Here is a 71449-nt window from a genome sequence, read left to right on the forward strand (position 1 = left end):
TAGGTCCTTCCAGTCTGCTCTGGACCTCCAAGGAATAAGGCTGTAATCTTGTTGCCAAAACAGGTTTGCTGTTCTCCCCTGTGTATTTAAGGAAGAATAAAGACCCATGGGGAGCATCTGTTATGTGGACTTTGGGGCCAGAGACGCAGAAACTCAAAGCCTGAGTCCTCCCGAGCTCTGTGACCTTGAGTCTCTGTGTCTTCATTTATAAACAGGGAGTTGTAACGGCTGCCTTATAGGCCATAGTGAGGGTTACACCAGATTGTGGGTGGGGAAGGGCATAGTACGGGCCTGGACCAGTTTGTCCTGGTCAGAACTGCTGCAGTGATCACCTACTGGCCTGGTGACCTCAGATACATTGTCTCGCTTTTCTGAGTCTTGGTTTTCTGATCTGTACATTGGGGGAAATCACAGTTTTCCTTGTCATTGAATTGTAAGGATGAAATAAAATACTCGTAACCCCCTGATTCCTACATCACTCACCTCCACCCCTTTGGTTTCACTGACCCCCTAGCCTCCACTCTTAGTGCTACCATCCTTGGGATCCTCATGCTCTGAGGCTCAGGAGAACACTGGCGGAGGGTGTCTACGCATCTCTTCCAGACCAGACGAGGCAGCCCCCGTAACTGGAGCTGGTTCAATGCTTTACTAACTTCTCATAAAGCCAAACAGCCTGTCATGGAAACACTGATGTCATCTCTAATTTTTCTGATGCTCCATTTAAACACAGCATTGCCCAAGGCTTCCAGGTATTTGGAGAAACAACATAACAATATGGCTATTGCCTCATGTGCATGCGGAATGATGCTCTGCCTGGAGCCCTGTGCGTGCTACACGTGCTGATTTGAAAACCAGGTGAGTCTTAGCTATGAGACAGAGCATCTGGATGGGCCTGAGTTGGCTGGAGGCTCAGGAGCAGACATCCCAAGAGACTCACAGAATGGCCTGGCAACAACATACATCAAATGGTTAGGGGCCACATCTAGCATCTCATCCTGTCCTGGAGGTCAGGTGACATGGGCCGGAGCCCCGAAGTCTGCAGGTGCAGCAATCCGCAACCACGACGTGAGGTCAAAAGTCAGCCAATATTTCCTGAGTACTTACCATGTTCCAGTCACTGTTCACTGTCCCCACTCAGCAGATGAGAAAACTGAGACACAGAGACGTGAAATGACCTGCCCAAGGCCCCACAGCTGAGCAGTAGCAGCTCTGGGATTTGAACACAAACCACCAGGTTCCAGAGCCATCAGTAGAATCACTATAAAGAAGTCCAGATCCCTTGATGTAGCACAGAAGTCACCTCTCCTCCACAGTGTGACTCCCTCTCATGTGTATCAGTTAGCTTTTGCTGTGTAACAAACCATCCTGAAACTTAGAGCTTAAAACACAAACGTGTATTTTCAATGATTCTGCTGTCAGCAAGGCAGTTTTTCCAGTCCAGGCTGGCTCAACCGGGACTGGGTGGTTCCTGGTGACCTCAGTCACCTGCATGGGTGTCAAATGGAACTTCTGGATGGCTGGGGCTCCTGTTCACATAGTCTCACATGCTCCAGAAAGCCAGCCTGAGCTTCTCTGGTTGTGCGGGTCACAGGTCTCCCAGCAGCAGGAAAGGGCTGGTCCCATGCACAGCACTTTTCAAGGCCCTGCCTGTGTCATGTTATTACTGTCACCTTAGCCAAAGCAAGTCACCAGGCCAGGCCCAGACTCAAGGTGGGCAAGCAGATCTGACCTCCCGACAAGAGGAGCAGCAACACTCTGTAGCAAGGGGCACGTGGGGCTGCGGAGGAGTGTGTAGGCATGCTGCCATGCCCATGCTCCATCTCCAGCTCTACCTATTGCATCCCTCCCCCTGCCCGTCTGCTGCTACAGCCCTAGAATGCTCTGGATGCCCACACAAGCTGCCCTGTCCCCAGAGTGCTGTTTCCTCGACTTCTCCTGGCAAGATCTTATGCATCTTTCAAAATGCAGCTGGGGACAAAAGCCTCCCCTGACTGCCCACCCCAGACACCCAGCAGGCTGCTCTTCCTTCTCACTGCACTCATCACCTCCAGGAAGCTAGGAGCCCTGTGGTCAGGAGCAGCATCAGAGAACCCCAGGGCCCCTGTGTAGGGCCTAGAATGAAGGATTAGATCAGCAACTGCTTTGGGGCTGGGAGGAAGGGAGAGAGAAAGAGAGGGAGTGAAGAAGGAATGAGGGGGGAAGGAGGGAGGAGGGAGGAAGAGGAGAGAAGTCAAACGAGCCTTTGGTGAAAGGGTCCCGGGGTCAGACATCGGGCCAATGATCGGGCAGGGCCAGACCTGGGTCAGGTAGCAGCTGCCCAAAGACCCACCACCTCTAGCACGAGAGAGAGAGCCTGAGCTCAGAGTATGTGCCCTGGCAGGTGAGCAAAACATTACCTAGCTAATCACAAAGCTGATTTCCACAGGCAAGAGTGCTGCCAAGGAGAAGGGCTGGGTGCCCGGAATGGGTCCCAAGGCTTGATCTGGTCCCAGGTGAGGTCCAGGGAGCCTTTGTTAAGGAGGTGACATGGTAACATTTGATCAGAGACTGGGGCACAGCAGGTTAGGTAAAGGGGCCCAGGGGCAGGCAGGATGAACAGGGGGATGTCCTCTCTAGAGCAAAGAGAAGCAGGGCTCCTCTGAGGAGCTGAAGATTCCCCGCTGCTGCCCAGAAAGGAGACAGGAAGGCTTTGTGTGAGGCCAGGAGGGTGGCCAGAGCCTGAAGTGGAGGTCTAGGCCCTCCTTGGAAATTCTGCACGACTTGGAGGTATGTGAGGTAGGAGGAGGGGCTGAATCTCAGTCCTGGAGGGTGTGGGGTCTGGGAAGAAGGACCAAGGCAGAGCTCAGATGCTGAGATCAAGAATAAGAGCACATCCTCATGTACCACCTATGACCACAGGCCAGGGCAGTGCTGCACAATTACTCACTTAATTGTTACAACAACCTGAAGAGGCACATTGTCTTATTATTTCCATTTAACAGATGAGGAAACTGAGGCACAGAGAGGCTTGGTCAAGCAACTTGACTGAGGTCACACAGCTAAGAAGGTGGTGAAGCAGGGCTTCACACACAGACCATGTCACTGCAAAGCCTGTGCTCTTATCCGCTCCCCTCTCCTGCCTTGTTATTAGACAGTCATTCAAGAAATAACCATTAATCACCTAATGTATGCAGACACTGCCCTTGGTGCCGAGGATATGGCAGGCACAGGAGAGACCTGGCATGGGTCTCTTGGCATGGGTGGTCCAGCTAAACAAAGAAGTCCAGCAGCAGATGTTGCATAGTGATGGGTGCTATGATGACAATAAAGCAGGGCAGGGAGACAGAAGTAGTGGAGGGGCAGAGGGACACGGTAGGCTGGGTGATTGGATCGGCCCTAGGAGGAGATGACATTACTGCTGAGATTTCAATGTCCTCAGAGGATGAGGAAGAAAAGCCTCCCAGGGAGAGGAAAGAACAAGTGCAAAGGTCCTGAGGGAGGAATAAGAAATTGAACAAAGGCCGGGGTGATGGAAATGGTGAGTAGGGGGCAAAGGGCAGGAGACAAGGTCTAGGGTCGGGGGCAGGCAGAGCAGATCTGATTCAGCCTCCAAAGCCACACATACTGCCCTCCTTCATGTGCCCTCTAGACCCACCTCGCCACCTCCCCTGCTCTGTGCCCAGAGACCCTCCAGGGGTTCAAGGACGGGGCCCTGTGCCCTCCTGGGCTCTGACTTCTATCAGGTCCTGGAAGCAGCAGAGGAGACCAAGGGCGGGGGTGTAAGGGCAAGTCCTCACTCCTGGGCTCCCTCCTCCAAGCCACGGTTGGCAGTGGCTGCAGCTCCCCCAGGGCCCCAGCTCCATCTATCGGGCAACCCCTGTCCCCTGGCTGCTGTTCTCTCTGGGGCCGGTAACCGCTCCCTCCTCTGGCCCCATCAGGTTGAGGATGAACCCAGGTCCTCACTGCTGCTGGCTCCCAGGCGCCACGCCAGCCCCTCCCGGTTTCCTGTATCCTGTCCACACCTTGGGGATCATCCCTCCATCAAACTCCCTTCAATAACCTCTCTCATTAGTCATCCACTCCCTGCAAAGACCATACACAATTCTCCAATTCTCCCATGATGAGTGTTCAGACTTCACACAAAGTGCAGGCTGGTGGGGGTGGTGGGAGCCACTAGAGAGTTTAAGCAGGAGAAGGACTTTAATGATTCAGCTTTTAGGAAGATCTTCCTGGCTGCCATGGAAATGGATGAGAAGAGGAGGCAATAGTAGAGGGGAACCCAGTGGAGTCCAGGCAGGTTTTATGAGGTTGGTCCAAGGTGGAGGCGGTAGAGACAGGACCCCAGCCAGAGAGGACCAGTTGCTATGGCTACTGAACCCAAGGCTCCCAAGCTTCTAGCCCAGTCCTGAAGCCCCCAGGAAATGGGAACTGGAGGGTGCAGAAGCGAGAAGCCCAAAAAGTCTCGGGCAGGGTGAGGGGAGCTCAGCATGGAGGGACGGCTCCCCTGGAGACAATGAGTTCTAAAGGAGTTAAGAAGGAAGGACAGGCTTGGGGACACCAATGGGAGCCAGGAGCTGCCCCAGGCGCTGGGGAAGAGCTGCCATGAGCAGGGACGTCAGGAAGCACATATAGTCCCGCAGCTCTGTGCAGCCTTCCTCTGGATGAGGCACCACTGAGGCACTAACCCAGCAGCCATAAGTCTCATATTTTCTTTCCAACGAATTGCCTCAATCCATTAGTGATGGTAGGAGGGGGTACAGCAGGGGGCAGGGCTATGACACAACAGGTCATCTCCTGATGAGCAGAACCCAGGTATGCATCTCAGACCCCAAGAAAGATCCTGCCCTGCATCCTTCCCTCTTCCCTCCAGCCCCGCGGTCGGGAGGCGGGTGCAATTGGGGGATCTCTGGCTGGTGCAAAGCCAGGGAAGCTGGGCCGTCTTTTCCCAGCTGGCCAGTATTGTGTGGAGGAGGGATTGGCTGTGGGACGCTGGACAGATGGCTCACCCTCTCTGAGATTTTACTTTCTTCATGTGGGCAATGGGATCCCACCTGCCTCACCGGCTGAGTGAGGTGACAAATGTCAGGCAGGTGCTGTGCCTGGCCACCAGCAGGTGCTCCTCGTGGCTGAGCCCCGTCCACCCACAGAGATCTGGGCATTCACCGCACTCCTAGGACCCACCCCCGAGTCACTGCCTCCTGTATCTGTCCCTGCTCCCCCTTCAGGCGCCCAGGTGTCCCTGGCGGATGGCCACCAAGCCCCTCTCAGTCTGACGGTGAGGGAGCCCTTCTTTCCTCACTGAGCAACAGCCCAAACCCGAGCCCCGGCACCCCAGCCCCATGAGCCCGTGGGACGCACTGAGGACCCCCCGGAACCCCGCTGATCTCGTGGAGCTGCAGGCAGGAGAGGGCCCAGCAATGATGACGGACCCGCTATGCACGGCCCAGGCTCCCGGGGACAGACCTGCCCTGTGTCCTCTGAGGTCGCGTGTGGGCAGGAGGGAGGGAAGCAGGAGGACGCACCTGGACACCCCGGGCCGGAGCGGGCCGCTTCCCTGGGAGCCCCGGGACAGGCAGCGCGGGGTGCACACAGCTGGGCTCAAACCCCTGGCCCCGCCCTCGTCGGAGTCCCGGGGAGGCCTCGGCCTCTCCTGCCAGGGCACCTTTTGCCCAAAGCACCGGCTCCTGCCCGAGCGCCCCTGAAGATGCGTCTGTCGCAGGCTGCTGTGCAAATCTGTGCTTGGCCATTTATCCACGTGATTTACCCACTCGGCGGGGCTTAAGGCTCCTTCTCCAAACTCTCAAAACGCGGCTGCTATTAGGAGGCCGGAGGGGGGTGGGGGGGCCGCTGCGCAGGCCTGGGGGCTCCCAGCCGCCTCTGCCGCGGGGGAGGGTGGACGGAGGCGCCGGGGCTCCCGCTGCTGCTGCTGGGGACAGGGGCCCGTCCCGGGAGAAAACGCGTGACGCCGGAGGAGGGCCCGCTCGGCCGCTCCTGCCACCAGGCTTCCTGAGGGTCTGCTAGGCGCGGGCCCACGGGGGGTGCCGGGGTGCTGGGGTGCAGCGGTGACCAGCGAGGGGCCTGTGTCTGGAGCAGGGAGGCAGGAAGGACAGGGGGACGACACAGGACGGGAATGTGCCAGGCGGGAGGGCGCTGGGAGGAAGGCGCCACAGGGTGACGGTGGAACCTGGCTCTGGGTGGGGCCGGCAGCGTGCATGGGGTGGGCACGTCGGTGAAGGTCTTTCCAAGAGGCAAACCTTCAAACTGAGGTCCCAATAAGGAGATGGAGGGCCGAGAAGTGAGTTCTGCCTGGGGAGGGCAGGGAAGGGCTCCAGGGAGGAGGAGACACCTGGTCTATGCTTGGCAGATGCTTAGAATCACAGCAGGTGGGAGAGAGGAAGAGAGCTCGGGGCGGGTGCAAAGGACCAGAGCAGTGCAGGTTTACAACATGTTGGGGAAATGTTTATTGTAGCCAGAAGTGGGGCTGGAAGTGACAGACCTCAAATCTGTGCTAAAGAGCTGGGCTGCTATATTCTAAGGCGAGGGACTCCAGAAATGTCGAAGCTGAAAGCAAGCTACACCTCTGAAGCTGCACGCTCATGACTTCTGACGCCCCCTCCAGCTGGAAAGCTCCATGAGCCAGACCTGTAAAGGCTGTTGACTTTAGTTGAGTGCAAAACTAATAGGCATGTACTCAAATAGATTTGAGTGTCAGGAAATCCTGGGGTGACACAGACCGGGGCTGGTGGGGGAGAGTCGGACCTCAGTAACCAACGGCCCCTCTCACAGGGTCTTCACCCTCATGGACACAGCCAAGGGCAGAAATATCCACCCTCCTCTGAACAGCGTCTCACTCAGCTCTGCCCACCCACCGGATAGCAGCTCCCCGACCTCCTGCTGGTCCTGCCCTGAGCCCTCACCCAGCGAGCACCCTGGGGAGCAGCCCCGGAAAGCCGGCCCCAAATAACCAGCCCCGAACCAGGTCAGCCTTCCCCTCCTGTTTTAGAACAACCCAGCCAGGCTTGATCCCGTTGGGAGCAGCACACGCTCAGGTCTCTCCTGGGCTCACTAATTTGGTAGGACCCTGCGACTCTCCCAGCAGGCAACTATGCGTGGCAGGGAAAAGTTTTCAGAATTTCAGGCCCTTTGATGGAAAAAGTCTGCCTAATAAATAATTGAGAGAGCCCCGGCTTCCTGAGAACTGTGACGAGCAGTGAGGCGTCCCAGTCCCTCCAGCAAAGCGGAGCTTCGGAGCACTCCTGCGGAGGTGAGGAAAACTTATCCTTCAGGATGAGTCGGGAAAGGCAAGAGGGCCGGGGTGGGGAAAGCCTGGCCGTGCCAGGGGAGGGCCGGCGCAGGGGGGCACCTGCTTCAGGTAAGGATGTAACCAGGCGGTTAGCGATTACAAGCATGGGGAGGAAACCCATTTCCATGGACATAACACAAGGTCAGAAGCCCAGCTCATCTTTTCTCCCAAATGACCAGACAGACAGGTGGTCAGAGCCAAAAATGGCCCCAGGTTTTCAGCAGCCCAGGGAAACAGAGCCTTTCCCTCCCCGGGCCTCCAATCATAAAACCCCAGAGCAGGGCTCTGATTGGCCCCGCTTGCACCGTGTGCCTACACCTGCAGCAGTCACAGCAGCCACCTGGGTGAGGCTCTGGGAATGGTCATTTCTGGGTCCCATGCTCACTCCTAAGTGGGGACAGGGAAGGTTGATTGGCAACCAGACCGGAAACACAGACAGTGGGGGAAGGGCAAGCCAGAAAGGAGGGAGGGAAGGGCGGGTAGCAGAAGGGTGGTGTGAGCCATCGTGCTGCTGGGCATTTGGCCAGGTGTTTGAACGCCCTCCGGGTCTGGCCCCAGGCTCCCTCTCTGGCCCTTCCAGCCACGCCCCTCCTACACTTCAGGCTTCAGATGATTACCTACCTCTGGGTGCAGCAAACGCAGTCGCTTCTTTACGTCTCAGGTGTCACCTGCGCTGCTAAACCTCCAGTCCTGCCCCCAGCCACGCGGTGTTCATTCCCGCAGCAGCCTGTAAAACAGAGATGACCATGAGGATGAGGATGATGCAAATGGGGCTTTTCCCCGTTAGTTTGCCTCTGTTCACACTGCCAGCCCTCCCTGAGAACCTTATGCTCCCCCATTTCCTTAAGGCCTCGAACATCACCTGGCACAAGGAGCCATCAGTGATTGTCTTTTTTTTTTAAGACTTTATTTATTCATAGAGACACAGACAGAGAGAGGCAGAGACACAGGCAGAGGGAGAAGCAGGCTCCATGCAGAGAGTCGGACATGGGACTCGATCCAGGGTCTCCAGGATCGCGCCCTGGGCTGCAGGCGGCGCCAAACCACTGCGCCACCGGGGCTGCCCAGTGATTGTCCTTTGAATGAATTGGTTGATGAATTCATCGCAGTTATCATCGCAGAACTGGTCTGGGAAGGGCAGCTGCTCTGCGTGGGCTGTGGTTTAAGGGGCCTGCGGAGATATCCTTGTGCCAGATTCTACCCCTAAGAGCTGTGGTGGAGAAGTCACTTTCCCTCACTGACCTCAGCTTCTTTATTTGTGAAATGGGGGCCTGAGCTCCCCGACCTGTAACTCCATGAGTGTGGAGAGGACCTGCCTTGGGAACCACTGGGCCAACCTCGGGGTCCCTGGACAGCCAGAAGGGCCCCGGGAAACCAGGCAGCGCAGGGCAGGGGGCCGGGACCGGAGAAGTTATTACCATGTGTATAAAAGAAATTCTGCTGAACTTACAATTTTGCTAATATCAGAATGCTGTCAGATACACCCCAAATTCAAGAAAGGAGTTCTGAGCCTGGAATTCACCTTTGCATTTTTATGGAGAAATTTAGACCTGTCTCTGGAAGTACAATAGCATCTCCCTAACACAAACTGGTCATAATTCTGGGCATATTTGCATTGGCTATTGCTAAATCAATTAATAATAAAAGCAGGACTGGAAAAAAAAAAAAAAGCAGGACTGGAAGTGACAGTGTTTCCCCTACTAAAATTAGCAATCGTTCAGGCCCAAGTTCAAATATCATCTCCTCCAGGAAGCCCTCCCTTGTCATGCTATGACACCTTTCCCTCCTCCTTTGCCACAGCCTCTGGCCCCTTCCAGCACAGTTTTACCTTCATAGCCGTCATCATGGCCTGAAATCAGTCTACTTATTATCATACTTGTTGGCCTGCCTCCTACTCCAGAATGTAAACTTCTGTGCGGAGGAGCCCTTGTCTATCTTTCTCAAAGTCAAATTCTCTGTGCCCAGAACCGGTGATTGGTGTGCACCTGGGATCCCATAACCATGCGTTCTGCAAGCCCATGGATGAAGGCTTGCGTGATTTCCATTTCCTGAACCTTGCCCGTGGCGCCTTCCAATCAATGTCTATGACGTGTAGGAAACCAGGTAGCCCCACATGGCTCAGAACATTTCGTCAGCCAGGAGTGAGGTTTATCTCTACTTCACCAACAGGTTTTCTTGAGTCATTTGAAAGATCTCAAAAGGCATGTCTGTCCTATTGAAAGGAGTGCCTTGCTTTCTGGCCATTTCTATTCCTCAGTTCATCACTTGGAAGGGATTTTGGTGATCACCTAAGACCACGGGCTAATTGAACAGATGAAAACCTGACACTCAGAAAGAGAGACCAGGACACAGCAAGATCACATGAGTGTCAGAACAAGACCCAGGACAGGAAACCAGCTCCCTCTATCCTGTTTGCACCGAGACCCTTCAAGAAGTGCTGCCAGTCACAGAAACTGGCACCGCTTTTTGGGGGGTGCTCTGAGAATAATAATAATGGTAGTGGCTAAAGTTTCTGGAGTGTTCTCTATGTGTTGGACAGTTTAGTGAAAACTTGAATTCTTCATGACAACCTTAGAAGGGGTGGGTACTGTTATTATCTCGTCTTCCAGATAAAGAAACTGAGGCACACACAGGGAAGCATTTTGCACGGTCACAAGCAGACTAGATGGTGAAGCCAAGGCTTGAGCAGAGGCAGTCTGGCAATATCATCAAAAGCATCTGGTTTGACAAAGCCACCCCTGGATACGTCTCTTAAGGAGATGGCCATGGTCCAGGGAACAACGCATATTTCAAATGAATGGGCATCTCTGGGGGCGCCTGGGGGGACTCAGCTGGTTAAGCATCTGACTCTTGATTTTGGCTCGGGACGTGATCTCGGGGTCCTGAGATCGAGCCCCGCATCAGGCTCTGAACTCAGCGTGGAGTCTGCTTGGGATTCTCTCTTCCTCGCCCCCTCTGCCCCAACCGCCCACTCCCACTTGCACACGCTCTCTCTCACTCTCTTAAAAAATATAAACAAAACAAAACAAAACTAGTGGCCCTGTCTGGACTACTTCTTTACATGGACTTTGAAGTTGCCCATGAGGAGCGGGAGGTACAAACCTTGCCCATCATGGGGGGTGGGAGGGTGGAGACATGTGCCAGGCGGCCAGAGCCTTCCCCCAAACAGGGCCATGCAGAGGAGACACTGGCATACTTGCTGCCAGAGGGCGAGGCTTGGGGCCTACCTTCTCCCCTCACCTGATCTCATTTACAGAGACACAAAGAAGCACCAAATGCTGCATTCACTGTGAGTCCTCCATCCTGAGATTTCTACTGAAAATTCTGTCTCTCGCTTATCTTTTTTCCCCTCCTCCTAAAGTGTCAAGTAAGCCTTTTCTAGAAGCACTGAATGGAAATAAAAGGGATTAGTGAGTGGATCATTTTATTCCATTTAAAAGTAACCCTGGGCAAATGGAAGTAAGCAGACCCATTAGGCAGCCTCCCCCTACCACCCTTGGTCCTCCAAGGCCCCTGCCCTCCTGCTCCCCTTCCTGCTCCCCAGAGGCACCTGGAGCCCCCCACACTGGGTGGGGGGAGTCACACGTCCACCAGAGCCCTCGCCAAGGCCCGCCTTCCAGAAGTCTGCTTCCTACATTCATTTGGTCGGAGGCAGGTTGCCAGTGAAAGGCTCTGATCTTCTGGAAAGGACCAGGGAGGAGTGCCCTGGAAAGGATGAAGAAGCCCTTCAAGCCTTGGCCCCAGGATGACTTTGCCAACACTCCCGTCCATGAGCCACACTTCATGAGGAGCCTAGGCCAGAGATCTGCATCTGTTGTTCCCCGGGTTCAGCTTACCTGCACGGGGTGACTCTGTCGCCTGACACCTAGTGAGAGGTGCTTCTGCCACCCGGGTCAAGAGGCAAAGCTGAGCAAGGGGCAAGGTGACAGAGGGTGACAGAGATGACAGGTAGGGGGAGCTAGTGTAGGCAGGAGCACCCAGGTGCGAGGACACCAGGTAGGTGAGGACGCTGGAAGGAGCTCCGTAGAGCTGGAGGCTGAAGGATGGAAGCGCACGGAGAGCTTGGTGCACGGAGAGCTCGGAGCGGGCGATGCGCTGCAGACTTTGGCCAAAGACAGATCTGAAATGCCAGGCTAAGGAATTTGAAATCTCTTCCAGAGACCAAAGCTTTTTTTTCTGACGTGCTTCCTCTGAAGTGGCTCAAGGGCTGGGTTGCCAGATTTAGCAAATAGAAGTAAAAGTCAGAAATATATGTATAAGTGTGATTCACTCAAATTTGGGATATACTTATTCTTTTTTTTTTTTTTAAGTCATTGTGTATGTGGAATCCAAATGTAAGCAGATGTCCTGTATTCTAATCTGGCAGCCCTTCTTGGGGGCAGAGCAGGGGCAGGAGACACCAGGCGTGGGCAGGCTCTTCCTCTCCCCACCACCACTGGGAAAGCTTTGCTGCTGTCAGTTTTCAGATCTGTGGAATCCATTTGAAATAGGTATTTACGTTTAGTCCTAATACTAAAATGTGCATAAAACCTCTACATAATTTCTGTATAAGATACTCTCCAGCAAGCATCCACACAATGGATCCACAGATTTTTTTTTTTTCTATCAAGGGCCAGACAGTAAATACTTTGGCCTTCCTACAATCTCTAGTGACTCCTCGGCTGTGCAGAGCAGTGTGAAAGCAGCCTCAAGCAGCCCAGAAACAAATGGGTATGGCTGCGTTCTAATAAAACTTTATTTACAAAAAACAGACTGTAGGGCCGGATGTGGCCCACGGGCTGTGGTTTACTGACTCTTGATCTATACTTCTGGGCACTCTCGGGGTGGCTGAAGGAAACCGTGTTCTCTCCCCGGTGCTCTGTGCACAGAGACATCGCCCCTTCAGGAGCCAACGATCTAACCAGGACATCAACCTCTCTCTTTCCGCCACCAACTTCTGGGCTGACCAGGAACAGGCTGCCTTTCCCTCCCTGGGCTCCCAAGGCCCCGCCAACCCAATGCGGCAGTTGGACCCACGGGACCTTCCCCAGATCAGATGACCCCGTCCTGCCAGCGACGGGTGCTCTTCTTCCTGTCTCCCTTTCTGGAACTCCCCAGTGAGCGGGCACCAAGTTGTAGAGACACCCTTTACTTATTCTGTCCACTTCTGCCCTCGAGGACAATGTTGTTGTTGTTGTTTTTCCAGGGCCTGCCGATCCTCTCGGAACCCTCCACCTCTGCCACTGCCTTAGCCTTTTAGCTGGGGGACAGCCCCAAGACAAGAGCATCGAATCAGCCTCCCACCAACTCCCCCCATGCAGATAAATAGGTGCTAACTCAGTGCCAGCTGCCAAGGGCCCTCCTACCAGCCAACTTGCACACAACCGGAGACACCTTTAACACCCTATTGATGGCTTTCCCCCTGCTGCTCTGTGACACAGGCCTGACGATATAGGCCTAGAGTTACTAGGTTTAAGCTGTGAGGCCCAGATCAAAGCCAGGAAGAGGTGGGGGGGATACAGCGCCAGAGGGTGGCCTTTCAAGGAAATGATGGCTCCTGTCCTCCTGGCAGCGTGTCTTTGTGCCTCCATGGCAGACGGCTCTCCGGGTAACAGCAGATCTGTATTTCCTGAGGACGCTTTAGTCAAGAGATCAATGATGCTCTCGGAACGGCTCTGCCGGTGCACGGGGGTGGATGAGCCTGGTGAGAAGCCCGCAAAGATCCAGCTACAATTAGGCAGATGCCCACAGAGGCTGGGTTCGCAATCACGGCGCATCGATTTCCAAAGTGATGCTCAAGCCGAGAGTTTCCTTGGCCTCCACGTCCTCCTGCCTTTCTGTAATGAAGTGGTCCCCCCTCTGGGGAAATGGAGCTTTTAAAAGGCAGGCTGGGGATTTGGGAGATCGGAGGGGTGGGGAGGAGGTGGTGGGGGTGTCAGGGTCTGTTCGTGCTCCGTTAACCTAGAGCTTGGTTGTCAAGCCCTAAGGTTCATAAGGAAAAGCAAAGGGCCACATGTGGTAGGAAAGGACTGAGCTACTAGTCTGTGGGCATCAACCTCTCGGGCCTCCACGTTCCTCACCTGTAAAATGGGTATGTCATCCGTTGTTACCATCCATAGGTACCTCACCAGTTGTTCCGAGGATTCAGTGACTGAGTTCATGCCAAGTGGTTGGCAGGTGGCCTGCACAAAGGAGCCACTCCCTATCTGAGGCCTTTGCTGAGGTCTTGACTACACATCCCCAACATCACACACTGCGCCTTGCATTTCCTTAACTAACCTCATAGCCACCTGAGGAGCTGTGGTTTTCTTTAAACACATGAGGAAGGGCTAACCAAATTCAAGATCTGCTATGAAATGGCAGGTCTGGGTTGCAAGCCCAAATCTGTCCGATGCCAAAATCCGTGTGTCTGGACCCAGCCCACCACGTGAGCTTCTCCTCCTCATCCTTCTCCTCCTCTTCCTCCCACATCCACTCCGCCAGGCCAACTTGCCTCAGCTTCTCCATCCCCTGGGCCTTCTCACAGCTGTGGAGCTCCTGCTGGCCCGTCCCTCTCTCCAGCCTCTAGGAGTCCATCCACCTGTCAGGTCAGGACGGGGCCCCTCCTGAAACCCTCCCCAATTCTGGGGCTAACATTGGCCTAGAGCACTGACTGTCCCTGCCTTGGCACCTCACCCTGGCCACCCTACAGCTTGGCCGTATTTGCTGATCCTTTTCAGGGGCACCATGGTTCTAGGAGAAGAGGACTGGGCTTTGAGCCAGATGAACCTGGGTTCCTATCCCAGCCCAGTGACTTCTGAGCTCTGCGATCTCCGTCAGATCATTTAGCTCCTGACTCTCAGTCTCTTGGGATAGTTCTATCTTCGAGCCCACCAGGGCTGAGTGGGAAGAAAATCAACATGGTCACTTTGCTGAAACCCTAGCCCCCTGGGCACAGCCAGGGTGGGAGGGGGCATGAAGAAGATGAGGGCAGTGTCATTACCATTCACCCCCCCCCCTTGGCGCCTGGTAATTTTGCCAAACATTTTCACATGTCCCCCTTATGGGCCTGTGGTAGGACTGAACTTTCTGTGCCCTGTGGTTCAGTGGGACCATGTGATGAGTTCTGGTCATTGAGTTGTATGAGCAGAAGTAATGTGCATCACTTCCTTGCTGAGCATTTAGTTTCTGGTATTAACCCCACCAGAGCTGTCTTCACCTCTGGCATAATAGCTACTTTGTCACCCTGGGTCTGTGGGTGGCTGTGCTTGAGCACAGGTGACGAGCACAGCCACCCCCACCCAACCCACGGCAGACATGTAGGATTAAAAACAATAAATTGGAGGGGGTGGCATTCAAGGCACTGTGACTTGGGGCTGTTTGTTACAGAGCAGAACCTTACTGAAGAGCTCAGCATGGACAAGGCCTCAAACCAGGTGTCCCTCACGACTGGCTATTGAACTAAGCACAGTGCACGAGCTTGCCCTTTGATCCAGCTCCAAAAGGGCCAGGGATAGGACAGCAGGGGCTGGAGGCCCTGATCTAGCCATTGAGAAGAAGGGGCAGGAGCACGTAAGTGACCATCAGAGTCCTGGGGAAGACAGCGCTAAGTGACACAAATCACACGGGCCTGGAAAATCAAACCATGGAGATGCCTGGGTGGCTCAGCAGTTGAGCATCTGCCTTCGCCTCGAGGCTTGATCCTGGAGTCCCGGGATCGAGTCCTGCATCAGGCTCCCTGCATGGAGCCTGCTTCTCTCTCCGCCTGTGTCTCTGCCTCTCTCTGTGTGTCTCTCATTAATAAATAAATAAATAAAATCTTCAAAAAAAAAAAAGAAATAAAGAAAATCAAACCATAGAAGCCATAATCTAGGCAAGAACGGTCACACGGGCCACACCTAGCACAGGGGCTCAGACGCTCTGCCTGAAGGGTGAAGCAGCCTGAAGGTGATGCAGAGCTCTGAACCCCCGTTTCTGGTCACCAAAACCCAACACAAATCTGTTCTCCCCACTCCATCTCTTCTTCATGACAGTCAGGCTCAGAGAACTCTGCCCAGGAGTTCAGAGCAAGGGCTCCGGAAGTGGTCGTCTCGGCCTGGCACTGGCAGGCTGTGTGACTTTAGACAAGTCCCTTTGCCTCTCTGAGCCACGTTGCCCTCAGCTGGGAGATGGAGGTGACCAATCCCATCTCAGGGGTTTCTAGGAGGATTAAAGGAGTTGGTGGTAAAGGGCTTCTTGGAGGACCAGCACAGGTGAGGACTCCATGAGTGGGAGTCAGATGCAGTCCCCTGGGCTCAGGGAGGCCAGGACCGCAGATGTGATGGTCTAATTAAAGTTATTTTGTTTTCTTGTTTACATATTGCGAAGGTTTAACATGGGAAAAAGCACAGAGAATAACACGACAGGCAAAGGAGGCACCTGTTCGAGCACAGATACAGGAGCATGGACCAGGCCAGGGTTCAAGGCCCAGCTCCACCACTGTCTTCCCATGTCTCTCGGGGCAGACCCTCTGCACCTCACTCACCTGTGAAGTGGGGACGCCATCGGGTCATCACAGATGGTGGACGTGTCTGAAGGTGGAAGAGAGGGCGAATGCAAGGCTCTAGAAGTGGGTCCGGCTCCCAGCAGGAGCGCACAAATGCCAGCTTTGTAAAACTGCAGAGAGCAAATTTGAACCCATTTTGATTGATGAGCAGGAGGGTGCCTACCAGGCACGAAGAGGGTAGGGGAGCGATGCTGTGCCATGTTCTATGGGGAACTTTAAGCACAGAGATCCAGTGGGTGGGAGCCAAGGCCATCAGCAGCTAGCTGTCTCTCTTTAGAGGTCACAGGGGTGACGCAAAAATATGTTTCATGGGCCCCAGGGGAAGAGCTACATCCAAAGAGGCCGATGGGGCCAGGATTCAGTCTACCTCATGGAAGAACTTTCTAAAGTCCTCCATAGCTCCTCTGACTGCCAAGCTCCCTGGGCTGGCAGGATCGGGCCCCGCTGCCTCTCCGAGCCGGCCCTTCACCCCCAGCCACCTGGAGCCCCTTGCCTCCCTCCCTGCCCTCCCCCCTGCTGTGCACCCGCAGAGTCCCTCTCTTCTTGCCCCATGGTCAGCGCCTACAAGTTCCCCAGGAACCTGCGCAGAGCCCCTCCTCCCCAAGCCCACCTCCCAGTCACTGGAAGAGCTCCGTAAATATTTGTTATTTTTTTCAATTAATTTTTTTTAGTGTAGCTGACCCACAACGTTACATTAGTTCCAGGTGTACCACATGGTGATTGGGCAGGAGACACTATGCTGTGCTCCCAACTGTAGCCAGCCATCTGTCCCCATTCATCACTATTACAAGTCACTGACCGTCTTCCTCGCTCTGTGTCTTCCATCCCCGTGACTTACCCCTTCCGTAAGTGGAGGTCTCTATCTCCCACTCCCCTTCACCCACTGTGCCCATCTCCCCACTCCCCTCCCCTCTGCAACCAGCACTTTGTTCTCCATGTTTACAGGTATTGCTGCTACTATTTTTAATGGGTTGGTCCCAGGCTCACACTGAGGCTCTGCTGTTTCCTGGCTGTGCATTCTTGGATAAGTAGCTCAACCCCCCGAAACCCCCTCTCCCTGGGCTGCACGGGAAAATTGACAGGAGAAGCGTCTCACCCAGGACTGGTTCCAGGTGCCGAGCGCCTGAACCTGCCAGCCCCCCAGGGCCTGAGGGGCCAATAAGGGGTGAGGCATTCTTCGGCAAGAGAGATGGTTGGTTATTCCAGAAAGGACGCAGTGCAGGGGAAGGCAGTAAACCACAGCCCTCCCACCTAACTGTGTAAGCATTATCGATTTGAGGCGGGAGTCATATTGTTGCAGTTGTATTGATTGATTGGGCCAGGCCGGGTCTTTCAGGGCACTGTGAGCGGCATACACAACTAGTTCTGTCCCTGCCCACCTGGCACATTGATTACGGGATTAAAGGCACTCACAAACGGACACCTTGGTGGCTCAGACAGTTAAGCATCTGCCTTTGGCTCAGGTCATGATCTCAGGGCCCTGATCCCAGGGTCCTAGGATCGAGTCCTGCATTGGCTCCCTGCTCAGTGGGGAGCCTGCTTCTCCCTCTGCCCCTGCTCATGCTCTCTCTCTCTCTCTCTCAAGTAAATAAATTAAAAAAAATTTTTTTTTTGGATCCACAAGGCTTCAACAGGCACAGTCTCAGCTGCCCCCTGGGATGGGAGCAAAGCAGGGTGTGCCTAAGAGTGACAGTGGCACCTGAAGGGAAGGCAGTGCTCAGCCCGATGTGTCCCCATCCCCAAAATGGGTGCCAGAGCTCAGATCAGCATCGCAGGCAGAGGAGACAGTGAAGAAAATGACAGAATTCCCTGCCCACGTGGAGCTTCCATTCTGTGTGGTACAGTGACTTTGCACATTTGCCAAGTGAATTTCCTCACTCCAGAAGGTGTGTTCTTTGAGGTCAAGGTACAGATCTGCTTCCCTGGCATACAGCTCTATGCTTGGCATGTAGCAGGTACCCACTAGTTTCATAAAGTCTTCTAGCTCACATTTGCCTGGAACCTCACACCCCTGGAACATTCAGACTATAAGTATCTGGGACGATGGGGGAGTTTCTGAGGCCCAGAGAGGGGAAGTGACTTTCCCAAGGCTGCACAGCAAAATACCAGTTCATCCAGGACCGAAACAGGGGAGTGCTGACTCTCGGTGCCAGGTGGGGGATGCTCTTCCGACCCTGCTCACATCCACAGGCACGTTCGAGGCTGCAGAACAGTGATTTTATTAGAGCGTAAAAACAATTTATTTTCCTCTAAAAATAACTGAAAAATAAATGACCGAAGAAGATACTCAAATGTTTATAAATGTGCTAAAACCGCGTTATCAGCACATCGAGTGCAGAGGCTCAAGCGGGGGAAGAAGCCTCCATCCAGCCCACCAGGCAGCAACGGGCCCGTTCTGCATGCGAGATGGAGCAGGTTCTGCAGGCACCCAAGAAACCCAGTGGGAGATCGTGAGCTGCACCCCCAGAAAGTGAGTTTCAGGTGCCTTCACTGTTCCAGCTGCACACCCACAGGAGTAGGAGAAAGAATCTACGCTGTCTTGTAAAAGTACCAAATCTGCATCTTTCACAGAAAATCGCAAACAACTTTTACTCTAAGGGGAAAACCTGGCCACTTCTCACGTAGCGTTGAGCAGGCTCAGACCTGACCTAGAAAAGGGGGATGTGGGATAGAACGGGGAGGAAAAGCTTATAATTCTTTTATTGCAATTCTACTGTGTCTGACACAGATTGGCACTTTTAATTCATTGTCTAAATCCACCCACAAACAATGTGGAGCGGATGTTTTTCCTCCCAAAGCCCCGCTCTGCGCCCTGCTCCACTAATCTCTGCTGATATCAAAGCCCCTCTGTTTAGCTGGACCTGTTCGATTCACCTGACAGCAGAACAGAGACCCCCTACCCAGGGGCATCCACCAGCAGGTGTGAGGCGTCTGTGTCAGCAGCTCCCTGCTCGCTCAGCTCGCATCCCGGCATCTCCTGCATCCTGGGGAAGGAAGGAGCCACCCACCAGCCTTCTCCGGCAGGGGGCAGGTGTGTGCTAGGCTCACGGGGCACCCGGAGAGGGGGCACCGAGCCTCCACAGCTGGCCCAGCCCCTCCTCCTCGCCTTGGACGAGATGGTGCTGAGGCTCCCGGGACAGGGAGCAGGCTTGAGTCTGCAGGGGTGGCTTCAATCCTGCCTCTACCCCTTACTCACCGCACGGCCTTCACGGGTCTCTCTGACCCTCGGTTTCCTTATCTGTAGAATGTGAATAATAATACCTAACTTGCAGGACAGGTGTGAGGACAAAATAAGATGACGGATGCCAAACAACTTGCGTGGTCCTTGGCACTTAGCAGATGCATGATAAATGTTGCTTTCTTTTTCTCCCCTCTCCACGGTGCGGGGAGTTGTGTCCCACCCCTAAGATGTCCGTGTGCTATAATCCCTGGCACCTATGAACACGTCACCATGCTGCCAAAGGGGGCTTTGCAGATGTGATTAAGGTTATGGACCTTGTGGTGGGAGATAATCTAATAGTCTAATTCGAGTGGGTGGATGGGCCCAATTGAATCACATGAACTTGAAAGTAGAAGAAAGAAGCAGAGAGACAGGATGGAAGAAGAAGAGGTTCAAACCGCAAGCGAGAAGTGAAACACCGTGGCTGGATTTGTGGATGGAAGAAGGGGCACAGGAGTCAAGGGTAGGGGGTGGCTGCAGAAGCTGGGGATACTGTCCGCTGGCAGCCAGCAAGGAAATGGGGACGCCCGCCCTATTATCACAAAGAGCTGAGTTCTGCTGACCACCCAGATGAGCCAGGAAGCAGACCCTGCCCTGGGGCCTCCAGGAAGAGATGCCACTCTGCCATTTCTTCATTGCAGCGCTGTGAGGACTGTATCCGACCTGCCACCTGCGGGCCTGTCAGGTAGTCAAGTGTGCGGCTTTGAGCTGCTAAGTGTGCGGTGATTTGTTAAAGCAACAACAGAAAACTAACACCGTTCCCCACCCCACCCCCCAGGCCGAACTCTCAATGCCAATTATACTCCAGCCCCTTCCCGTCCTCAGTGCCTCTGTCTAGGCCTCAAGGCTTCTCCTCTACCTGGAGAACTAGTCACCCTTCAAAACCCATCATGCCATCCACCCATTCTCCATGGGTGAACTCCAGAATGGTCTACGGGTGTTGGGCTGGAGTCAGGCCTCAAGTGACCAATACCTGGCAGGATTTGGCACTTAGGTCTCAGGGTTCTTAAGGCTAAATTCTCAAGCACCCCAGGCCTGCTCGGCCTGCTTGGCCTGCTCATGTGCTTGGCCGGCCCGCAGGGTCCGGGCCTCCTTCACCCAAGTAAATGAATTTATTCAGGGCTCTGGCAGCAACAGGCCACTGGCCAGCAAACCTCAGCCATGCGTCCAACGGAAGCTTCAGCAGAAAGCTGAACTGGTTCCTAACTCAGATGGGCAGGAGGAGGAACTCAGGTAACATTTATTAACCCCCTCAAGCCCCCAGAGTGATGCCCGATTAGATTCGGGGAGAGACTCTTATATGTCCACCCACTTCCTGCTGTCTCCACCATGGCCACTCTGCCCTCAAATGCACTTGAGCCCTCGAGGAGGCCCCTTCGCTGGTCTCTTTGCTGCCAGAGTCTCCTTCCCTATGTCACCTGCACTCAAGCACCTGAAACAAGAAGTGCTGAGCGCCTGTAGCCAGCAGGTTGAAAGGCAAACTCTGCACTCGGCATTCCAGGCCCCTCCTGCTCTGACTCCTGCAGCTCCAGAGTGTCACCGCCTCGTCCTCCCTGGCACCAATACTGCAGTGTCCCTGACACTGTGCATCCCTGACCACACAGCTCCCCCTGCACCTGGCCAGCCCCTAGCCCTCGGTGTCCCCTCTTCTCTGGTGAATCTGCTCATCCTCTAGGACTTAGCCCAGAGGTGACCCCTACAGAGCCAGCCAGACTACATGAGGGTAAGGGTGTCCACTTCAGCCCAACAGCAAACAGTCCTGGGGCCTCATGTGTGAACACTGAGGACAGGACCAGCCATTCTCCTCAGGACCCCTCAGGACTTCTTAGCCCAGAGTCATCAGGGCCAGACCCAGTGTCCAGCTCTGCTCCACCGGGCACCTCCACAGCATCACAAACCCCTGAGCTCCCCCTGCAAACCTGCCCCCTTCTGAGGGCCGTCTACACCAGCAAGGCCCCCTCACCAACGGTCCTTGGACCCTGATGTTCGTGGCACAGATATGCCGGCGTGTAAGCTCCTCTCAAGACCCTGCTAAAGTCAGAGGAGACACATAACCTAAGACCTCTTAACTGATCTCTTGGTGGCCGAGTCTAGACGCTTCTAAAGACCCTCCTGTGGGCAACAGACACACCGGTGAGGAGGAGTCCTCAGCTCCTCGGAACCTGGCCCTGTTGGCTCTTCAGGGAGGAGCCCCCCTGAAGATGTGGGGGGCGTCCACAGTGGCCTCGGGCTGGGCCTGAGCCTCCCGGGTTAGGAGCCCCTCAGTGCCCGGCCCTCAGGGAGCCCGGCAGCCGCAGCGCAGAGCCTCGCCCCTCCCCGGCTCCCACCAGAGCGTGGCCCAGGCTGGGGGTCGGGGGGGTGTCTGTGGGCGCCCTGGGCCCGGCGTGGCCCCAACACACGGATGCGGGGGGGAAGCAGCCTATGCTGTGACGAGGCCCACTGGCGGGTGCACAGCACCCAGAGGCCGCGCTCCTGGGTGGCCCGTGGGGGCGGCTGGGTGCAGGGACTGAGCCCCACGGGGCTGGGTCTGAATCCGGCTCGGCCGTCTCCACACGGGCGCCCGGGGGAGTCTCAGCGCCTCTCTGAGCCTCAGTTTCCACACCTGGGCGGGCGGGGGAGGGGAAGCCGGGCTCCCAGGGCCCTGAACACGCCCCAGGTCAGGTCTTTGCTGTAGGAGCAGTGGGGCCTCCGAGGGGCTCCCAGCAGCCGGAGGCCAGGGGCGCCTGCATCTCAAACAGGCCCCACAGCCCCCGTGGGTGGTGAGGACAGGAGGGTGACACGCCGTGGGAAAGCCTGGAGCCCCACAGCCCGGCGGCCACCAGGGAAATGGCCGCAGAGGTCAGGGGGTGGGGACGGCGGAGCCAGACAGGCCGGGGGCTCCCCAGGCACCTGCCCGCCACCCAGCAGTGGCCCCCGCACACAGACGCTGAAGCCCGCACCCCACAGCCACCCAACACCCCGCACCCTCTCCTCCCAGCGTCCTCGCAGCCCCAGGGAGGGCGGTATCGTTACCAACACCTTCACAGATGGAGAAACTGAGGCTCAGAGGAACCATAGAATGGGAAGGTCCTGGGAAAACTCCCCTCCAACCCACACCCATTTCACAGAGGGGGAACCAAGGCCGGAGATGGGGAATGGCTTGCAGAGAGAGGTGCCTAGGGCAGCACTAAATGGAGCATCTCAGGCAAAGCCCCTGGTGTGGGCCCGTGCACCCGAGGGTCGGTAAACAGGTTTCCCTCTGCTTCCCTGGCCCTTCCAAGGCTGCTGTGTCGGAGCTCCAGCTGGGGGCACCCTTCGAGCACCCTCAGGGTGGAACTGAACCGCGGATGGATGATGCCAGCCGCCCGTGTCCCCAGTCCTGTGTGACCCCCGCCCGCTGCAGCCCGCCGTCTGGCTGGGGGGTGACCTGAGCCTGGGCTGATTCACAGCCGCACCATCCTCCACTGGCTCCTGACAACCCACTGTCTCCCCGGGCTCTGAGGGCAGAAGCACCCCCTGTCCTAGTGGCCCCTGACAGCCGTCCTGACAGGGGATGGGGAGGAAATTAGAGGCAGATCTGGAACTGTGGCCACCCATTTCCACCCATTTCCTGTCCCCTCCTGTCAGGAGGGTCTGTCTGGACCAGCAGCTTGTGAAGGGGCAGGAAGCAGCATCCTGTGTTCTATGCACCGCAGCCAGCCTTTTACTGGGAATGAATCCCTTTCCAGTGCCAGGCAGCTCGGAGTCCTCCTCCAGTCCCTGCGAAGCCTGCCCGCGGACAGCCAGCCCCTGCACTGCTGCCATTTCCTGGCAGAGCAATGGGATGAAGCGTGAGAGGGTGTGTGGGCTCAGGTGGTTAAGGAAGGCCTCTTGGAGGAGGAGACATTTGAGCTGAGACAGTCATAGGCTCTCAGGGCTGCTGCTCTGAGCCATGGGTCACCACCTGGAATCCTCTCAAGGTCATGGGGAGACAGGTTCGGCTGACAAGGACAGCAAGGCAGACAGCCTCAGCCTCGGAGCTGAAGGACCATCAGGAGCAGTGAAGACTGGGTGTAAGGGGTGAGTCCCATCTGGGGCTAGAAGCTGCCCGGCTCCCGCCATCTGTCTGGGCCACACCCAGGGTGGTTAGACCTCTTGATTTTTTGGAGAAAAGGAAATCACATTTTTACATGTGATATTTCAATTTTTAGATTTTGCCAACCCCTTCTATTTTTTTAGGAGACATTTTGAGGGGGAAACCAGCCACATCCACCCCTGGATACATCCTGCAGGCTGCCCTTTTACAACTCCTGACCTAGTCTAACATCCACATTTTACATGGGGTAGGGGGGATTCTCTGTCTCTGTCTCTCTCTCTGTCTCTCTCTCTCTGTCTCTCTCTCTCTGTCTCTCTCTCTCCCTCCCAGCCTTGGCATCTCATCTCTGTGCCCCGCCTGGCTCCCCCCCTCCCCATTCCTCCTCTTCCTTCCCTCCCTCCTCCCCCTTCCATGCCAGGTTTATTTTCAGAACCTCCGAATCCTTCCCAAGCCTCTGACATTTACTCTTTGGAATTAGAAAATTTTCTATTTCTCTTTCCCAGAGTGAGGCTGTGGATAAGATTTCCCCAGGGATCTTACCTGCCCTTCCGGAGGTGACGTGCCAGGGGCAGAGCTGGCTCATGTCAATCCAGCATGGATTGTATCAACCAGCAATTATTAGGCACCCTCTGTGCACCAGGCCCTTCTCCTGAACCACCACAGTCGGTGCATTTAAGAACCCTGCGGGCTTGGCCTTACCATCTGCACGTGCCAGGTGAGCAGGGCAGGTAAATCGGGCTGGAGGCAGGTAAATAACACGTCTGTGGTTGCATGGCAGGTGAGAGGTGGAGCAGGGAGGAAGCCACACCTCTTGGGCTCTGAAGTCCATTTCCTTCCTCTGTGCTCTGCCTTCAAGGTCCACGGGGGCTGGGGGCCCGGCAGCATTTGGGCAGAAGAAGAATTTGGAAGGGGCACACTCCAAAGAGATAATTTCCAAAACAAAGGCACAATGTAGAAAGAGCACGTGTTTGAGGGGCCCCTGGGAGAGGCTAGAGCAGAGGGCATCAGGTCCAGGAGCAGGAAGGCACCGGCTCAGCCGCAGAGGTGGACTGGGCCCGTGCAAGTCAGCGCTCTTTGATCACAGGCGGCAGAAAAGCCTGCTCATCCTGGCTGAGTTTTGTTTTTTTTTTTTTTTTAAGATTTTATTTATTTATGAGAGACACAAAGAGAGAGACAGAGGCAGAGACACAGGCAGAGGGAGAAGCAGGCTCCATGCAGGGAGCCCGACAAGGGACTCGACTGGCTGAGTTTGAAAAGAAACACATTGGCTCATCTGGAGGGCAGTCCAAGGATGAAACCATCAGGGGTGGGAGGAGAAGGGGCTGCTTCCAGAAGGAAAACATCCTGGTCAGACAGAAAGAAGGATGGGGAGGATAGAGGAGGATGAGGAGGAGAGGGAGAGAAGGGGGAGGAGGCGAGGGGACAAGTCACAAGAAGGCGCCCGTACTGAGGGCACAGGGCTGTAAGCACGTTCCGAGCACTAGCTCATCTGTCCTCGGGACAACTGCACAAGGTACGTATCGTCATTGCGCCCACTTTATGGATGAAGAAAAGGAGGCGCAGAGAGGCTAAGTAGCTCTCATTCAGAGTCACGGCCCATCCAAGACTTTGTAACCAGCTTCCAAGGTGGGGTCTCAAGGGTCTCAGCGCGCACAGCCCTCCCGCTGGCCTGCCCAGGGCAGCGGCTCCCAGCCCCCTCCGCCAGCCCCGCGCATTCACGGCCACCTCGTCATCGTCGCTGTCACTGTGTTAGTTTGCTGGGGCTGCCATAACAAGACGCAGCAAACTGGGCGACTAAGAACAACAGAAACTTATTTGTCTCATTGTTCTGGCAGGATCAAGTCCCAGGTCAGGGTGTGGGCAGGGGCCGCTCCCTCTGAGGGCGCTGGGGGAGGATCTGCTCAGGTGTCGGTAGCTTCTGGGAGCTCCAGGCATTCCGTGGCTGATGGACGGCCGTCTTCTCCCTGTGTCTTCACCTCATCTTCCCTCCATGACTGTCTCTGTGTCCAAATTTCCTCTTTATGGGACACCAGCCATATAAGATGGGGGCTCACCCTGACCGTCTCATTTTAACTTGGTTACCTCTGGGAAGACCCTATTTCCAGGTAAGGATACGTTCTGAGAGCTCAGGTTAGGACCGGAGCACATCACTTTTGAGGGACACCATTCTGCTCATGACAGTCATCAGCTGCACACGGTAGCAACACGTTGGCCATACTCACTGTCCTGACCGACGATGTGGGCCTGCAGGAGGGCGGAGCAGGTGGTTAAGAGCCTGGATGCTGAGGCAGAGAAGTGCATTCAAGCCCTAGGGGGGCAGCCACCATGAGGAGGAGACCTGCAGGGGGGTTTGGGGGTGCAGGGGGGCCAGGGGAGGGGGCAGGAGGCATGGGGGGGAAGGGCATTAGCTCAGAACACAGCATCTCCAGCTGGCCTTGAATGTTGCAGATTTTGAAAAGAGAAGACGTTCCATTGAAATGGAAATGTGTTATGGTGGGGAAAAAGGAAAGAACACGGAAACTGCATTTCCTTTCAAGACGTGTTTATGGCACTCCTGAAAGGAAGTCCCCTAATAAAGCAGCCCCAGAGGCTGACTGGGAAGGTGGAGGTGAGGGAGGGTGGGGCTCCGGGGTGAAGGAGGCCAGCAGTGATGTCATGGTCACTGTGAGTCCCAGCTGCTCGGGGACACCGCCCGGGGAAGAGGGTCTCATGGTGATCACAGGGAGCCTGGGAGGAGCCACAACCCCCACTGGCACTGACATACCGAGTGACCCTGGGGATGCCACTCAAGGACTCTGAGCCTCCCTCCTCACCTGCCTCCAGCTCCAGCAGCCACACTCAGGCCCAACCTCCCCCTGGAACAGAAGGTAAAGGGACACAGGGCGACCAGGGCTGGGGCAGAGAAGAAGTGGCACCAGGATTTAGTAACATGACAAGTATCTGGCGGTGGCGGGCTGCCTCATTTCCACAGGCAAGTGTAGGTGTAGGTGCACTGTGCCCCCACGTGAGGCCCCTGACCCCAGGGCTCAGGTGTGACATCACCCCCAGCAGACAGCCTCCCACCAGGTGGTGACCTGGGGACAAGGTCAGCCCCTTCCCGCTGCTCAGGGGCTGATGATCCCTACACAGGACAACAAGTGAATCTGTCAGGTTGTTCGGTGGTAAAGTGGGGGAGGGCGTGGGGCAGGAGACTCCCGGTTCTGCAGGGGTCACCCTGTCATTTCTCCATGTGGGTGGCTCATCTATCCCTCCCAGCAAACCCACGCTGTCCCCACTTTGCAGATGAGGACACTGAGGCTGGGGAGGGAGAGGGATGTGACCAAGTCACACAGCAGGAGGATGAGGATGCAGGGCTCCATCTCATACCTCCTGGCTGCAGAGCCAGCACCTGGTTCAGCCCAGCCCTGGGCTCCTGAAGAGCCGGTGTCTCCCCTCTAGGCTGTTTGCCCCCTGAGGGCAGCAGCTCTGCTTCATTCACTCTGTGTTCCTGTCCTGCTGCTTCCCACGCTCCAGACCCAGAACCCCCTGCGACAGCTTCCCCTGGGAGGCTCATTAAAGACGCACCTGGGGCTGAGCCATTTAAGTGTTGGGGCACCTGGTGGCTGAGTCATTTAAGTGTTCAATTCTTGATTTCAGCTCAGGTCATGATCGAAAGGTTGTAAGATCAAGCTCCCTGTCGGGCTCTGCACTGGGCGTGGAGCCTGCTTGAGAGTCTCTCCCTCCCCTCTGCCCCTCCCTCTGCCCCTCTCCATGCCTCTCAAAAAAAAAAAAAGGTGATGCAGGTTCTTGGAGATATGACTGTACTAGTGTCTCTGGGGTGGGGACCTCACATGCAGTTTTTAAAAACTTCCCAGGGGAGTTATGCCCAAGCACTTGTGCCCTAAAACCCTAAATGCCATTCTCTCTGACTATGTCTTTGGACCTGAGGGGCAGGCATGGTGCTGAGTGCTTTACATACAGTGACTCAGTCAAACCTCACCAGTGAGGTCTACCATTATGTTCCCATGTTATAGACAAGGAGGCTGAGGCACAGACTGATTGAGAATTTGCCCAGTGTTGGGACACCTGGGTGGCTCAGCGGTTGAGTGCCTGCCTTCAGCCCAGGGCGAGATCCTGGGGTCCCGGGATCGAGCCCCACATTGGGCTCCTGACAAGGAGTCTGCTTCTCCCTCTGCCTATGTCTTTGCCTCTCTGTGTGTCTCTCATGAATAAATAAATAAAATCTAAAAAAGAGAGAGAGAGAGATTTTGCCTAGGGTCACCCGATTGGTGAGCTGGCATTGAGCCTCACAATAACCTCAGACACAAGCCAACGCCAGTGCCTCTAACTCCTACATAAACGCCCACACTAGCATGCTTCCCAGAGTGAGAACAATAATGACCAACACTTAGTCAGCACTTCCCAGACACAAGCACTACAGCAAGTGCCTTGTGGCAAGGTCTTACCTAATCTCCTGCCTCTAGAACTCAGGTATGATTATTAATCCCATTTACATTCAGAAGGGCTAAGTCCTCTACCCAAGCTCACACAGCTGGTACTCTTGAGACCCAAGATCTGAACCCAAGTCTTCCCATAAAATCACAGCCTCACTATGCGTAGCTCCTCTCCAGCCATGGACACCACTAACTCTTCGTAGATAAAGAGACGTAACATTCACTGAACATTTGCTACGTGCTAGGCATATAGAACTTAATCCAGTGCCTGGCATATAATTGACACTCAAAACACATCTGTTGATGGACTCACTTTACATATGTGAACTCGTTTAAGGCTCAAGTGAAGTGCACAAGTGGATCTAGTTCCCATTCTAAAGAAAGAGGGCTGAAGCTCAGAGAGGTTAAGTGCTTAGCAGAAGCAGCCCTGGCTGGTTTGCAGGACACTGCCCAGAGTGGACCAGGCTCTCCAGGTCTCCCAGCCCGTGGAGCGGAACCAAGGCCAGTGCAGACAGAGAGAGAATTGATCCCACGGCTCAGAGCCTCAGTGACCAGCAATGGTTCCATGGCTGTGTGGAGACCTAATGTCAGGAGCCATGACCACCAGGAGGACAAGGAGTCCAGTTGTGCCCAGAAAGCCTATTTTTAATGCCTTGTGTGTGCTCCCAAGCTGCAACTGTGCTGTTTGCTTCAATCACTGGCTCATTGCCCAGAGTGCCCCCAACCAGGCTGGTGGCCCCTTCCAATGAGGCCCAAGTCCCAGCCACAGCATCTGCTTCCAGGTAAGGCATGGCTGTGCCTCTCACATCTTTCGAAGGGGCACTGGCCACTCACTGCCTTGCCCTGGGCAGCTCACCTGATCAGAATTCCCTTCTCCAGAGCTGCCTGGAGACTCCTCCTGAAAGTTCCAGCTCTACATCAGGGAACAACACAGGACAAGTGGAATCACCCACCCAGTAGTCTTCAGACATTGATCCCATCAAGAGCATCAGCAATAATGACAGCTGGCATTTACGGAGTGCTCACCGCCTACCAGGCACCACACAGAGCGACTGCTCAGATCACCACGTCAAGCCTTATGACCACCTGGGAGGTAGGGGCTGTTATTACCCAATCGTGCATATAGGGAAACCGAAGCTCCTTGAGTCAGAGGGTTCACTCGTGCCCATGCAGCTTGAGTGCTCAATAAATAGTACCTCTTCTCCCTTCCCCTCCCTTGGATCCAAGCTGACACCTTGCAGGGGTCCCTGCCTTATTCCTCCCCAAATCCTGGAATGGCCCCGTGGGCTGCAGAATCAACCAAACCCAATCCTCATCCCTGCCCAGATTCTCATCACGTTCAGTGATGAATGTCATTATCATGCAAGCCATTTTGAGTGTGCTTTCATTGACTTGGAGTCTGAGCATCGTTATAGATACAAGGATCATGATAATGTGCAGGAAATGTAACGTGATCTTTGAAAGAGATTATCAGTGGAGGAGGCTGAGAGCCAGGAGAAAATAGAACTGCCAGTGTGATTCGGAGCTCTCACACCTGTGCCACCTTCCTCCCACCCCGCTCCACGCCAGTCCCCTCTCACGTTGCTCCAGCCCTCGGAGCATGCTGCACACTGATGAGGAAACAGACATTTACAGAGGTCAAGTCATGGACTAAGATGGGCCAATGAGGGAAGGACAGAGCCCAGAAGTGGCCCCAATATGTCTGGTGCCAAACTCAATGAGTGTTTCCTTGCACCATGAATATCTCTTAAAATCAAACCTAAATCAATCATGTGGATGACAGAGGACAATGTCAATTGAACTCACTTATCAGACACATCCCTCCTCCACCCTCAAAGGAAAGCAAAGAAGTGGAAACTGAGGCAGGTGCTCTGGAAGGTAGTCCCAAGAGGGTGGAGGGTGGGCCACAGGCTGTGGTGCAGGTGAGTGGGCTGCGCTTCTACCTGAACCCACAGTCGGCGGTAAGCCCCCCTTTCCCTCCAGCTGGGAGAGCACACAGGAACACAAAGAAGAGGCCAGTGAGACAGAGTGGATGCCTGCTCATGGGAGAGCCCCCCAGCCCCCGCCCCCGCCTTCCTGGAAGGGGGATGAGTGGTTTCGCCAAAAGAGAAAGTGATTTGGGTCTTTGTGCCCTGAAAGAATTGATCTTTCTCTTTTCATGTAGAGGCTCAAAGGGCCAAGTTTAATCCAGAGAAGCCTTTACACTCAGTTATTGACAGGAGTGAGGTCAGCAAGAGCTAATGGGGACTATTTCTACCTGTGTGCATGGTCACAGCAGCTGCCAGGAGAAGGCTGTAGCAGCCAGAGCCTGTCTGGTGCTTGACCAAGGACGGAAGGCGTAACCACCCCCAATGCTTTGTTCTGGATTCTTTCTTCTCCCATGAGCTGCAGTTAATCTGGCTCTGACATGCCCAGATCCAGATGCGTGGGACCCTAACGAGCAAAGTCAGTTGAGGAAAGCAAAAGAATCACAAAGGCTTCAGCTCTCTCTAGAAGTGGAGGAGGGTCTGGGAGACTGGCCTAACTTTGAGACCCAAATCTTCCTATTCACATGTCTTCAAAGGCTTCCCGCAACCCTGACTGGAGAGGCAGAACTTCTCAACATGGCCAACAAGGCCCTCCCTGGCCTGGACCCAACCCTGCTCCCCCGGTACCTCACCCCACGCCCCTCCCTTTAGCTGCTCCAGCCACACTTCCCTCCTGCTCATGCTGACCTGCTCACCCCAGCCTTTGCACATGCTGCTCTTTTTGCCCAGAATGCTTTTCTCTCCCCTCTCACTTGACGAACTCCCATTTATCACTTCCTCAATAAAGTCTTCCCTGACCACTCACTGCAGCTATAATTGTGTATGCATGAAATGACTGATTTTTTTTATATCGTCTGCTCCCACTGGAGGCAGGAACCATACTTGATTCTTCTCTCTGTTGTATCCCCAACACCTAGCATAGTGTCTGTCACAGAATGAGGACCCAATAAATATTGAATGAATGGATGGATGGATGGATGAATGAATGAATGAATGAATAAGGAGTTTCAACAGTGGTTACCATAGATGGATAAGGCTCTGTCCATGTAAACACTAACTAATTATCTAAATGTTCAGGTGGTCTCACCATTTTGAGGGATCCCAGAGCTAACTGGTGATCCAGAGAGCACTTTGGGAGATTCAAATTAAGGCAATAAGAGAATCACGTATCAACGTCAGGGTTGAGAAAGAGGGAGGGGAAGGAGAGAGGTGGAGAGGACAGAAAGGCTCACCTCCTTCCCTGCCCCGCACTGCCAGCCCCAGCTCGATTCCCAGAAACACTCCCCTCATCTACATTGCTGAGTGCAGTGAGTCTGCCAATAGATCCTCCCCATCTTCCTTCAATAATCGAACCTCAAATTTCGGCTTTGTACCTGGCTGCTCCGACTACATTTCCCAAGGCTAAGCAGACCCTCACCTCAGCCCACTCCTGCTACCTTGAGTTGGACTCAGCCATCCACAGAGCAGGGGGAGGGGGAGGACAATTTACGGCACCACTGATGGAGATGACGGGTGTGAACTGTCCCGCCACCACTCATCATACCCACGGGGAGAAGCCTCAGGCGGGTGCCCCAGGGACCGAGTCCTCCTTCCTGCTCGGCCCTCAGCACCAGCCTAGTGGAGCCATCAAATAAATCCAACATTTAGAAAAGGGGGGTGGGATGGGGGACTTCAGCAGACACTTTCCTTAAATTTAATGGCAATAAAAGAGAAAAATGGACCAGCTTGCTCCAGATAACCAGCGCCAGGGAAGTAATTATCCCACTCTGGTCCTCAGCAAGGATGCCGGTGGCAGAGGCACCTGCCCAGGTAATTCATCAGCCGCAGATTTATGGACTCCTTGGGAGTCCCTGTATAAAGTCTCCCCTCCAGTTAACTCAAGACAATGCTATTTAGATTTTGTCAAGATTATTGCTCTTCCCTGCCACCTCTGAGTGGAGAGGCAGGGAGCAGTGCGTGTGGCACAACTGAATATGGGTTTGCTGATGCCAGCCTGAAGAAAAATAGCCACAAGTGAGCCCATTGTTTCCAACCGCCCGAAAACTCCCCAGGACCATGCTTTCCCCCTGGAGTCGAGGAGCGAGCTGCTGGTGTCACATCAGGCAAACAGAGAGCCCAGCTGCATGATCACAGGGGGAAAGGCTGGGTCATGTAGAGGTACCACAGACCTCTCCGTCTCTTCATCTGTAAAATGGGAATCAGAGCATGGATGCTGGGGGCTCTCATTTTTTCTACTGTTTGAAATTTTAAAATGAGTATATATTACTTTTGAATGGAGAAAATGAAGCACAATGAAATATAAATAAATAAAATGAAGGTAGGAGTCCACACATCATCAGTCACCAGCGAGAGTTAAACTAGATGGGACTCAAGACGCCCACAGCCCACGGATGGGCACATGTTGGGCACATGGCGTGTTTAGCTGTCAGGCTGCTCCTATTTCTGTGGCCAATGATGGCTGTTGCTGTTGGAAATCAGGGTTCTTGGCAAATGTTGACTTTGAACAGAGAAGATGACCTCTCTGATTCATCTATAAAATAAGAATAACACTGTTTTCCTGCCTAGAGGCAGGGTGATGGGCCAAAAGACCTTCTCTTGCCATTTCCAGTCCCATCCCTTCTGTGTCACAGCAGGGTTGGTGGCCTTTGATGTTAACACTTGGAGAGGATGGGGAGACCTGACGTGGCCCCTTCACTTCTCCGTGGCCCCCTGCCTGCCCTCACGCACTCATTCATTCAGGCGCCAGGAGCATTATTTAGCACTCAGTGAGCTGCGGCCCAGTCACGAAGGAGCTCTAAGCCTGGGGGGCGAGGAACACACAGGGACAGGCGAGTCTGGGGCAGGGGGAGGCAGCCGCTGGGGCAGGGGACGTGCGGGGCTGGGGAGAGCAGAGCAGGGCTTGTCTGCACTGCCTGGAGAGGGTGGGGAGGCTTCCTAGGAGAGGTGACATTGAGCTGACAAGGGGGAGGAGGAGTTTGTCAGGAGGTCATGGTGGGAAGGGCACTCCAGGAAGGGGGAACAGCAAGTGCAAAGACCCAGAGGCTCAGAAGCATTTTGGCCTGTTTGAGGAAGAGCACCCGGCCTGGAATGGCTGGAGGGTGGGGGGTGTGTTTAAGGGGTGGAGCAAGGGGTGAGAGATGAGGCTGAGGAGCCCAGTGCCTGGGGTCCTTCTCCCTGTGCCCCCGCCTGACACCCCCAGCCTGCTTTCTGTGGGTGAGTTCAAGTCCCAGTTCTGCTTTTGATCTACTATGTGACTGAGCAAATGACTTCACTTTTCTGAGCATCAGCTTCCTCAGTGGTAAAATGAAGATAAGATGCCTCATAAACTTGAAAAGGAAAGAAAGTTCTCATTCATTCATTCCTTCATTCTCTCAGCTGCTGGGAGAGCATCTGTGACTCTGATCCAGCCAGCGCTGGAACATTATCAAGCCCTTGAAAATCCATGGCCCATGAGGCCTCACTCTGGCTCTGTGGCTGCTGTGGTGACTCTAATGTGCCCCCTGGACATGGTCATCCTGGCCTGGCTGATGGGCGAGGAGGCAGCTGCCCAGGGAAACAGGGAGGACTCCTGCTACGGGAAGGGGTGGGCTCTCCCTGGAGTCCCTCCCTCTGGCTGGTCCCTGTCCCTCACTGCCCTTCAGGGCCACTCCTCACCCTCATCCAGGGGCCCTATTCAACAAAGAAGCACAGGGTCATGGCTAAAAGCTCTAACTCTGAAGCCAGACCAACCACAAATGCTAGCACTGCCTCCTCTGAGCTGAGAGACTTCAGATAGTTCCGTCGGCTCTTGGACCCTATTTCTTCATCTGTAAAATAGAGGTGATAACAGTCCCTTCCTCATGGAGTGAAATGAGATAAAGCAAAGCACTGAGTAAAGTATACAGTAGGCACTCAATAGTTGCTTACTATCATTGGTCTGACAGGTATTGAGCTCCATCTGAGCCCCTCTTAGCTCCTCCCTCTGGCTGCCTCATCTCCCTGCCCTGAGATCACCCCCTGCCCCCAGCCTGTGCTGCAGGTTCATGATTCTGCCCCAGAGAAGCTAAGCATTTCTGGCCTGGCCCCAGGCTTGGCAGGAAGCTCAACACCTGGCACGTGGTGGGCACTCAATGCACATGGGTAAATGGTTTTGTGGGAGTGGGGTCCTCCTCCCACCACCCAGAGCTGCCTGTGCCTCAGAGGCTGCCCTGTTAACTAACCAACCCCTCTCTGCCCAGGACACCCATCCCCAGCATGCAGTTCTGATCACACTTCCATCCCTGAGTCTTTGGCCTGAGTCTGGGCCCTGCTACATCCCAAAGACCTCTGCAACGTCACTGTCCATGTGGACACCGAGGTGTCACATCCTGTGGACCCCATCCTTCTGTGCTCTCTTACCTGACAGGACAGCCTTGTCATTTATCTAGGGTTAACTGGACAACTACTAGGGTGAACCATACTCCGAGCTGCAACCGGTTGATGTCTGAGGTCTTAGGAAACTTCGGTCTTCCTCAGGCTGGCTAAGGGGCAAAACATGCCACTGTGAGGCCCTCTTGATTTCCTGCTTCTGCACGGTCTCAGAATGAGACCATTTCCAGGAAAAAGAAACAGAGAGGAGGAGGTAACAGGCAGAGATGGTGACAGTAAACCATAAACAGATAGCCATTCACAGTAGCATCTTTAAATAAGAAAATACTTAGGAATAAATGTAGCAAGTGAAGGGTAAGACATGTACACTGAAAACATTGCTAAAGATCTAAATAAACGGTGAGAAATTTCATGTTCGAGGGCCAGAAAACTTCATGTTGTCGACTTGGCAATTCTCCCCAAATTGATCCACAGATTAGATGCAATCCTTATATCCCTATCAAAACCTCAATGAGGTTTGTACAGAACTTGACAAACTGACCCCAAAATTTATACGGAAATTCAAAGGACCAAGAATACACCAATTTTGAATAAGAACAAAGTTGGAGAACTTACCCTACCCAATTTAAAACATACTACAAAGCCACGGTAATCAAGGTAGTGTGCCACTGGGGCAAAGATGGGCATATAGGTCAATGAAAGGAAACATAGAGTCATAAAATAAGCCATTAAATTTATGGTAAATTGATTTTCAACAAAGATGCCAAGGCAATTCAATGAGGAAAGGACAATCTTGTCAACAAATGGTGTTAGCCACATGAACTCAAACACACACCTCATGCCATACACAGAAATTAACTAAAAATGAATCAAGGTCTTAAGCATAAAAACCAAAACTATAAAATTTCCAGAAGAAAACAAAGGTATAAATCTTCATGACCTTATGTTAGGCAAAGAGTTCTTAGAAATGCCACCAAAAGGGGCACCTGAGTGGCTCAGTCAGTTAAGTGTCCAACTCTTGGTTTCAGCTCAGGTCATGATCTTAGGGTCATAAGATCAAGCCCTATGTCAGGCTCTGAGCTCAGTGCAACATCTACTTGAGATTCTTTCCCCACCCTTTTCCCCCTTCTTCTCTCACATTCTCTATCTCTAAAATAAAAAACATAATGCCACCAAAAACATGATCCATAAAAATAAAAAAAAATTAAAAGTCAGCAACTTTACTTTATGACAGTTCAAAGCTTTTGTCTCAATGGACACTATTAAGAAAATGAAAAGACAATCCATAGACTGGAAGGAAACATTTGTAAACTGCATGCTGTGAAAGTCTTGTACCCAGAGTATGTCAACAACACTTGTAATTTAATAATAAGAAGACAAACAACCCAATTTAAAAATGGGCCAAGACTTGGGTAGACACTTCACTGAAGAAAATATATGAATGGCTAATTAGGTAATAATAACATGCTCAAATGTTCAACTAATGACATTAGTCATTAGGTAAATGCAAACTAAAACCAGCAATGAGATCTCAATATACACCCACTTGAATGTCTATAATTTTTTGAAAACACAATACCATAAGGGTGCAGAGAAACAGGAAATCTCATAAATAAATAAATATATATATCTTATGTTGCTGGTAGGAATGTAAGATGGTAAGTACAATCATTTTGTCAAAACAGTGTGGCAGATTCTTAAAAAGCTAAACATAAACTTACCATAAGACCCAGCAACTCCATATTCCCAGGAATCCCTCCAAGAGAAATAAAAAGCATATGTCCACCAAATGATTCATGCACAAACATTCATAGCAGCATTATTCACAAAAGCCAAAATGTGGAAACAACTCAAACTTCCATCCACTGGTGAATCCATTGGTGAATACACAAATGTGATTGGTTATCCATCCAAAAGAATACAACTCAGCCATGAAAAGGAAGACCCACCGATACACACTATACATGGATGAACCTCATGTCTATGATGCTAAGAAGCCAGATGCAGAGGACTACATGCCGTAGGGCCCTCTTTATCTGAAGTGGCCACAAAAGGCAAATTAATAGAAACATAAATCATACCAGTGAAGGCCTAGGACACTGTGCGAGTACGTTACAGGAAAAGGGGAGGGTAGCTTAACTACAAACAAACACAAGGGAACTTTGGGGTGATAGAAATATACTAAAACAGGATTGTAGTGATGACTGCCCAACTCTGTAAGTTTACCAAAATTAGTGAATTATACTCTTAAAATAGTTGAATTTTATTGTAAATTATGCCTCAGTAAAACTATCTACTTAAAAAATAACTTACTCAGGGCACCTGAATGACTGAGTCAGTTAAGTCTCTGATCTTGGTTTTGGCTCAGGTCATGATCTCAGGGTCATAAGATCAAGTCCCACATCTCAGACTCCAGGTTCAGCAGAGAGCCTGCTTGGAATTCTCTCTCTCTCTCTCTCTCTCTGCCCCTCCCACTCATGCTCACATGCTCTCTCTCTCTATTGTTTTTTAAAATATTTTATTCATTTATTCATGAGAGACACACAGAGAGAGAGAGGCAGAGACACAGGCAGAGGGAGAAGCAGGCTCCATGCAGGGAGCCCGATGCGGGACTCAATCCCGGGTCTCCAGGATCACACCCTGGGCCAAAGACAGGTGCCAAACCACTGAGCCACCCAGGCTGCCCATCCCCTCTAAAATAAATAAATAAATCTTTAAAAAAATAACTTACTCATAACTCTGCACCCCATAGAGATGACCCACCCCAATGAGGAAGATGGTAAGTAACAAACACAATTCTCTCCCTTCTCTTTCTCTTCTAGCTCTCATTTCCTTCTGAGAAAAGAGCTGGGATGGAGGGCAGCCTTAGTGATTTGCACCAGTCTTAGCATGGAGGCAGAACTTCAGCATAGCCAGGCCTTCTCCCTCTCCCCCTTCAGCCACCTCCACTTTCCCATGTCTTATTTCCACCCCAAACACCCTGGCCTTCTTTGGGGACTTCAAAGCAGCAAAGAACTTCTTACCTCAAGGCCTCTGCCTGTGCTAGCACCCCTACCAGGAACACACTTCCCTCCCTGCCTAGTTCTGCTCAATCTTCAGACCCCAGCTCAATTGCCTCTTCCATAGGAAAACCTTCCCTGAGCCAGGCCAAATCTCTCTATGAATTAACATCAATAAACCTTATTATATCTTTCTTTTTGATGTAACTTACCACAGTAGCAACTTTGCAATTATTTGAGACACCATTTGATTCATGTTAGTCCAGTCCCCATGAAGACAGGGACCATGACCATATCCACTTTGCTCACCATTATACCTGAGGGCTCAGCACAGTGCTTGTCACATAGTAGATGCTCAGTTGCTTGCTGAAAGTCAAAACTATAAACTTCTTAAGATCAAGAGATTGTGGCATTAGAAACTTTTTGTTATTTTGAAATATGATAATCCATCACATCATGCAATTATTATGTTCCTGAAATATTTCACGTGTCAAAGAACAAAAAAACTACAAGACATTCCTTTGCAGTAGTTTGTAGTTTTATCATTTAAGGAGTTTTTTCCCCTCTTTTCTCAGGCTAAACAAGAAAACAAGGTCAGAATATACAAATAGTGCCAATATCAGAATGATTGTTACTATTGGTCCCATTGATTTCAAAAAGATACTAAGGGAATAACTCTATGTGCACAAATTTGATGATTTATATGACATGGATTGATTTCTGGAAAGACACTAACTACCAAAACTTACAAAAAGGCAAATAATCTGAATAGCCACAAATCTATTAAAGAAATTGAATCAATAATTATTTTTAAATCTTCCCCCCGCCCCCTCCCCCCAAAAAAAACACCAAGCCCAGATGGTTTTATTGGTGAATTCTACCAAATGTTTAAGGAAGAAATAGCACCAATTCTTCACAATTTCTTCAAAAAAAAAAAAATAGAAGCAGAGGGAACCTGTCTTAACTCAGCCTGTGAGGCCAATATTATCCTAATACCTAAAGCAGATAAAGACATCAAAATAAAAGAAAACTGTAGACCAGTATTTCTTCTAATATAGATGCAAAAATTATCAAGAAAATATTACCAAATCAAATCTAACAATGTGTAATAAGAATTTTAAAGGACAATCGTGAGTTTTATTCCAGGTATGCTGGGATAGTTCAACATTAGAAAATCAGTCAGTGTAATCCACTATAACAAAAGACTAAAGAAGAAAACTCCTATGATCATATTATTTGATACAGAAAAAGCATTTGACAAAATCCAAAACTAGTCATCATCAAGAAACAAACAAACAAACAAAGAGGAAAAACTCTTAGCAAACTTGAAATAGAGAAAACGTCCTAAACTCAATAAAGAACATCTATCAAAACTCTACACCTGACATCATACTTAATGGTGATGCTAAGATCAAGAGTAAGGAAAGAAAATCTCTCTTACCACTCCTATTCAACATCATACTGGAAGTTGTAGCTGGTACAATGAGACAAGACAAAGAAATAAAAAAGTATATTATTCACAGATAACATGATTTTCTATAGAAAAATCCCCCCAAATTCTACAAAACCTAATTGGTATAGCAAGACCACAGGATACAAGGTCAATATACAAAAAGCTATTGCTTTCCCATATACCATCAAGGAATAATTTGAATTTGAAAAAATATATATATACCATTTACAACAGCAACAAAAAAATGAATTACTTTAGGTATAAATCTAAATATGTATATAATCTGTGTGTAGAAGTTTAAAATATGAAAAAAGAATTTTTTAAAGCTAAATAAAAGATATAGCCCATGTCCGTGGATTAAAAAACCTGATACTGCTAAGATGCCAATTTTTCCTAACTTGATATACAGAGTCAGTGCAATACCAATGAAAATCCCAGTAAGTTAGTTTGTAGGTATTGGCAAACTGATTCTGAAATTCATATGAAAGGGCAAAGGATCTAGAAGAGCCAACACAATAGTGAAAAAGAAGAATAGCTTTCTCAGGCTTTGGCCTGGTATAGTGATGGGTTCTTGTCTATGATCACAGCCATGCCACTCAAGGGTCCTCTGCAGTCCATGCAGGTTTTTCAATGCAAGAAGATGGCCACAGCCATGGCACCCTACAAATGGGTCAATGACTTCATCAAGATGAATGGGGGGCCACTGGAGATGATCAAGCCATGCATACTGCAGTATAAGCTACTGGAACCTGTTCTGTTTCTGGGCAAGGAGCTATTTGCCAAGGTGTACATCCAAGTCTGAATGAAGGGTGGTAGTCACATGGCCCAGATTTACACAATCTGCCAGTCCATCCCCAAAGCCCCAGTGGCCTATTATCAGAAACCCATGGATGAGGCTTTCAAGAAGATCAAAGACATCCTCATCCAGAGTAACCAGTCCCTGCTGGTAGCTGATCCCCAGCACTGAGAACCCAAAAAGTTTGGTGCTCCTGGTGCCCATGCACACTACCAGAAATCCTACCAATAAACCTAGAGTGAGGATCAGCATTCACCTTTATAATAAACAATTGTCATAGTATTTAAGGTTATAAAAAAAATTCTGGAGGACTCATGCTATCTGATTTCAAGACTAACAATAAAGCTATAGTAACTAAGACAGTGAAAGTTAGACACATAGATCAGTGGAACAGAACACAGAGCCCAAAAGAAGACCCACAGAAATATAGTTGACTGATTTTTATGAAGAAGCAAAATGAATCAATGGATAAAGAAAAGTTTTTCAACAAATGGTGCTGGAACAACTAGACATCCACATGAGAAGAAGAAGAAGAAGAAGAAGAAGAAGAAGAAGAAGAAGAAGAAGAAGAAGAAGAAGAAGAAGAGGAAGAAAAAGAAGAAAAAGAAGAAGAAGAAGAAGAAGAAGAAGAAGAAGAAGAAGAAGAAGAAGAAGAAGAAGAAGAAGAAGAAGAAGAAGAAGAAGAAGAAAGGAGAAGGAGGAGAAGGAGGAGGAAGAAGAAGAAGAAGGAGGAGGAGAAGGAGGAGGAAGAAGAAGAAGAAGAAGAAGAAGAAGAAGAAGAAGAAGAAGAAGAAGAAGAAGAAGAAGAAGAAAGAAGAAGAAGAAGAAGAAGAAGAAGAAGAAGAAGAAGAAGAAGAAGAAGAAAAGAAAGGAGAAGGAGGAGAAGGAGGAGGAAGAAGAAGAAGAAGGAGGAGGAGAAGGAGGAGGAGGAAGAAGAAGAAGAAGAAGAAGAAGAAGAAGAAGAAGAAGAAGAAGAAGAAGAAGAAGAAGAAGAAAAAGAAGGAGAAGAAGAAGGAGAAAAGAACACGGGCACAGACTCTATCTTTCACAAAATTGACTAAGACTTGGTCACAAACCTACCTGTAAAATGCAAAACCATAAAATTTCTGGAAGAAAACACAGGAGAAAAACTAAGTAACCTTGGGTTTTGCTACAAGTTTATGGGTACAACACCAAAAGCACTTGACATGAAAAACAATTGACAAGTTGAAATTTATAAAATAGAAACTTTTAACGAGGAAGACACTGTTTTTTAAAAATGAAAATATAAGGCAGACAATGAAAGAAAAAATTTGCAAAATAGCTGGTAAAGGATCTGCAGCCAAAATACACAAAGCTCAAAAATAAGAAAACAAACAGCCCAATTTAAAAAATGAGCAAAAGATCTGAAAAAATACTCCAGCAAAGAAGATATACAGCTGTCAAGTGGGCATATGAAAAGATGCTCAACATCGTTTATCATCAGGGAGTTGCAAATTAAAACAGCAAGGAGATAATACTACATACCTATTAGAAAAGCTAAAAAAAATTTTTAAATAATGCCAATTGTTGGCAAGGATACAGAGTAACGGGAACTCTCTCTCTCATTGCTTGTGGGAACACAAAATGGTACCACCTCTTTAGAAGGCAGCTTGGCAGTTTTTCACAAAGCTAAACATAGTCTTACTGTACGATCCAATGGGCACACTCCTGGGTATTTACTAACTATAACCACCCCCCAGCCCCCCCACACACACATTCATACAAATATTTATAGCAAATTTGTTTACAATTGTTCCAAATTGTAAGCAACCAACATGTCCTTTAATAGATGAGTGGAGAAACAGACTGGGATACATCCAGATAACGAGATATTATGCAATGAAAAGAATGAATGGACCATCAAGCCACAAAAAAAATATGAGTGGATTTTAAATATGTTTTGCTAAATGAAAGAAGTTTGTCTGAAAAGGCTGATATGACATTCTGGAAAAGGGAAAGCTACAGAGATGGTAAACGGATGGGTTTCATCATCACTCGCAATTGCACATCTCAAAGGTACCTCAAATGTAATTTCCCAAAGTTCGGGATCCCAGTCTTCCCCCCTTAGCTGGTGCTCTTTCGTCTTCACCTCCACTCACTCATCTGGTTACTGGAGTAAGAAACCTAGGGTCCGCCTTGACACCTTCCTCTCCCTCACCTCCACTACCCGACCTCTCTCCGAGCCCCGATGGCCTTGTCTCTCAGGTCTCTCTCTAAGCTGCCTACCTGACTGCATCTCTCTGTCCACTTGCCCCAGTCCAGCACCACCACCTCTTGTCTGCATGGCTGTGTCATGACTGGTGTCCCTGCATTCCCTCTGGCCAACCCCACCCCAATGCATTCCCCATCTGGGAGCCACTGTATGTGGGGAAGGGAGTTGTGGGGAATGGCGTCCTTCCAATCAAGGATACTTCCATGGCATCATGTCTCCCCTGAGTCAAAATAAACCTCTTTGGTCTCTAAAGCCCTAGAGGGTCCACCTCTCTTAGTCCACTCACAGCATGATCTCTCAATCTCTCTCTCTCCCTCTCTATCCACTGGACTCTGGTGTCACTGGGCAGGATGTGTATGATTTGAGTGATGTCATCAATCAATGCTTCTTGACCATGCTTCTTGACCAAACAATGCTTCTTGTTCCATCCCACCACAGGGCCTTAGTACATGCAGTCCCCTCCCCCACAACAGGCTGTTCCTGCTGGCCTCACCACCATCTAGCTCAGCTGCACTCTGTGCTCAGGTGCCCGAGCCCGCTCTCCTGTGGGAAAATAAATAAAGGAAAAGAAAGCTCTCATTGCAACACTGTCCCAAGGATTCACAATCCCCAAACAGCAGAGGTATAAGCAAGTTCTAAATTAGGAGAATGAATTGAGGGTGGAAGAAAGGCAGGGTGTGTATCTAAGACGGCATTGCTCACTTCTCACCGGCCTCCTCTGGGTGTACCTCTGGGTGTGCCTAGCACTTGTCTTCATTAATGCCTTTTTAGAGTAGCTTCATAGATCATTGTGTCAAAGAGGGAGCCAATGTGTTCCAAGAAGCTCCACTTTTGTGGAATACGCCCAGGGGTGGTAAAAGAGGGTAGAGCAGCTGTTCCTCCTCCCAGCCCTCAGCCACCCTTCTGTCTGTAATTAAGCCCCTTCCAGCTGCCCCACCAACCAGAGGGACGTCAAAGAGAAACGCAGCTGGGTATCAGTTACGGCAGTGAAAACAGAATTTACTCAGTGGAGAAAGAGCTGAGTCCCCTCAGATCTCTGCGGAGGCGACAGGCTGTTTGAGGGACAATGAGGGGGTATGTGGGGGGTGACAGGGGCTAGAGCAGAGTCAGGGAAGTGAAAAGTGGCTAGGAAGGTGGGTCCCTGTGAAACCCATCTAGTGTGCTAAGTGCCATTTATCAAAGTTGGGCTCCTACCCTCCCCTAGGGGCCAGGAGACAGGGATCCTCGCGTCAGGTACTGGCTGGAACAAAAGTGACTTCTTTCTCGGCAGCCTTGAGTTTTCTCAGGCTGGTTGTTTCAGAGGGGGCAGGGTCATTGTAGGGATGTGGCCTTGAGCTCTCAGAAACTAGGTTAGCATTTGTTAAAGTGTTTATAGTCCTAGAGTGAGGCCTAGTCAAGAGGAGGGCTCAGAGGAGCCTGGCTAGTGTGGTCGAGGATGGATGGAGTCTTTGTCAGGGACCAGGGACCAGCTCATGATGCTTAGGGTCTCGCTAAACTTCTCGTGGCATCGGCTTCGCAGGTAAAGTCCTAAAAAGCCTCCTCTGTGAGCCAACAGTGGGTTTCCCTTCAACGTGGATCTGACTTGTTCCCGTTGGCACTGAGCACAGCGTCCAGCTCTTTGGAACCAGAACTTGGGAAGCTACTGGTGGCATCCGGCAAAACTTGAGACAGAAACTGAGCTTGTTTTTAAGGGTTGCATTGGAGCATGAAAGTAATGTGTTTATAAATAAAAATCATTTTCTGTAGGCCCCTGGAGAGTGCAGCATTTCAAGAAAGGCTTTGGGCAAATCATTCTATAACGTGTAGAATTGCTTTCTATTGTAAATAGTCTCTGCTTGTAAGGCTGGTTCACACACATGTGTAAATTATAGAGGTAATATGTGATTTTTGTAGGAAGAAAGGAGGGAAGGGGCAGTGAGGGAGGAATAAGTGGCTGGATGTACAAGCCTGGAGCTCAGAGAGACGTCCAGGCTGATGTGTACATTTGGGAACATCAGCCGACGACTAGCATAAAGAGCCACAAGTCTCTCTCGAGGTCCCCAAGGGGCTGAGGGAGGGTAAGGAGGAGAGAACCAAGGCAGAGCCCAGGGAGAGTGTAAGGTGTACGGGTTGAAGAGTCAGAAGAAAGCCAGCAAAGGAGACACACAAGGAGCAGCCAGGCAGGTAGGGGGAGAAGCAGGGAAGGTGGGATCCCAGGAGCAGAGAAAGGGAGGGTACATGAGGAGAGTGAGCCGTTATGCTGAATACTGTTAGGTCAAGTGTCACTGTCAAGTTGTGTTGACAGCTGGGTTTATCAGTACATAGGTAACTGGTGACCTTGACAAGAGCAGGTGTGGTGGAGAGTGAGGGCCTGAAATCCAGTTCAAGCGGAGTGAAGAGTAAATGGAAGGAGGGGAATTGGTGGTTCTTGTCCTACTGTGCAGGGAAGCCAAGGGAGCAGAGAGGCGTGAGGGGATTACAGAGTTAATGCTGTGTTTGCACACCAAGGGGGAATGGCCCAGAGGAGCTGGGAACACTGATGATGTAGGCGACAGGGGAGGGATCTCGGGCACAAAAGGTCTTGGGCAGGGATGGAGAGCTCAGGGGGTCAGAGGGTCTCCACACATGAGGAACTTCCCTGGGGGTCTCCCAATACAGGTGCACATCCCTCCAGGTAGTTGTCTGTGTACAAACCAAGGTTATTAAAATCCTTACCAAGCTGTTCGTATTTTTCAGCAACTTACTCTCTTTATCCAAAAACATACCATGGACAGTCTCCAAAGTCAGAGCCCAGAGGCCAAATGCAATCATTTTAATGGCTGTTTCGTAGGCGATGATTTGGATGTGCCATAGTTTAGGTACCCCCTCCTCCTGCTGGGCGGTTAGGTTTCTCTGGTCTTTGTTACTACAAATAACACTGTGGTGAAGATCCTCACATAGCTTTGTACTCTGGAGTATTTCAGAATGACCGACTCGCAGCAGTGAAATCACTGGGACAAAGGGTAGGTGCATTTTGAATTTTGACAGATGCTGCTCCAACCTCATCTGCTGAGGTTACCCGGGGGAACATCCCCCCAGGGGGACACAAGAGGAGTGTCACACAGGGGGCTGATTTGGGTCTGGACTTCCGATAGCAGACTTGCAGACAGGGGTTCAGCCTGAAAGTGGTGTCGGGACTGTACGTGGTGAGCTGCTCATCTCCAGGCTGCAGGAACGTGCCTGCCCAGCTGGTCAGGGGGCCTGAGTGGCGGAGAACTGGGGGGCGGGCAGGGAGCACACGCAAGCGGGGGACAGCAGCACAGAGCTGGGAGCTGTGGGGGTGCCCTGGGGCAGGGAGTCAGAGGGGCTGAGGCTGGCCCCACAAACCACTCCCCTGGGGCCCCAGTGAGGGGTCAGCCTCTCCCTGCGAGACCCCAGCCGCTGAGCCATGTGGGTACACGGAAGTGGCAGCCAGGACAATGAGGTTCGGTGTCGGGCAGAGGCAGCGGGCCGCCCACTGACAGGCACCCTCCTCTTCTCCCTTACGGACACAACCTCCTTCTGTTCATGGATGACAACTTCCCAGCTCGAAAGCCTTACACTCCCCCCAGCAGTCAGTCCTGTGACACAGCTCGGGGCCCTGAGACGGGGCATCAGCGGGGCTCCCCGTGGACCCCACACCACCCATCCTGAGAGGGCCCCGAGGCCCAGAGAGCAGCCACACTGGGACCTCAGGGGTGATCACACACCCTGGGGATGCTCGCAGGGAACAGAGGAGGAGGCCAGGCCCCAGGGCGTCTCGGAGCTGCTGGGCTTCGCAGCCCCCTGCCTCATGAGGAGGAGCACCTGACCTGTGTGCCCCTGTCGGTCAGGCTCCCCTTACCTGCGGGATGCCATTCCCCTCTGGGAGAGCGGCAGGGTGGGGTGACAGGCAGCAGACTGACCTCTGGGAACCCAGGCCCCTCTGTCTTCACCGCTGGCCAGCTGTGAGGCCCAGGGGCCCAGCCTCTCAGAGTCTCCGTCCCCCCTCGGTAGCCAGGGCAGCACTCCCAGGACACCAGCCGCGCAGGAACAAGGACCATAACATGCCATGTCGTAAACTCTGAAGACTTCTGTCCTGGGAAGGCGGGAGGCAGGAGCTGGTTCTATGTCCGGGGCAGCAGCTGACCTTGACCTTGGACAACCCCCCGCTGCTCTTCCCACCCCCCCATCCCTGCTCTCTGTGTGTTTCAGTAGGAGAGTGAGTGCACGGATACACCTTGCAAGGGTGACACTGTTCAGGGGAGAAGGGTCGTCAGTGTCTAAGTGTTGCCTTCGGGATGGTGGACGGTCCCGCCTGGGGCCATGAGGCCCCCAGCTCAGGGCTGGTGCAGGCAGCGGGGAGGTGGGTGTGTTGGGGGCAACATCACACTGGGAGCTGGGAGCCGGGAGCCCTTCCTCTGCGTCGTGCCACCTCCCTTGGAGTGCTCCTCCTCTCCTGGGCCTCAGTGTCCCCCCCTGTAACATGCAGGGTTTGGGCTGGATGACCACGCACGGCCTCCTCATCCCTCATGCTCTTGGAGTTAACTTGCTGCTTGCACGACCAGCAGCGAGGCTGGGCCAGGTGCAGAGGTAGGGGTCGGCTAGCAGTCAGGAGTGTGAGAACCCCAGGGTCCCCTGGGAGAGGGCTCCAGCAGGCCCAGCTGGATGTGTCTACTGAGACCTGCCCATGTAGGGGATGGGGTGGGAGGGGCAAAGAGTGATGAGGGACCAAGGCAAGGGGGCTCTGGCCCATGCAGGCTGCCCGCCTGATCTGAGTGAGAACGAGGCTTGCCTTTCACAGCTCTCTGTAATGCCGCGGGGCTCTAAACAGACAGACACCCACTGGACAAGCTCTCTCTGGGAAGACCTAGGTCTTCCACTAGTGAGCTGTGTGACCTTGAGACAGTCACTTAACCTCTCTGGATCTCTGTTGTCTTATCTATAAACATGATGTCAGACCAGGTACTTGTAGAAGATCCTTCCAACACTAAATCTAGGATTCTAGATTCCAGGCAATAGCAGCTGTACCACTCTGCACTGTGGATATTGGGCTTTTCTCCCCCATTCTTCTTGATTTCTTTCCATACACTGCTTTTCTTGTCCTCTGCCCTAAGCCCAGTGGAGGATACCTGTGAGCTCTTGCCACCTAGTACCGGGCACCCTATTACTAGGAAAGCTGTGCCCAGAACTTCCCCCTCCTCTCCTTTCAGCCCATCCCAGGCTCAGCCTGGGTCAACCTTGCCCCCCGACTAGATTTATTTTTTTTTCAACACTTTATTTATGTATTCATGGGAGACATGCAGAGAGAGGCAGAGACACAGGCAGAGGGAGAAGCAGGATCCCCACGGGGAGCCCGATGCGGGACTCGACACCAGGACCTGAGCCAAAGGCAGAAGCTCAACCACTGAGCCACTCAAGCATCCTGCCCCCCTGACTAGATTAACCCAATCACCACATTCTCACTTACTGACCTTCCAGAATGGTTCCGGGGTCAGGGTGTGGCCCCTGGAGCCAATGGGAGTCATCTCAAAACTGTGGAACAGGTGTTGAGGAGGCTCTCTCTTCTCTGCCGGACTCCAGTCTGGATGGAAAACCATCACGCCCCCAACAAGGAGAACTTAGTGCAGCCTGGCACCAGGGGAGAGATAGATGCTACAAAACCACAGAGAAGGTTCTGGTAGCAACACCTGAGCCATTGCAGCAAGGTGTCACTGAAGACCCTTCCACCCATCCCTGAGCTTTTTAGTGACATAAAACCAGCAAGTCCCTTCTGAGCTCCAGCCAAGTGGCACTGAGGTTCCCATCACAGGAAAGGAAAGAGCCTAACGGCTGCCTCCCCTCCACCACCTAAGTCTCCAAGCTGACACCAGCACAAATCTTTGCTGCCTCAGCTTCGCCCCCCAGGCACGAGTCAGATCCATCTCCCGCTGCCCCTTCTCTCCATTTTTTGTCCCCCCACAGAGGGAGCTGCCGAAACCTCCCATAATGGCATCTCCAAGGGCGAGGGCACATGATCCCCAGACTCTAATGAACCGAGCAGCCCTGTCACCGCCAGGCCCAGCATCACGCAGGGACTGTGAAGGCTGCTGTGTCAGCACTGGGGCTTCCTGGTGCTGACCTGTCTTCCTCTGGCAGAGGCCGGTCTGAGCCGAGAGGCCACTGGTCAGATTTAAAGCCGGAGGCGGAGAGAGCAACCACCTGGAACCCCAAAAGTCAAGGCTCAATGTCGGAGCCATCCTAGAAGCAGCCTTGTTCTGCAGGTGCACAGACCAAGCCCAGAGAGGCTGTGACTGGCCCCGGGTCACACACTGGTCTGGAGACTGATGGGTCCGGGACCCGGATACCCCCCTTCTGAGGCCAGTTGCTCTTCCTACCACCCAAGGTATCCCCCAGGATTAGGCCTGTTTCCTCCCGGGTCCCCCCAAGACTTTCTCCTTCCCTTTGTGACTCTTTTTTTTTTAATATTTTATTTATTTATTCACGAGAGACACAGAGACAGAGACACAGGCAGAGGGAGAAGCAGGCTCCATGCAGGGAGCCCAATGTGGGACTCGATCCCGGGACCCCAGGATCACGCCCTGGGCCAAAGGCAGGCACCAAACCACTGAGCCACCCAGGCATCCCCCCTTTGTGATTCTTGAGAGCGTCCAGCCTCAGCAGCCCTCGCAGAGAATCCCCACTGTCTCCCCGAGTCTATGCTACACTGGGCACTCCCTCCCCCTGGCTGTGCTGCACGTTTCCTCAGCTCTTCCACCTGCCCTGGGGCCCGGCAGCCAGGGATGCAGAGGGGAAACTGAGGGACACTGCAGTGGCGGCTGCACTCTCCCCGCACCGGAGCTGAGGTGTGGGCTCAAGCCATGCTCCTTCTCTTAGGCCCTCGCCCCGAGTTGGGATGTCCCCCTGCCCAGTCCCCATGGTGGGACACCTCTTCTCTGTCTTGTTGCTGGAAGGCCTGGATGACCCCTCTGGCCCTCGGTCACCTGCCCCCCCATCTCTAAATGCCGAGTCTTGTCTCCCATCTCCTGGGCTGGGCCTTCCTCCCCACCTGGGGGGGAACTTCGTGCAGGTCCTTCTGCTCCATGCCAGGTGCACCTCTGTGTGGACCCATCCTCCAGTGGCCCTGTGGTGCCCAGAGCCTCCTCAAGACAGTGGGCAATAGGGCAATGAGGGCCAGGACCCAAGACCCCACCTCACCCCTGCCCAGCTCAGCCTGTCATCTGCACACCCAGCTCCAGGCAGCAGCAGCTTCCTTCCCTGGGCACCTGCTGTGCGCCGGCCCCGCCGACAGCCTCCCCTCCCCTGTGCCCCTCACCGCCCCTGGGAGCCAGGCTCACCAGCTCTGCCCTCCAGGCGGGGAAGCTGGGGATCTGAGAGGTTAAGTCACCACCCCAAGGTCACCCAGCTGACACACAGTCCCCACCCTCCCACTGCCCTATCTGCTGGAATGAGGTTTTCAGTAACCTCCAGGCACCACCCCGCACAGCCTTCCCCTTCCTATGCCCTTCCTGCCCCTTGTTCATCTGGAATCACCCTGTTGATCCGGCCAGTAAATGTCAGAGATCATCTCTGACACCAGAGGTCAGGACCACATAGACAAATGTGAAAGGCCAGCCCTGCTCCTGAGAGGCCTTGTGTGACCTCTGGTCACGGCACTGTGTCCGCAGGAGGCCACTCCCCTCCAGACTTGCATCCATCACGGACTTCACTGTGATCAAGCTTATCTGTGGAGGTCGGGAGGCTTCGGAGGAAGATCTCAGTGGTGGGTGCTGGACTCAGGCGAAACTGTACACGTTCAGATAGCTGTTTGGGTAAAACACAATGAGCATCATGAAATTTTAACTAAACTCTTGCTTGCATGAATAACTGAGCAGGAGATCCAAGTACACGGACTTCCCCGGGCCTGCTCTGGAAGGAACGCTGGGGCAGCCCCGGCCTCAGGTGCAGGAGCCATGGGAATCTGCAAACCTCCAGCACTGTGGGAGTGAAGACGAGTCTCCCCCCTTGCCAGCCCCAGGAGCTGCCCAGTTATCTCTCCTCTCAGGAAAGTCATTCTCTCCCCATTCCCTGCTCTGCTTGGCCCAGCAGGAAGTGACAGGTGAGAGGAGCAGATACGAGCAAGAGCCAGGAAAGCAAACGGAGTCCAGGGTGGAAGTGTGGAATCCAGCTGAACCCATGGGATAAATTGTGATTCTGCAGCTTGCTGACTGCATGATGTTTAGCAACACACTGTACCTCTTTGAGCTTCAGTTTCCATATTGGAAAAATAAGGACAGGACTCTAACTCCCATCTTTTCAAAAATGTGGACTCTTTTCCCCCCTGCGCGTCCCTCCTTCCGCAGCCCTCCTCCTGATAAATTACTCCCTCCACTCCCCACTCACCCCCAACCTCCGCCACCAACCTGCAGTCTATTAACAGTGTTGAGGTTAACACCTGGTCCACTCAGGACATAGTCTCAGGTTTTCTCTCCCTGGAATCTCAGTTTGGAACATAGAGACAGAGTCTGTAAGCTGTGGGAGCCAGCTGGAAGAGCTCATAGCGCAGGGCTGGAGACCACCATTTTTGGCACAGCTGTGGTGGGTTGGAAGTGAGCAGAGAAGCCACTTGTCCACAGTGAAAAGGAGGAAGATGGGCAGAAGGAGCTAGAAGACCAGTCATCCTATAGATCTAGCCAGAGATACAGAAAGAGACAAGAAGAGTCTGTGTCAGGTGACCCCTGGCCCCACAACACCAGCTGTTCTGTCTTCATTTGGGGTCTGAGGAGACCTTCATGTCCTCCCACTAAGCCATCTTGCCACATGAGCTCCTTTGGGTGGGTCTTTGAACCAGTTAGGGGTCTTCTCTACTACACATCTCAGAAAACTCAACCCAAACTGGCTTAAGCAAAAGAGAATCATTGATTCATGTCCTGGAAACTTTCAGGGCTCAACTGGTTTCAGAAACAGCTTGAAGGGGCCTCCAGCGATGCCACCAAGCTCTGGCTCCTCCTCATCTCTCCTTCACATTTGTCCTCATTCTGAGGCTACACCTAAAATGGCGGCAAGCGCTTCAGACTCAACTTCCAAGATCAAATTCAGTGGCAAAGAGCAAGAGTCTCTTTCTCAGACACCCCAGTAAAAGCCCCATTGCATTTCATTGGCTCCATTGGATCCTATGCCCTCCCTTAGCCAACAGCTATGGCTACAGAACTCCATTGCACGAATTGGTTTAAGCCTTGGTCACATGGCCCGCCCTGAGCTATGGGCAACCTCACCTGCCCAGCGTGGGGAGGAGAAGATCCATTAACAGAGTCAACACAACTGCTCTGGGAAGAGGATGACAAGCAAGCAAAGACAAGACCTCAAAGGGAAGGGGAGAGTGAGATGAGGTCCCCCAATGAAACACATCTGTACAATCTTTCCTCCTTTTTGTGCCCAAGTTGATAGCTCTTCTGTACAGCACACATAAGTACCAGTAAAAACTGAGGAAATCTGAATTATGTGATTGGCTTGTATCAACGTCAGTACCCTGGTTGCAATATTATCCTATAGTTTTACAAAAATAATGCCATGGGGGGAAACTGGCTAAAGGGTACAGGATCAGTCTGTATTTTTATTATTATTATTAAACTGTTAAAATTAAATGTTAATAAATTCCCTCACAAGGATACAAACACTTCCTGAGCTGGGTGTTGGTGGTGGGAGCCCCCTTTTCCATGTTACCTGGGGGTGTGGGTGAGGCTCCCATTAGAACAAGGGGAAGCCGGCTGCCTTCTTTTGCTAGATTGGGGCCTGGGTCTCCTTATTCAACGGGCAGGAGGCCGGAGACGCCCTACCACTGTGTTGTTCCTCCAGTCCTGGGGTGCTTGGCCCATTTGCCTTCCTCTGCCCACCCTCCAGCATGCTCCTTTGGTTGTTTCTCAGGTCAATTCCAGAGTTGATAGTCCTACTGAGTGGGGAGGAACAGGGAAAGACTTCTGTATTATTTCTTTTTTTTTTCTTTTTTTTTGTTTTTAATTTTTATTTATTTATTTATGATAGTCACAGAGAGAGAGAGAGAGAGAGAGAGGCAGAGACACAGGCAGAGGGAGAAGCAGGCTCCATGCACCGGGAGCCCGATGTGGGATTCGATCCCGGGTCTCCAGGATCGCACCCTGGGCCAAAGGCAGGGGCTAAACTGCTGCGCCACCCAGGGATCCCTGTATTATTTCTTATAATTTCATATGGCTCTACAGTGATCCCCAAATAAAAAGGCAAATTTAAAAAATAAAACAAACATATGCAAGGGAAAAAAAAGCGATGAAATTAAATAAGACGAGCACCACCAATCTCACTGGCTCACCACAGAAAGTAAACTAACATGTGCAAAGAGCTTAGCCCATGCCTAGCGTGTAGGGGACACGTGATGGACATCCATTTCTTCTCCACTAATTTAGCAGTGTTGTGTTCCTAAAGTCCTGAGGAACTAAAAACATAATTTTTAAATGAAACTATAAATTGTCTTTCATAGACTGGAGTGAGTCAATCCAAAAGTCCTAACAGCTGCTACTACTACTAACCATAGTAACAGTGCTTCTTTGGGAAAATGTAGTCCAAGCTCCAGGCACCAGCAACACATCCTCCCATCCCTGGGCCACTCTCTGGAACGGGGTTAACATTGTTTGGGGACCCAAGGTAGAGCCAGACCCAGCCCTACAGACATAGAGGATGGAGTGAGGATCGACAAAGCCAGGATCCTGAACATGCCTCAGGTTCACGGGCATTAGAGCACCAGCGGTATGACCCACGGTGGGCTGGGGCTTTACTGTGTGCCAGGCTCGGTGTGCGTTCCCTCTCACTGGTCCTCACCACTAATCTCTAAGGAACAGACTGATATTAACCCATTTTATAGCTGAGGGGGTTGACACTTTGGGAGGTTAAGGAGTTTGTCCAAGGTCACAGTCCAGATCTAAACCTCGGACCGGGAGCTGACTCCAGCCCCCTACCCCTGACCACTGCACTTACTGCCCCTCTGCTCTTGGTGTCCAGTGGTGCGGTTTCAAGGGTTCATCTCCTCAACCCCCCCAGGGAGGGAGAAGCTGATCAGATCACTGTCCCCCATCCACAGATGAGGGAACTGAGGCCCAGAGCGGGGAGGCAACTTGGCCAAAGTCACACAGCAGGAAAGTGGGGAGCCCTGTGTGCCTGACTCCTCTGTCGTTCCTTCCTCTGCTCCCACTTCCCTCCCTATAGTACCTCTCAGAGGAAAGCACAGACTGGGGCCCCCTTCTCTCTGGTGCTGGGCGGGGGGACTCTGGAACTCATGGAGAAGCCTCTATTTGCAGCACCTCCTGTCCTGGTGGCCAAGCCCCCACCCCATCCCCACCACCCCAGCCCCCTAAGTCTACGCCACATCTTCTCCCCTCCCACCCCTGAGCCCTGAGGCAGTTCCTTCTTTGATTTGCCTGCTTTAATTATTACCTTCAAGGAGAGAATCCAGGAGGTGAACACAAAAGACCTCCCTCTGATAATTGAAGGTATCATGCCTGCCTCGGATGCGGTCTGGGCCAGGGCAGCCCTTGCACCAACGTGCCATTGGCCTCTGCCAGGGTGGGACAGTGGCCCACACGCGGTGTGGACTCTGTGCCCACAGAGCCCTGGGTGCTCCATACCCTGGATGCCCTCGGTGATTGCTGCAGACGCTCTGGAGCCCCGCCTGAGTACCCTGGGGTGCTCAGCCTCACCCAGTTAGAAGTGGGGGGAGGGACAGGAAAGTGACCCCCAAACTGAGAAGGTACTTTGAGACCAAATAACAAAGCAGGCACTCTATACAGTTTGCATAGTTTTATTCAGGATAATTTATTGGCAGGGAGGATCTGATGGAGGACAATCCGTGAGAGCTGCAGCAATTCTCTGCAAAACCCCGACCTTAACCACAGATTTTTATAGAGCGAGGGGACACGCAGAAGGGCACTGTAGTGAGATCAAAGGGTTTGCATGCACCCAGTTGGCAGCTAGCCTTTAATTAGATCCTGTGGCACCGCCTGTGCGTCAGGAAGGGGAAAGAGTGTGTTCTAACAGAGTCACGGAAGACCAAAGCAAGTGTCCCCCCAGCCCAGCCTTGGCGGGCATTTCTAAGGTATGTGTATTAATCTCTAAGGGGCCTGGAACGTGCAGCCCCAAGAGAGGACATCAGGGACAAGACGGAGAGCCAAAGATGGAGTCAGTATTGTCCACACTCCTACACCCACCAGGGAGGCTGCCCACGGAGGACACCGGCGGCTCCCCGTGCCTCCCGTCCCCTCCATTAGCGCACGTCCAAGGATGTTCACTGAACGGGGCACCTACCACGTGCCAGGGGCCGTTCCAGGTAGGGGACGCAGCTCTGAGGGGGAGCTGACGTTTAGTGGGGTGACGGACAGTAACAGACATGGCTGTATCTAGAGTCAGGTGGTGACACGGGCTAAGGGGACAGAGGTGACGGCGGGGGTGGGGGGGAGGCTGATGTGTCCCCACTGCGTGCAGAGCGAGGGTGGGCACCGGGGCTCGTCCTGCCCGAACCTCCAGCCCCGGCACCGAGCCGGCCCAGGCTGGCCCTCCACGACACCTGCTACCTGAGCATCTAAGTGCACAGAGCCCCCCTGGGGCCTTTGTCAGGGAGGGGCCGGGGTGCTGATCTCAAGTCTCCCATCTCGGGTGAGATGTCTCCAGAGGACCACATTCCTGAGGATCGGGGTCCCTGCACCCTTTGCTCAGGGTCTCCAGGGTTCATTCCCAGCAGATGGGAATTGGGGGGGGGGGCTTAGGAGAGGCCAGGACCCCACCTCCCTTCTCCAGGCAAAGCAGGCACCCCTAGGGGGGAGGGGAGTGACTCCGACACCCCTCTCCCTGTGGGGGCAGAGCCCGTGGGCACAGGAGCAGGAAATGCCGCCTCACACGACACAGAATGTGCCCCGGGATGTACATTCCCCTCTCGAATGCAAATGCAGGCGTTTGTGGCAGGCTGTGAGTTCAGCGCGCAGGCTCGGGGGGCCTCTCAGCCCGTCCTCCCCGTCTTGATGCATGGCAGCCCTTCATTTCCCTCGTAGTACGTGTTTCAAGTGCATTGTTTTTCTCCCTTTGATAAAGTGTAATTCATTTAAGGCTCTCATGGTTATTTCATGTCTCCGAAGCATACTTTTCACAGGCAGATCAATTCCGAGAAAACACTTAAAGCCCGTGGAAGTTAGATCCATTAACAAGTGCTAAGTGGCCAATCGCTCACCGAGGGGGGCCTTTGACTAAGACCAAGAAACACCAGCTCTGCCAGGAGCCCTGGAAAAAGGCTTTAGGAGCCTGTTCCTTTTCCTCTGAAATCAAAGCTCATTTTGGAGACCCAGGAAGATGATCAAGAGAGCAGCTGCTGGCCCTCTGTGAGAGCCGCAGAGGGGACAACTTGCCACATCACTCCCCAGAAAGGGGTCTCTGCTCTGCCAAGGTTGTAAATAAGTCAGCGTGTCTGTGGCTCCAGGAGCCCTGTATAATGTTTCTCAGTCGCGCTCACATGTGTGTGGACAGTGGGAACGAGGAAATGTCACCTCGATACCCAAGTTCAGTGGGAAGAGGAAGGCCCGGTGGGGGGACTGTGACTCAGCAGAGACCACTTCTGAAAGAAGACAGCGGGCCCAGGGGGAGAGCAAGAAGGAGGGCCAGACCTCCATGGGTCAGAGATAAATGATGGGGCCCCGGAGCGTTGGAAGGAGGTTAACAGCCAACACCTCATCTGATGACAGATCCGCTCTGTGAAAAATGAAAGATAATGATGGTAACTTCCAGCCGCCGGGATCTTACGTGTGTCTGACTCTGTGCTTGTGCTTTGTATGTGTTGCTTCAGTTAAGTCTAATAACCCAATGGATTGGGTGGTTTCATGGCTCCATTTTACAGATAAGGAAATTGAGGCTCATAGAAGGGAAGTCCTTTGCCCTGAAACACCCAAGGTGCAACTCAAATCCCAGTCTGTCCGATGCCAAAGCCTGAGCACTTGGGTATTTATACCTCCCTCTAACTCCTGTTTGCACACCTCCGAGGATGTGGAACTCTACCACTTTTCCTAGTAGCCCGTTCTGTCTCTGCACAGCTTGGGATGTTGGAGAGCCCTCCCTTCAGGCCACACTGAACACAACTTCCTCTTGCACGTGGCAGCCCGTCCTGTACTTGAAGGGAACACTGTAGAGACATGCCATTGTGGTTCTAATCTGTGCTCTCCTAATCACTAATGAAGTTCAGCATTTTTCCATGTGCTTTTGTATTTGCCATTCATGTATCTTCTTGATGAACTGTTTTCATCCTTTGTCTGCTTTGGGTTGGTTGGTTGTCTGGAGAGATCTTTATAGACTCCAGATATGACTCTTTCATCAGGTTTATGCTTTGTAAATATTTTCTTTCAGTCTCTGGCTTATATTTTTAATTCTCTTACTGTCTTTCAAAGAGCAGAAACTTTTAATTTTAATTAACTCCAATCTACCAATGTTTGCTTTTATGGGTCATGTTTTTGGTGTCCTTCCTAAGAAAGCTATGCCTCCGCCCAAGGTCACAAAAATTTTTTTTCCACTGTTTTCTTCTAGAAGTCTTATAACTTTAGGGTTTACATTTAGATTTATGATCCATTTTGACTTAAGGTTTTATGTAGTATAAGGTATGAGTTGGAGCTCACTTTTTTGCATATGGGCATCCAATTATGCCAGCACTGTTTGTTGAAATTACTATTTTTCTATTGTACATCCCTTGTACTTCTGTGAAAAATCAGTTATCCACATATCTTCAGGTCTATTTCTGAATGCTTTATTTTTTTCCCCATTGATCTTTTTGTTGATATTTATGCCAATACCACACTGTTTTGATTACTTTAGCTTGCAATTAGTGTTAATCCTCCAAGTAGATTTTTCTTTCTCACAGGTGTTTGGGCTACTCTAGGCATTTTGCTTTTCCATATGCAATTTAAAATAAGCTTATAGGGATCCCTGGGTGGCTCAGCGGTTTGGCGCCTGCCTTTGGCCGAGGGTGCGATCCTGGAGTCCCGGGATCAAGTCCTGCGTCAGGCTCCCGGCATGGAGCCTGCTTCTCCCTCCTCCTGTGTCTCTGTATCTCTCTCTCTCTATGCCTATCATAAATAAATAAATAAATCTTCAAATAAATAAATAAATAAATAAATAAATAAATAAATAAATAAATAAAATAAAATAAGCTTATAAAAGTCTACCAGAAAAACAAGGCCTATTGGGATTGAGTTGATCTAGACGTCAGTTTGGGGAGAACTGACACTTCTCAATATTAGGTTCTCTGACCCATGAACAACATATTTCTATCCAAACAGTTATTCAATTTATCTCAAGAATGTTTGTTTAGTTGACAATGTACAGGTTGTGCACATCTTTTGTCAGATTTATTCCTTAGTATTTAAAACATTTTGATACTGTTATAATGATATTTTTATTTTAGTCTCTACTCATTACGAGTAAACATAAATACAACAGATTTTTCTATATTGATCTTATATCCTGAAACCTTACTAAGCTCATTTATTAGTTCTAATAACTTACAGATTCCTTTGGGTTTTCTTTTTTTTTAAAAAACTGCTACAATGTACTTAATTTTTATTTTTTTATTTTCACTTGGTTAACATACAGAGCAACATTGGTTTCAGGGGTAAGATTCAGTGATTCATCACTACCTACAACACCCAGTGCTCATCACAAGTGCCCTCCTTAATACCCTTCAACCCATCTATCCTATTCCCCCACCCATGTCCCTCCATCAACCCTCAGTTTGACCTCTATCATTAAGAGTCTCTTATGGTTTATTTCCCTCTCTCCTTTCCCCCCCTTCCCATATGTTCATCTGTTTTCTTTCTTAAATTCCACATATGAATGAAATCATATAGTATTTATCTTTCTCTGACTGATTTATTTCACTTAGCATAATACACTGTAGCTCCATCCATGTCATTAGAACCTTTGGGCTTTCTATGTAGATAATCTTGTTGTCTGCTAATAAAATTTTTACTTATTCCTTTGCAATATATATGCATTTAACTTCCTTTTCATGTCTAATTGCACTGGCTAGACTCTTAAGTACAATGTGAATAGAGAAGACATTGGGGAGAGCAGGTGTTCTCTTGTTCCTGATCTTAGGGGTCTTTCATCATTAAGTATGATGTTAGCTGTTGGTTTTTCATAGGTGCTCTTTATCAGTTGGCAAAAATTCCCCTCTATCCTAGTTTGCTGAGAATGTTTGTAAGAAATCTAAATGGTAAATAATGAAATGTTAAAACGTATATGAAAAATTGGTTGGAAAATGGTCACAATACTTCCAGTCTGTCTATATCTCTTTCCAGCCCTTTGAAATGTGGCTTTGCTTCTCTTGCCATCAAGAGATGAAGTCTCTGTCCCCAGCTCTTGAACCTGGGCTGGCTCTGTGATTTGCTTTGGCCCATGAAATGTGGTAGAAATGATGTGCCAGTTCCCAGTTGTTTTAAAATATATGCAGTTCGGGGTTTTTTGTTTTGTTTTGTTCTTTGTTTTTGCTTTGCTTTGTTTTTGCAGTCAGATATAAAACATGCAGACACAGAAGTGATTGTCATTAAGAAAGAAATTTGTATTCACAGATCCCTAGACACAAGAGGCACAGTATGCCACACAGGGCCACCTGCAGAACCACCAGTGTGAATCAGGGGGCAGAAGGAAAAGAGGGGAGAGCTTGGCCTTTATTGGTTTTTTGTAGAGGGAAAGAGCAAGGCAAGGCAGGTACAATGAGTGAGTTTAGGATTGGATAATTTGAGTAATTCTGGCAGCTTTGTACTATACGGGTGGTCCCTGAGTACCCAGCCATAGACCCCGGGGTGATGTAGGGCAAAAGGAACATTGACTTGGTATTATGAGAGCTAGATGTGGTTTGGAGTGTGAGCTCTGGATTGGTTGGTTTTTATATGAATGGCACACTTACAGCAAAATCCTTAACACTATCTATCCATTGTGTTATGGATATGAACAGGAATTAACACCAGGAGGAACAGGATCTCCAAAATCAAGGCCCCAGTACTAGAGCATCAAGAATACAGAAAATAAGAATATATGGTCAATAAGCCAGCCCGAGATTATATGGCCAAAACACCCTGTGTGTTTTTACTCCCTCTTTTGAACTTTTATCTTCACCTTATCATGAAGATAAGAGTGGGCAGGCCTGCTGTCATATGAGATCACATGAAACAGAACGGAGCCATCCCAGCTGAGACCTTGCTAAACCAGGGAGCCCCCAACCAATCCACAAGCTGACTGCAGGTGCATGATTGGGCTCAGCCAAGATCAGTCAGACCCAGCCCAGATCAGAAGGACCAGCTTCCCTGAGAACTTCTGAGCTAAATCAATGCTTGTTATTTTAAGCCAGTAAGTTTTGGGGTGGTTTGTTATGCAGCATTAGGCAACTGATATACCAGATCTCTCTCACTCAATAGCCTAACAATATTTCATCAGTGCCTTGACTCTTCTCAATCATCTCTATACCACCATCTTTGTTCCTAAAATTCCACAAGTGTTTTTCCCTGCATAAAGACCCTGTAACTGGGTTGCTAGAACTCATCTCCCCCTTTCAGGGCATTGTTCATTCAACCAGTCAACAAATGTTTAGAGTGTGCCCACTATATGTGCTAGGCACTGAAGAATAGACTGAGAATAAAATAGACAGAGACCCTGTCACCAAAGAACTTATAGGAGATATGGAAATTAAATATATAATTGCAGAAATAATTACAGTAGAGTTAAACATAGCTTTCACCCAGAATATGTGGTATTTAGCATATAAAGTACACCAACCTGCAATTAAATTGCACCCACAATGCTCACCCAGAAAACCCAGAGCCCACCTTATGAAAGAGCAGTTACTCACAGTGAGGGGAGCTTTTAGCCATCGGGGAACAGCTGGGCCTCCTTTGCATAGTGGGAACACCAGCTCTGAGTCAGAGTCCTCATACAGCTGTAATTAAGGAATTACTCTAGTTTAGAGTCAAGAGGGTTTTGAAGACAGACCACCGGGAGGGCGAGGCCATGGGGCTGGGAGAGGAAACCTCCACCAGGGTCAGACAGCTTAGGTCACAGCCTCGGCTCTCCCGCCCACACACTGGTCACCTTGGGCAAGCCCCTTTACTGTTCTGAGCCTCAATGTCCCCATCTGTAATCCTAAGCCAAAACCATTCATCTTCTTGGGAGTCTGTGAGAGTTGCCTGAATGTAACACACGTGGAAGTGCCTAGCACCACGCTCCACTTTGTAAAATGGGCTGGAACTGAACCTTCTCCACTGGGATGTGGAGGACGCCAGGCACTAGACCTTGGTGTTCTGATGCTCGAACTCCAACCCTCCTGCCCTCTGGCCTGTTGTAGAAGCTAAACCCAGTGTCCCTCCCCTCAGACCCAGCAATGAGTCATGTCACACATGATGCCTCCCTTGGCTAAGCACCCTTCACCACCTGCAAAGATGCTGGATTTCATGGGGGGGGTGGGGCACTGCTTCTGGGGCACACCTCCCTGCAGCTCTTGGCCATCTCCTCTCCTGTGTCCCTCCCCCCCTCCCCCCGGGATTCCACATCCACCATCCAACAGACAACAGCTGAGCACATCTGCACACAGTTGCCAGTGGCTGGTTGGTCCCTCTGCCAATTACAGTGCATTCCCTGTAATGACGTTCATTAGTCTGTCTGACATCAACTCTGTTCTCAGGTTAATATGTTTAACTTAATGAGGCATTATTTTCAGTTAGAAAACTTCTTAAAAAGCATGTTTTCTCCTGATGAGCTAAGCTGATGGGTAGATTAATACCAGGCTTGAAAAGCCAAACAAGAAATTGAGTCTAACCAGCTCCTTTTTCTTCTTCAGGTATGAACTGAGCTTGAATTAATTTAAGTTAAACTTGTCATTTCCTAAAGGAAAGAATAGGGAGAAGATCCCCACTTGGCTCTGTGATTTGTCCTCCATGGGCCATTGGTTTCTCTCACCCACCCCCAGCCCCAGCCCCAAAGACATGAAAAGACCAAGGACCAGTAGAAGATGGGTGTGGGGGATGAATGGTGCTTCCACTGGGCAGCAGGAGGAGCCAGCACTTGAAAGGGGAGCTCTCACGTGGTGACCAAGACGCCAACCACAGCGGACAGAGCTGGGGGTCCATCTGGTTTGTCTCTGTCACTGCGAGCTTCACAGGGCTCACTGTGCCCAGCACTTAGTAGGCACTTGGTAGTTATTTGTCAAATGAGTGCAGTAGACGTTCAACGGATGGTTCCCATTTATTTGAGGAATCACATGATCTCAAGAGAGAGAAGGTGTTTGAATCTCCAGATACATCTTATAGGTGAGCCTGTGTTCATGACTCCCGGTCCTGGGGCCAAAGACAACCCAAAGGCCAATTTCCTTTGATGACTTGACCAGTGGACATTCCCACATCCCTCTCCCCATGACTCAGAGCCACTGCTGACCATAAGATGCCAGCCAGCACACACTACCCTTTTCTCCTAGGAGTGGACTTTCAAGCCACCCTAATGTACTGCTGTGTCTGCCCAAAGGTCAGACACAGGAGGAAACTCAGCACCCTTTCTGTATTTGCCCTGCTTACTCACCCTGCATAAGTCAACCCTATTTCTATCACATTCAGAGTCAAGGGTGGGGGTGTTTGCTGTGGAATGAGTAGGAGTTTTATAAGCAGAAAGGTTATTTCAAACCTCATTTCTGCCACTCGCCAACTGAGAGAGGTTGAGCAAGTCCCTCCCACCAATCTGAGGCTACATTTACTTAGCTTTTAAAATGACTTTTATCAGGTCCCTAAAATGAATCAAATGAAATCATGTGTATGAACAAATTAACACAGTGAGTGCTCAGTTTCCACGTGTAAAGTTGAATTGAAAGGAGCTAATATCAACAGGCACATCCCAGGAGTTTACTTTCAGCTTCCTCAAATCAATCTTCACTGCTGCTGATCTGTTCTCCAGCTCAACTGATTCCAATCTGTGAGCCTGAGCCTTGAGGTTCTCCTGCCCTTCCTGACTCATCTCTTCCACATTCCTGCTCTCCCATCCTGTTCGGGCTGTAGATGAGATGCTCTTTCAGGGTCCTCACAGCCAGCCCCTCTAAGATCTTGAGTAATAACCTGACCGTAGCTAGTCAATGCTCCAAGGGTTTCCCTCCCCACAGCATATGGTAATATTAAGACTGATGGAGAGAGATTGACTTTGGTATCCTTGCTGCTGGACCACCCAAGCCTTGGGCAGACACAGCCTCAGTGAGAAAACAAAGCTACCCCATCATCTACCATTGCTATTCTATTTCCAAAGGCCCCTGTCATTTGTGGTTTCCAAGGCTGAGGGGGTGGGGAACACCAGGACACAGCACATGGAAAAGCAATGTGATTGTAGAAATGATGATTTTAGGGTGGATGACATGAATCTCTCAACCCAGTTGAGCCCTCCTCCCCTTTACTGGGACAGACTGGCCCTCACTCTCCTTCTGGACCTTGGACAGCAGCAATGCTCTCCTAGGTTCTAACCCCAGCTTCAACATGGCTTATGACTCAAGGAATTGTACATTAACATAGTGGAAAGGAATCTTGCAGTCCATCTTAATTTAACAGTCTCTCTCTTTATTTTATAGGTGAAGAAATGCCAGGAGTGCTGAATTGAGTAGTGATGTAATTTGATAAAATGGTCACTGGACTAAAATGCCCAAATCTTAGATCAGCTTCATGTCCCCTTGGCAAAATAAATCCCACCATGAGCCAGAGCACCCCTAAATCCTATAATTCTAGGATCCCTAGTTTGAGGCAAAATGCAAGTGATACCTTTCACAACCTGAATTATGTCCCCAGAATTAAGGACAAGGTTGTAATATGGGTCCAACAGGCTTTGAGTCTCCTGACTCCCCCATCGTATTTTGTACTCCGGCTTTTTAATCCCTTCTCTTCTCCTAAGCAGAAGACTCTTGATAAATGGCTACTAAATGTGGCCATATTCATAACACTAAACTAATTAGAAGATTTTTTAGAAGCCTCTCTTTTTTATTAGAGATCTCATGAGACATAGAAATGGCATCCAGGTCAAGAAAGCTACTCCCAGATTCAAAGAATGTTCCAGCTAGAAATGGTTTGGCAAGTGTTCCATCCAAGCTTCTGCATTTTATAGATGAGGACATTGAATACCAGGGGAATGAAAAGACCCTTGCCCAAAACCCATCTGTGAGTTAGTGGCAGAATTGGAACCAGAACCAAGATCAGCTCTTGGCCCCCAGCCAATATCCATGTCCACGGCCCTCTATGGGTGCTGGGGAAATCAATCCAGAACATTCTGGTCACATCCCTAGACCGACGATCTTAAAATCAGCCCTGCCATGGTGATAGCTAACAACAGCGGTGATGCTGCCATCAACTGAACATCACTATGTGTTGGCTGCTTTGCACTCATCATTCTGTTGACTCCACAAAACTCCGTGAAGTAATCCTCAAAGTTGGCACCACTCTACAGACAAAGAAATTGAGGATAAAAGACAAAAGTGGTTGGTGTGGAATATGAGATATATGATAGTACCCTTAACTATGCTCTTCATCTCTCAAGGTCCTCTCATGCCAACTCTAGTCTTTCCTTATTCCATCTATCCAAAAACCTCACCTTACCTCACCGACCCCCAAGTCTCTCTTTTTCAGTTGATGAGGTCCCTTCCATAGCATTTCTTGAACCATAAGCCAACTCAAAGATTTTATGGGAGATTAGTTTAACCCAAGCAATGCAAATATATAATGGGATAGAGTGTAAATTACCATGATCTTTTTTTAAGATAAGTGAGCAATCCTTAAAATGTTCGGCTCTGTAGTAGGTTGTTTTGGTTGAGGCCCTCAGACACCCAGAGAGCATTCACCAACCCCTGCCCAAAGGGGGCTTTGTGCAAAAACTTTTGGGAGCATTACCCTTAACACAAACAAGCATCCTAGAGATCATCTGAGTCCTCACTGACCTCACTGACCTAATCCCTCAAATGGACCATCATAGAAATGACCCATGAGTCTTCCCGGGAAGAGTACCCCAGGCCATAGGAACCACAATTTCAGAGGAGAGAGGTGAGAGTGTGCCCATTGTGTTTGAGAGTCAACAAGGAGTTGTGTGTGGCTGGGGTTAGTTGGTGGGCAGGGAGGTGGGATGTTAAGGGAGGTGACATGACAGAGGTCACAAGGATCCTGGGAGCCAATGGAGGACTCTGGCTTTGATCTGAGGAAGATGGGAGCCATACAGGGTGTGAGCAGAGGAGGAATGTGGTTGCACTGACACCGTTAAAGCCAATCTCCTTCTCCATAGAGAAGAGACCAGAGAGGACAAAAATGGAATCAGAGAGAAGGTTGTGCACCTCCCACAATAATCCAGCCAGATGGTGGCTGTGATCAAGGTAGGAGCTTAAATCCATGAGTATTTTCCAAGGTTACAGTAGGGATTATGAATGACGGTGAATAACTAAACAGACAAACAAGCACCCAGCCCAACACATGACACGTGGTAGGCACTGGAGATGGTAGCTATCATCAGGAAGCAGAAAGTGCTGGTAAATCCAGAATCATATCATGCAGCTTCCTGGCCTCATTTTTCTGAGTCCAGCAGCTCTATCCAGTCTCTCTGGGGGGAACAGAAAAAAGCAAACCCTCAGGCTGCAAAGAGAAGTTGCTGATGACACGCTGTGGCAAGGGAGTCTCATGCCAAGGTCCTCCCGTCCCTGGAGGAAGGTTCAGACAAGTGATAAAAACCTCACATTTCACACATTCAACATGTGCCTGAGTGACACATACCCGGAGTATTTTTAAGGGGAAAGTAACCTTTAAAAATGATTTGCTCTTTGTTGGTTTAAAAATTAAAAGTGGAGAAGCAACTTGAATTCTCCCAAACCAAGCGTCTTTCTTTTGTCTTAAACATTTTTTGTTGGGATTTTTAAGCTGGATACAATTACATCAATAGCACACTATGTTCATGCGGCTAATCGACCGAGTGTGCTTGCTTTGGAGTGAAACCGATAGCCAGTTTGGGTCAGAAAATGTGGCTTTTGATGGGGTCTAAAAAGAAAACACAGCCCCACAGCAAATTAGCCACCAGCTTTTCAAAGGCAATGTTCATGCCTGTTGGTTTTTGTTCTTGTCCAGAATCAGTCAGAAAATTCCCAGACGAGGTTGAACATCTCCCTGGAGCGTAGACTAGGAGCCACACTGAGCAGGGACATTCGTTGTCCTTGGCTAGAACTCCTGAGTGGAGCTCGCACCTGAACTACAGCTGGCTGGGTGACCTTGATCCCATTGCTCTACTTCCCTGGGCCTGGTTTCCCCAAAGTGTAAAACAGGGGGGGTTGGGCGAGTTGGTCTCTAACCACCCTTCTGAGTCTAAAATAATAAGCCAAAGTGAGCCTGAGAGGAAGGAAGGTAAGTGAGCAGGGAGTGGGAAGGTTGAGGGAAGCAGAGCCCTGAAGGGTGATACACAGAATGGTCCATGATGGCAAGACAGCCATCCCCAGGGGGGACAGGTGTCAGGGTCTACTAAATACTGTCACCTCCTTTATCCACTCAGCCTTCCCAGGAGGAGGGGATTGTCATCCCATCTCATGGCTGTGGCACCTGAGCATCAGAGGGATGGCGGAACTTGCCAGAGACCTCGCTGGTGGAGAGTCAGAGAAAGAGAACAGCAGGGAAAGTGGCTTCGCTGGCTGCAGCCCCCAGAGAGGTCATGAAGGCAAGCACCCCCACCCCTAACCCCTCCCCCAAATCCCAGCTCCAGAGCCTTCTCTCTCAGTCATCCCTTCCTGGATGTATCATGGGCACCTCTGTGTGTTTTAATCACCAAAATTGGTGCTGTTGGCATCCAGCACACAGCTGGGCCTGGTTGCATTGGAATGTGAGCCCGGATGTGATGGATTCTAAAGTTCAGGTCCTTTCTGTGCTATTACCCCGTTCTCCCCTCCACCTCCTCCCGGTGAATCAGATGCCAGGTTCTACATGGAATTCTTCTGTCCATTTCTTCCACTCAGATCTGACTCCCCATCTTTGATTCATAAGGAGAAATGCCAGGTCCCTCTATCTCAGATTCCAGTCTGCAGACCCCCAAGAAAGCAGAACCCACACCTGGTTTATCAAAGACAACTGTGCTCAGCAGAAGGCCTCACCCTCAGGCCAGGTCCCCCAGGATGTATGAGATGCATGGGAGGCCCTTCTCCCGATAAAGGGCCTGGGGTGGGAAAGGCTGGGCCGGGCCCAGACGGCACCACCCGGAGTGGCTTGGGGATGTGTCTCTAGCAGCAGAGCTGGATGGAGCCAACAGCAGAGCCATGGGAGGAAACCCCACACTGAAGCCCCAGGTGGGGGGGGCAGAGATTGGAGGTAGAAGTGGGCAGGTGGCCCAGGGGGACATGAGACAGATAAAGGGTGAGGAGGGGTCATGCAGAGGGTGAGAGGCTTGGGGGCAAGCCTGGGAAGAAAGGTGGGCCCCACACACTGCTGGTGGGAGTATACGTTGGAATAACCACTTTGGAAAACCACAAAAGCTGAACGCATGTATAATACATGAAATCCAGAAACTCCACTCCTCAGCATCCATCCAGAATTTCATCCACATGCTCATCAATAGAACCGTACAAGAACCTCACAGCAGCGCAGCGTGTATGACAGTCCGAGACCACAGAGCATTCGTGTCATCTAGAGCTAGAGGGGCAAATAGTCATACAATATGCAAACACCACACATCAATAAGAACAGTGTGCAGCTTAATGCAGCCACATGGATAAACCACACGGACACAATGTTGAACAAAGTGGAAACAAGACACATAGGAACACAAAACAGTGTGAAGGCAATTGTATGGAATTCTGGGACAACACAGGTAATATATAGTGTTAGAAGTCAAGACGTTGAGGGGCACCCGGGTGGCTCAGTTGGTTGGGTGTCTGCCTTCAGGTCATTATCCCGGGGTCCTAGGATCAAGCTCTGCATCAGACTCCCTGCTTGATGGGGGAGGCTGCTTCTCCCTCTACCACTCCCCTGGCCCACACTTTCTCTCTCTGTGTCAAATCAATAAGTAAAATCTTAAAAAAAAAAAAAAAAAAAAAGAGGAAGAAGAAGTCAAGATGCTGTTTACCAGTCCCAGCTGAGAGCCATAGTGGCAGGTAGGCATCTGAGGCGGCAGCTGGGGTATGGGGAACATTCTCTTGCTTGACTGGGTGCTTGTCCTACAAGTATGTTTAGTTTCAGAAAATTCTCTTACCCATACACCTGTGATTTGTGTACTTTGCTCTATGCAGATGTTACATTACATTATATAATAAAAAGTGTGCTTTAAAAAAAAGGTAAACCCAAGGCCCCCCCTTTAAAAAATATTTTATTAATTTATTCATAAGAGACACAGAGAGAGGCAGAGACACAGGCAGAGAAAGAAGCAGGCTCCATGCAGGGAGCCCGATGTGGGACTCGATCCGGGGACTCCAGGATCACACCCTGGGCCAAAGGCAAGCACCCGACCACTGAGCCACCCAGGCATCACCCAAGGCCCCTTTTATCAAAATGTCTAGAATATGCCAGAGGGGTGGCATGGCTACACTCACACCAGATGGATACACCCAATACACACATGAACAAGTTATTCATTATTGAATAATGCATGAATGAATGACTTGAGAAGTGCTTGAACCATTGAATAAATGAGTGAATGAACAAATGAATGAATGAATGAATGAATTGATGAATGAAGGAGCACGTTCATGAGCAAAGGAACTAATAAACCAATGAAATAGAGCAAGCAAACAAAGCCACCCCTGGCTTATGAGTGAGGAACCAAGTTCGTAAAGGAACAAAGGAAAAAGAGTGAACCAAAGTATAATCAATAGAATTAGAAACCAGGAACCCAGGTGCAGGGCAAGGACTAAACTAACACAGGAAGAGCAAAACGAAAGAAGCAATAAATGAACAAGAAGAAATGAGTGGAAGAGGCAAACGAGTGGTTAGAAAAACATAAAATAAAACAATAAGCGAATGAATGAGTGGAGTTCCATGTGTGCTGACTACCCAGGATGGGAAGTGATTCCTAGAGAAGAAAACCCCCGACACTTGGAGGAAGGTGTCCACTCAGACACCTGCGGCTAGGGTCTCGGCAACATGCATGTTCCTCTCTGAGAAGGCTCCTAAAGTGACTTCAATTTAGATGTAATAAGAATATGATTGTACAAATATCACTAATGCCACTGAGTATGCCGCTCGCTCCCCGGGATTAACTCTGGGCTCCGTGGGAACAGCTAAATAGAATTGACGACATTGTTTTTCTAATTATGTTCTAGATAATTACCTATTATGGAGCAAACCCCCAGCATGATTTTAATAATCACTATTTAAATAACACATTTTCACCGTCTCCTTACAAATTAACCTCCGGGAGGTGTAATTAATGTTGACGTGGGGAGGTTTGCTGAGAGGCCTGGGGATGAGGTAAGGGGCTGGCGCCGGCGCCCTGATGGCTCTGTGAGACCCTGAGGCCGGGTGATGCTGTGGACAGAGCTCAGGTTTGGAAGAAAACGGGTCCAGGATAGGACGTCAGGTAAGTCACTCCGCCACCTGGGCCTCGGTCACTCACAACCCTGGGGCCTGGAGGAGCTGAACAGGATGCTGGCCCCTGACTGCAGACTTGATGCATCCCTGCTGCCCCCTGCCACACCCCCATGTGGACCGAGTGCTGTGTCTGCACCGGGAGCCCAGGATTTCTGTCGCCTTCCAGAGGGACAGTCCAAGAGGGAGGCAAGACTCTGCTTCTTAAGCTTGCTCCATTCCTCAAATAGTCCTTGATCATCACACATTGCCCTTAGAGGAAGAAGTCACAAAAAGAAAAGAGAGGTGGCCCCTTTGAAATGCGATCAATTTTCCCTTTACACAAGTGGTCGTGGACATTGGAAACGCCCTTCACATAACTAAGGCAGTCTTCAATAATTAAGTGACAGGGCAGCCCTGGTGGCTCAGCGGTTTAGTGCCACCTTCAGCCCAGGGCATGACCCTGGAGACCCAGGATCGAGTCCCACGTCGGGCTCCCTGCAGGGAGCCTGCTTCTGCCTCTGCCTGTGTCTCTGCCTCTCTCTCCCTCAGTCTCTCTAATAAATAAATAAAAATAAAATCTTAAATAATAATAATAATAATAATGTGACAGGAGGTTTCCGGCTATGTGAGGGGCAGAGGAACCTTGGCTTCTCAGAGGTCTGTCCCCAAGGAGCCTGCCCTTCACCAGCCAGGAACCAAACCTTGGCCTTGTTTTCACGGGGTCCTTTCCATGTCTCCCCCGTAAATGGATGAGGGAGATCAACGAAACCCCCAGGGGGATAAAGAGATGACCAAAGGGGAAGACCCTACTGCTCCCCCTTGGGGGAGGCGGTGGAAATGAGGGTGGCATATGATACTTTTGTTGCCTGTGTTAAGTAATAGTATCGTAACTAAAGTGCCAGGCACTGTTCTGTGTACTAACTTATTTACTCCTCACAGCAAGCTCCTGAGGTTAGTATTTTGCCCATTTACACATGAGCAAACTGAGGCATGGCAGTGAGTCCGTTCGAGAAAAGGGAGGGAGGTGGGCTGAACAGCTCAGATGTGGGATGCGGGGAGGTCAGAGCTCACCTCTCCCCCACTCTGCCCCTCATCCCACACCCGGAGGAGGATGCTGGTCGTTTAGCAAGAGGTGGGTTGGCTGAGCCACCTTCCGCTGGCTGCCCCCGGGTCAAGGGGCACTGAAGCCCCAGGCAGACCTAATCCCAGGGTCCCCTCCCGGCAAAGACTAGTGGGTACACCTATACCAAGCAGCTCTTCAGCAGACCAGCCGAGTCCCCACAGTCATGCCAGAGTCTCAGGTAGATGGAAAGCCTGGATCGTATGATAGATGCAAGTTAACTTTTCAATAGACCGCCGGACTGTTCCCCATAGTCGTGGTGACATTCCACAATCCCACCAGCGACTACGAGCACGTGGCTCTTCCACAGCCTCACCAATACTTGTTACTTTTTTTTTTTTTTAATTTTAGCCATTCCTGTGGGTGTGTAATGGCATCTCATTGTGGCTTTAATTTGCATTTCCTTGATGACTAACGATGTGGAGCATCTTTTCTTGTGCTTATTGGCCATTCATATATCTTCTTCTTTGATTACTTTTTAATGAAAAACGCATTTGCATCCAAACTGAAATTATATTGTCAGCAGTTAATTATCACTTGTCAAACAAGTGTGTGCCCAGATTGCGGGTTTAATTTTCATATAGGTTTGCAAACGCCTCGTTCCTCATATTTGACGAGGCCTCTGTGAGTGAGAGACAGTCATTGTTGGAAATGAAGCTTTTTTAAAGCAGTTTTAAAAATAAATAGGTTTCCTTGGTGTCTGAGTCAGGGCTCTTTGCAAGTAACAGAAAACCATTCGGTCTAGCTCAGGCAAAGAGAGATTGTGTGTGGAGGAGTCTTTCACCAGGCTTGGGGCAAAGGGAGTAGTTCGTGAAACTTGCAGGAAGCCCGGCCTCACCAGAGCCTGGAACCAGGGCCCGGGAGCCCCGCTGGGACCCTGCACAGCTATGCACCCGCCACCCCATCTTGACTTCTCTCTATGCACCTGCTCATTCTCTCTGCAGCCAACCTCATCTCTTGACATCACATATCCTCAGGTCAAGGACCAGCAGAGACTGACCTGGCAGGTGGGTCACATCCTCCCTTGGCCTGCGAGTCTCTAGTGCCCTGCAGATCCTTAGCCTCAAGGACCTGTACCTGTCTCCACAGTCAGGTCCTGCTTTAGGTGACCTGTGTTGTGTGCATGTTGCTCTTTATTCGGCTAAGGAGCCAGAGCAGGAGGTGTCTGTGCCTGTCTGTGGGGAAAAGGGGCCTCACCTGAGCTGAAGGCAGAGTCCATTCCTGACTGTGATCCATCACCATCTCCTGTGATAAGACTTTTTTTGTTTTGTTTTTTGCCTCCATCCAGCCCCGGGGAACTCAGCCTCCACATCCCTCACCTCGGGGAAATGGGACCAATACCAAGAGAAAAGTCAGAGGCCACTCAGTTTATAATCAGACACGTTCAGAAGAATTTTCCATCCATGCTGGGGGATGCTCCAGGCAGAAACAGGTGCTAAGGCTCAGATTTTTGAATGGCTGAAGAAAGACCAGTATCACTGACCACCTGGAATGGGAGGACCAGAGATGAGCAGAGCCAGACTTCCTTGGGCCTTGGAGGCTGCCTAAGGGATTCAGGACTCCATCCTAGGTGCCACGGGAAGTCACCGAAGTGTGTTCAGGTTGTTTTTAAACCTCCATCTGGCTGCCTTGGGCTGAGAGGGACTGGAGGCGGAGAGGCAAGGCCAGTGGCGCCGTTAGCGTGGACTGTGTGGAGTGGGACAGGGGCCTGGGGGGTGTGGAGCAGGGCAGGGATGGCTCTACCCCGAGTCTCACGGGGTCACCTGGCTTCTGGGAACACAGTGACGGAGCAGGGCCTGGGCCGGGGCAGGAGCCTGCAGAGCTGGAGAAGGTCCTGGAGGTCATGTGAAGTAGGGAATTATTCACTCCCTAAATGTTAGGCATTTTCAGTTCGTAAAACTTTGCAAGACTTCATGTTATTTTACCCGACATCTCCTTCCTTATAGGAGGCTTTTCTAACCAAACAGAAATTTAGAGGAAGGTAAAGAATAAAAATATTTATTGGAGCATTATTTATAAGAGTAAAAATTGAAGTCGTTGAAATTACATAAATAGGAGATTAGTTAAATAAATTACGGAAGAGTAATCCAGTGGACTATATGAGACAGAAAACTGGTCCGGAGTGTTGGGAGAGGAGCACCTGATCTGTAGTGCAGCGTGGGGAGGGCAGGGCTGGGGTTCACTGAGACCCAGGGGTGGTCCTGGGCGCCCCCGCGGGAGAGCCGCACGTCCCCATCGCCTGCATGTCGGGGTGCCAAGACCTGCTTGAATAGAGGGGGACAGTGAGCCTCCGGGGGAGCACCTAAGGGTCAGAGCGGGGTTCTCTGGTCCCTTCTTCCCTGTCAGCGTGACTGAGAAGCCCGTGGGGACACGCTGACCCCCCAGGACGGTGGCACCCCATCAGCCGGGGCCCCGGGTGTCTGGGTGAGCAGAGCCCTCCCCACT

At 51.1% G+C, this 71449-nt stretch overlaps 1 long non-coding RNA gene and 1 pseudogene across 1 annotated transcript; one reads left to right on the forward strand and one right to left on the reverse strand.

Annotated features, from left to right (window-relative positions):
• Positions 1-6435: 6435 nt before the first annotated feature.
• LOC112660387 (uncharacterized) lies at positions 6436-11936 on the reverse strand. The gene is made up of 3 exons (XR_007407925.1): positions 10833-11936; positions 7904-8009; positions 6436-6621 (listed from the first exon to the last, which is right to left on the reverse strand). It is a non-coding gene; the product is annotated as an uncharacterized LOC112660387 (long non-coding RNA).
• A 26959-nt stretch (positions 11937-38895) lies between these two features.
• Positions 38896-39345, forward strand: LOC112660302 (40S ribosomal protein S16-like; annotated as a pseudogene).
• Positions 39346-71449: the final 32104 nt, after the last annotated feature.

Source organism: Canis lupus, chromosome 2, assembly GCF_003254725.2.
Source record: "Canis lupus dingo isolate Sandy chromosome 2, ASM325472v2, whole genome shotgun sequence".
In the NCBI taxonomy this organism is placed as follows: Eukaryota; Metazoa; Chordata; class Mammalia; order Carnivora; family Canidae; genus Canis; species Canis lupus.